This window comes from Ruditapes philippinarum, unplaced genomic scaffold (genome assembly GCF_026571515.1).
Source record: "Ruditapes philippinarum isolate M1 unplaced genomic scaffold, ASM2657151v2 ctg2143_1_1_1_1, whole genome shotgun sequence".
NCBI classification, from domain to species: domain Eukaryota; kingdom Metazoa; phylum Mollusca; class Bivalvia; order Venerida; family Veneridae; genus Ruditapes; species Ruditapes philippinarum.
The window spans coordinates 85,262-157,350 of NW_026857690.1; the positions used below are offsets into that span (position 1 = coordinate 85,262).

Below are 72,089 nucleotides of genomic sequence, written 5' to 3' on the forward strand. Positions count from 1 at the left end.
TAGTCACACTGGCAGCTTTTTGTTGTTTGAAACATGATATATCTTAGAAGTTTTCCTAATTGAAACAAGATACTTGGTCTCTTAATTGAAACAAGATATGACGACGAGACATATAGAAAAATTACCATTCAATTGATACAGGATCAAATTTAATTCATTTTGCAGCCAAGCGAACATAATTATGTAATTGTTAATGTATTTTTTTTCCTAAAGGCAGAAATTGAAACGTATTTTGTATTACATTATCTAATAGTGAAGTTTATGTAAGTCCCTAGGCTACACTTACCATGTTGGTTATTTTATATCAAATCTGAAAGTGAAAAAGAAGAGAGGAAAAAAAGAACAGTGATATACAAGTAATGTTCATTGTTTGTCATGTCAAATACTGAAATTATCGGAAGAAAGAAAAAAGTTATATAAATATAGGGGATCCACAGCGTAACATCCTATCAAATTTGCATCATTTATAGAAATATATCAGTTTTGCTGAATCATGATCAAATTTAACATCCTTCATACTAAAAAACTTACTTCATTGAAAAGTAATGAACCGAAATGGGCGTCGCAAATTTTAAAGTTATTTAAATATAGATAATTTTGTTTTGCAAATTCGTTTCAAGAGTGTATAATCAGTTTAGTTAATCAAAGATTTGATCACTTTGAACATCTTTGGAAAAAAAAACTTGTTAGATTGGATACAACATTCACGATGACAGGGTAAAAAATTAGTAAGATATATTTCATCTGTAATAAAATTTGTGAAGAACGTCATAAATGATTTTTACATATTTCAAGGATGAAAAAGTTGATATTCATTTGTAGAAAATTAAAATAAAATTTTCGAAAATATAATTAAAGAATAAAATTATAAATACTTTGACGACAGTATTGCATATTAGATTTGTAGTTTCCAAACAAGATTACTTTTACATTAAATTTATACTTTTTTGCAAATCAATAGATGCATACTTATGTTACTATATCAAACAGTGTATAAAGTCATCATTTATTGTGAGTTTAAGGTATGGTACAGCGAGTCAGCGACCGTGTTTTTTTTTTTTTTTGGGGGGGGGGGGGGGTGGAGTGGGGAAGGGGCGATTTTATGGGAGTTATTGATGTGTATTACGCCTGTAGCTATTTTGTTTTCATTGTATGTAATACTATTAAGATGTTAAGATTATCATTTTAGATAGAATGAAATGTGAATTAGGAAAGTTTTTTTACTTTATTCTTTTACCATACGATCAGTAGCTTAAAGCTATACTTTTCTCTCTTCATTTTGTTGATTTAATGCGTTTTCGGCAGTATAAATTTTAAACATGAGTAAACATTTTTCAAGTACTTAAAATAATTTGACATTCGATACATTATGGAGAGATAATTAGATGTTTTAGAGGCTTGACAGGTACGTGTAACCGGACACTAACCTGTCCGAGAAGTACCATTCAGACTCCTTAAAACCCCTGGATAAAGTCTGACATTTTACATTGTTTGATACAGTAACATATTTATCAATGGGAAAACCTTAAATTTAATTTCAGATAAAAAATGGACGCTACCAATTTAAAAGATGTAGCATCATAAAAGTAAACAATCTTTAATATTTCTCCTCTTAAAGGAGTAAATACCTTTTTAACAGCACTCGTATCGTCTGCCGATGCCTTCTGCTGACTTCACGGACGCAGCAGTCGACCATTTTATTAATTACCAATCAATAGTCATGTCTCTAATGTACTCTACAGCGCATTGTTCCCTCACCACAAGCATTAACGTCAGCATTTTGTCAATCTTTTCAACCAAAGTCGCCCATATAAACGATGCAATTATCAAACACGGTCCTTGCCTGAAGACCGGCCGTCCATCGTGAACTGACCACTTTTAACAGTTAAAAAGTGCAATTAAGAATCTCGTCGTCGATCTGTAACAATTTCAAAATGTACTGAAAATAGCAATTATCGTCTGTCTTTGTATACATGCTAGGAAGCATTTTTTCACTGTGGTCAATTTTGAATAGTTGGTTATTTCTTTTGATCTGCAGATTGAATATCAAAGATTGTAATGGTCCTGATACAATTTAGGGCTATTACAATCATTAGCGTGAACCCGCGAGATCTTAGCAAAAATAAAAATAAATAGATGATAGTTACAAAGAAAATAAGAAAAAAAGAAATAAAATAAATAAAAGATATTGCGATCTGCTGACTTGGGTACTGATAACTGATCTAGTTTTTCTGAATATATATAAAACAAAACCAACTTAAAAAAACACACGCGCACTCCCGACATCCTGCCCACGCCAAACATTCATACCACACAGACTGTATTATTTCGTCTGTGTGAATTTATCTTTTTGACCAGTAAAAAAAGTCGCCGTCCAATATTGTAATTCAACTTGTACCGGTCCATCTAGTTCGTACTTTTCAGTAAACGGAGGCATTTGGCATGTCCTTATAGCGAGTGTTATTATGTCAAGCGACCTTCAAAGAATCCATTAAGTATTTAAAAGCATTTTGACATGGGAATAATAGGTTTGAAGAATGCAATAAATGTCCTTAATTTCACGGATACTTCACATAACTTCCCCCTTTTCAATCCTCAAAACAAAAAAAAAAATTTTTTTCCACACAAATACAAAAGTCTTTATCTCAGTACCGTATCTAGGGTAACCCCTTTTTGTCAAACCCCAAAAAATTTTTTGGGTTTTGAAAAGTTGCAAAAAGTTAAAAAAATTGTCAAATTTTTTGGTTTTCTTTTTTTGAGTCAGAGTAGAAAAAATTTTATTTTTATGACAAATAATTTTAAAAAAAAAAAACCCCTACCAAAATGAAAATGGTTTTTGATAAAAATTTCAGAAATTTTTTTCTTTGGGTTTTCAATCCCAAAATTACCGATAGAACCCCCTTTAGAGTTTTTTCCCTGGCGGGGTCTGCTAACCTGCCATACATGTACCAAACCCGCTTTATTTTTTATTGGTCATTTTCCCCTCAAAATTTAAATTTTTTATTAAAATAACTTAAACCCCCATAACCGGGCATTACACAGGGAGAAACTGTTATCCCTTTTAAAAAAGGACCTCCCTTTTTAATTGTCACGGTTTACTTTTTTTCGTCCCCTATGTCTGCACTTAAGAGTTATATAAATAAAAATGTAAATCAATTAATTGAAAACCTTAATGAAGTCTGTCTTTCTAGAATTCTCATTTGTTGACAAATCTGACTTCTATAAATACCTCAATCTTCTGTTCCTGGTCGGGAAAATATATTATGTGAAAAAACTTTAGAAATAATATATTATTAAATTTACTCATGCATTTTTGTAGTCAAATTTATATCGTTCTCTTTTTTTGTCTATTGCAGAGTTCACAAGCGCATGTGCACTGATTGTAGGAGATTCCCCGATGTCAAAGACAGCATTAGTGGAACAGTTCAAGCTTGTTTCGGAGAGGGCCTCATGAACAAAGGAAAGAGTCTGCTAGATACAGCTAGCGAGAAACTTATGATCCATTGCGCAACCAAACGAGCAAACTAACTGTGATAACTTCATTAAATTATAGCATTGTTCGTGCTTTGAACTTCAAAGCACATTTCGTGATTATCAGTATCAAACGTGATTTACAGCAACTGTGTTATGAACAAAAACACTCTAGAGTGAAAGCTGTAAAGATTCTGTCTATCTGTCAGATGTGTATCATCAAATCATACTTCATTTATACAGATGCCCTTCGTGTTCGGATGTAAACATATGTGTTCATCTTACTATCAAACTTCATAATATGACTGTGTGTTCAAGTTAACACGGACGGTAACATGGAATTTAAAATCCATATTGCCTGTGTCGTCATTGGTACTAATATTACACAACCTATAGATGAAAATAGCGCTCAAACGACACTATTTAAGCGTTTGTTCAGATTAGAATACCGAACTTTACCTCTATAAAAACATCAACATGTCTGCTGCTGAATGTTTCCTATTTAATACTATCATGCTCTTTGTTCTTACCTTTCCTCTGGTTACTTGTTAACATTCTGGTCAGTTATTCAACCCTCGACAACTTATGTTTTCTTGATTTCTGTCAATCTTTATTGTTCTATACATCAACTGTTGTTCTGTCAAGTCGACTTTAAGAATTATTTTAGACGGTAGAAAATGTGAAAGATATGTTGTATTATAATTATTGTAAATGTACTTGTATATAGAAATTGTATTTTTATTTATTTGTTTTTGTTTTAAAAATTCTCGGGTGAGAATAAAATGATATAAAACCTTGAATCTGTGTTTTTGTCTTATTTAAATGAAAAAACTGTGCTCTTTAACAACTTGTAAAGAGGGAAACTATTATTCTATAGATCTATTCTGAAATATTCATTCGTTACTTCCCTTGATGTTTTCGTCCCTGAATGCTTTTGTTTAGTTTAAAACATATATACAAATGTATGCATTTACAATACAAATCAAACATTTTTATATGCAAGAAAAGGATTAGAACGGAAGACAAAGACTTAGACTAAATGTATTTGTTTGAATGGAACTTACCTCAATGTTTTATAAGAACTTCCGCAAATGGTTTCGTTTGAGTGCTACTTAAAGAAATATTTTTCTTACATACCAAGCACTTTTTTTTATGTCAGTCAACCAACATATATTATGTATCTCTATCATATTCGCAATGTCTCAAACTGGTATTTTCTTAAAATATTATTTTGATAAAAGTAAGTCATATAAAAAACAATTTTAAGGTATATAAAATGAGAAGTTAATGCGTTTTTTGCGCAGTCGAACGTAGAGTGATGGCATATCGCGCATTCTTTTTGTATTTCATTGTGACTTGTACATTTTATTCGGAACCCCTTTTTCGTTATTGCATATGACTTCTTGTGGAATAAGTCGAATTCAACGTTCTGGTCTTGTCAAAACAGCTTCTAGTATTTAATACGACGCAAACGAATGATTGTCAATTGCAATTTAAATTTATGTTTTCAATTTCCCACATTTTCAAATACAAAAACTGTATGTTAAGTCAAAACAACCTGTATGAGTTCACCTGCTAGAATGATAACACACATATGCTAAAAATAAATTTCTGGCAATTTTGTAATAAAGAGTTTTGAACAGTCGTTTCCCAAGGTTGTTTATATAGAAACAACAATAGCCACTGTTTCTTCAAACTCCTCTCGAGTTTTCATAATGATAAATTATTTTAACTAAATATTTTGTCATTAACGTCTGACACAGGATAACATAAAGTATGACCAGTTCAATTCGGTAATATTGGGTCTCCAGGTTTTTAAATGACCTTATAATAAGAGGACTACCTAAACAAAGACGGACACGATGATAAATGAGAGACCTTTTCAGTAATAAAGCTACTCATAAATTCTGAAGACAAGTCAATTTATCATAAACTTTACTTTCTTAAAACTCCATTAAACTATCTCAAGCCGCGATAAAAACCGGTCTTTATCTTCCATAAGTGGGACCACTTCACCTGACACAGATGAAAGGGACTGGGACCTTTGACTGTTTGGACCCCAGGTGCAGTGTATCCCTGGGCTCTTTGGGTGTTATCACATAAAGGGGAACAGTTTTAGACCGTAATAAAAACTAACTTTGTAACTAGTTGCTAGAGGGGTAATGGTTGTGATAATGAAGTTTGTATACATGAATAGCTGCCCTGGCGTGAACAGCGTAAACACTCGAAATGGTTTGACGACACATTCAAATGGCTATAATTGACCCCAGTGTTGACCAAAACAAGTCATTATTTTCAAATCGACAGTTTGGCCTTCTAATTTGACTTATAGAAATGCGCCGTTCAAACAGAGATTTAACTTCTAATGCTATTCCACAATTCACCATTGTATCATACGAGCCCAATTCCGATTGTTGTTAAAAATGTTATTCTGTGCAAAACATATATACTCGTAGCAGATCTAGTCAAATGCTTTATTTCTTAAACGGCCACGTGATTGAATTCTCGTGCTGAACATGATATAATTTCATTATTTCATTTTCAAACATATAAGGTTTTTTTTCGTTTACGTACTCTCTGTGCTTCCATATCATTGAATATTAAACTGCCTTTTATAATATTATGATTGTTGAATTTGGCAAGCAATCATAACAACAGTTGATAACGACGAAATCCGACATAAAACGAACATAGATAACGTCGAAAACAGCCAAACCATGATGACAAATCGTGTCAATCATCAATGTAGAAAAAAAATCAACATTTCAAAAAGGTCATCCTTGGTTTTAACATGCTTGACAGCGTAACAAGTGTAACTTCCATATTCATATAGGTACTCGACTCGTTATTTATTTGTTCGCCGCCATTTTTCTTTTGCAACAGTCTATCAGATATATTTTGGAGTTTGGACATCACATATTGATATATTGTGTCAATGAATCTTTCTGTTTATATGCCATGTCAAAAACCTCGGGCCTTTAAATATCTAGGACTTTTTTTTATAACGAAACGAACCATGTAAGTGCCTTCATGTTCATCGTTTTCAATTTGAAAATAACATTAATATTGCGAATGGTAACAAAAACAAAGCCGCCAAACAAAATAATAACTTAAATAAATTGACATACAAACTATAAATTTTCTTTCTACTTTTCGAATGTTGCATTTTCTCAATTTTTCATTACCCAAAGCGGATATTAGGGGTCATAAGTGAAACATCGTCGGAACCCACGGGTACTGATTTCGCTGACTTGTGCGGATGAAGTGTATACTTGGGTTACCGAGGATCACATGTTCGATACACCTGTCTAAGTTAGACTGTCTGATAATGCATTCATAAACTTACGCGAAAATAACCCTCTTAAAGTTTATTTAAGTTAAGTTAAATTATTCAGTTTTGTATAATCATTGAAAAACTTTAGTATACGAAGATAAGCAACGCAAAAAATGACCTCAAAATAAATTAAACAAATATATTCTGTTTACATGATGGCTACATAACTACTGTTATCATTTTATACAATCTGACAAAATGTTTTTATTTTTTCGACTGTTATTGACATTATCGATGACGGCTGTCGACGAGATCTATCTGATACGCAGATATAGATACTCGACTGATGATATCTTTTTCAAATTTCGAAGGTCCCTTTACGAGTCAATAAAATACAACTAATACGACGTATATAAATGAATGCACTCACTCTCACTGTAAGACATACCCTACTTGTTCTCTTAAGCATCACCACAAAGATTTTGCTTCGTCTGAAAAATATAAACAAGAAGTATCTTCGAAGTAAAACTGGTTATCTTGCATATGTTAGTTCTTAGTTTTCCATGCAAAGTCATATAGAAATGTTAGCATAGCTTGCATAACAATGATAATAATTTCTTGTAGTGTCATTTATCTTGAAAAATGAAACACTTTAAGATGTATGTGTTTCTAAACAAACCTGTTGTGTTTCGGTAAGTGAACTCAATTTCTAACACCAACATCTACGTAGTCGGTAAGGCAATTATTTTTTGTAAATACCTGCAGTTGATTAATATGCAAAACTATATATAATCTGTATTTTCTCATACTCAAACTTTTACTGTTTGCTTGGCCATGTCAGTGGGTACTAGTCAATGTTCAATCAAGAGCATTGCACATGTGGTATAGCTGTACGTCACACCGACACAGTATAGGTCATATTATCAAAATTATAGTTATAGAAAGGTGTAAAGCCTACTATATGTCCATTTGCCAAACAATGTGGAACACGGGAAATCGTCGTTTCGGCGACTGAGGCGCATTCCGGCGGGATTTCGCTGCATCATTCATTTACATCAATAAAAAGAACTTGAATTCCACTGCTTACTTAATTCAAGTCCAATGAATATCAATATTCTATCGATTTTTTCTATTTCACGGTAATTTTTGACTTGTCGTTGCCACTTTGGATTCTGATACCTGTGTGTTATACGCGATCTGATTGGACGTCCAATTTGGCTCGTCCAATCAGATCGCGTATTTCAACCCAGGTATCAGACTGCAAAATGGCTACGACAATTAAAAAAATACCGTGAAACAGAAAAAATCGGAATGATAGTGATATTCGTTGGACTTGAATTACATAAACTGAGGAATTCTAGTTCTTTTTATTAATGTTAATGAATGATGCAGCGAAATCCCGCCGGAATGCGCCTCAGTCGCCGAAACGACGATTTCCCGTGTTCCACATTGTTTGGCAAATGGACATATAGTAGGCTTTACACCTTTCTATAACTATAATTTTGATAGTGGAAATTTTTTTTTTATATATAATTTCATCGGTGGTTTTGTATTTGGTACCTTATAGTAAGCCTTAGAGTGTTGAATTTTTTTTCAGGGTTGTAGTAGGGGTCCAGGGGCAGATAGGGGTGGGGTGTCCAAACACTGATACTGCCGCCTGTGATTCAAACAAGAATTTCCCAGGTGGTGATTATTTTTAAATTTCGCATGTTCTCTAAGGTAACTTTAAATAACAGACAAAACTTCAAAATATATAAATCGCTGTACTATTTTAATGTGTTCCATAGAAAACAAATGTCTCTCTGATTTAACGAAGTAACATAGATGCTCTACTGGTAAAAACAGACTGTTCTGGATGAACATTTTTAAGGGAAGGAAACTGCTAGGAAACCATACCGTACCGCTATAAATCACTTGAGATAGAGATGAATTGGTTACGGATCGATGACAATAGAATCATATTAATGTATCCAAACACACAAAGTTTAACCGAGCCATCTAAAACGGAAAACTTTGAAAAGGATAATAAAGAAATACATATGTATACTCAAGATTCAATATAAAAATCTATAATTAATTTTGTCGATTTGAAAAAAAAATGAATAAGCGCATACGGCTGCTTGACATTGTATTTTAACCAGCAATGCCAGTATTTCAAGGAATATGTTTACATTTTAAGATTATTGATTCTTCGTGTAAATGGCCAACAAACTTCCGTTTTGAAGTTCAATTAACAATATGAATAAGTACAACAACGCATTTAAAACTTCATTGTTTTGATATTCGGTATAACTTATCGGTATAACTTAGACAATTGCCAAAATTACTGGTCTCAAATTATACTAAAAGGAAGAGGTTAAAATGTTTAGGTACTTTTAATGAGGTAACCAGCGTTGCTTAGGTGCAGTATTCACGAAATCGGCGTTACCCAAGTATAATAAAACAAACACGTTCTTGGCTTAATTCATCGGTCACTGCGTGCGCTAATTCATTTCTTTTAGTTTTGCTTTCCGCGATGCTTGTTTCGGCCATAGCGTTGCACAGTTCTGTCATTGCACGTCTGCGTTATGCTGTGTTCTCACCGCCGATCAGATCAACTCGATCAAGCACGATCAAGCGATCGGGTACCGGCCTAGCTCGGTCTGCATGTGTGATCGGGAGTGGTCGGAGCGGTCTACCTTTGTCGACATGGCTCGGGATTCCTACCCGATTTTTTTTTGACATATCAAAAAAAAATCGAGTAGCAATCGAGTACATAAGCGGTCGAGAAGCGATCGTATAGTGATCGAGTAGAAGATCTAGTTGATCGAGAATAAATCGTGTAACGATTTAGTTTGGTCGGCTATACATCTCTTACCCGATCTGTACACGATCGTCGCAAATTATACTCGAGCATTATTCACGGCTCGATTACGATCATTACGATCTGGTAATCTGGTAACGATCGAGCACAGGTTCAGTTAGTCTAGTTGAGATCGTGTATGACTCGCGTAAAGGTTTGGGTGATCGAGAAGAAGTCGGGATGTTGGTCGGGTTGTCGTCGAGAAGAAGTCGTAAAACATCGTGTAGGGTCGACTTGAGGTCGTGTAGGAGTCGTTAATGTGCATTTAATCCAGCTTGGTCGGGCTTCATCGGGGAATAAATGTGATTGGGACGATGAGTTGATCTGATCGGCGTTGAGAACATATCATTACTGGATATACGACAACAACAACATAAACCCAACATCCGATCAGACTATCGCTCTTGACTAAGTGTACTGTTTCTAAAAATAGCTAAAAGCAGACGATAGGCTTTTACACAAAAATCTACCTTTCTCAGAGAGACAAGAAAAGTTAGCCTAATTTCTGATCACCAGTTGTAGGTTTCCTGTTTTAGGACTTTTAAGATGCCAAATGGTCAGATATATCTATTCTTGTAATATTTCCTGTTTTGACCATTATCAACTACTATATGGTATGATTTCTGGTATATAATTTTATACCTCAGGTAATTAGGAAGTGTATTGCTATGCTGCTATCAGCAGAGATAAAACAAAATATCACATTTTCGTGTTTCATTGGCATACAACACTACAATACAGGGGTGACAGGGCCTGTAAGGTCTTATTTTTAATGTATTATCTAATTAAAGCAGATTTTCTAAGACAAACAGTGTGAAAAATTGTTTTCTTATTTCAAAGTTGATACAAATTTTTTACTTGCATAATGATTTTTAACAATAAATATACCTTCCGTACCTTACATATTTTGCATCTTGTATATTTAGATGACCTTTGTCTGAAATCAGTTTAGGAGGGTTTTTTGTGCAAGGAAGATAGTAATTTTGTTTGGTGTTTTCATTGATTTGTGTTATTCAATATAAATGGATAAATTTATTTTGTCGTTTTTACTGGTCACTAAAACATTGAAGCTCTGTTTAACCACACTAATTAGACTTTGGAAAAAGTGTGTCACTAATGTTAGAGAAAAGAGAAATGAGGTCATAGACAATGCTCACATGTCAAAGGAAACTGGAAATATAGCTTACGCCATCCGCAAAGAGATAGCTAACTAGAGTATTATTTTTTATAAGACAAAGAGTAGATGAAACCAATGATTTTGATTCTGACTTTACTTTTTCATGTGAAAAATGTTTTTGTTCCTCATGTAAAGTGAAAGAAAAATCCTCAATGGAAAAAAGGTCAAGACAAAACAGCTAAATAAATTTTGATAAAAATCAGATACACAATCTTTTGTTTAATTGTGTAAAGACACAATGCTTGGTGTAAAAGGAAGTAACTAAGAACCAATGTATTTCTTCATTGAAGAAATAATTACTTCTGAGCACTCTTTTTGTGTTAAATTAAGTAAGGAAACTGTATCCTAATCTACTAGTACAATCCTACACTTGACACTATTTATGTCCTTATTTGATGAAATGAAAACTACTAGATTCTACTAGTATTTATAACTTCAATATAATGTGTCTGTAAAATTGATATACTTACAATAGTGAGAAATACAAGCCAAGCTAGAGTTTTACCTTTATTGATATAAACTTAGTACAATTCATTTGATGCAAAGTGGATTATTCTGACAAACCTTAGAAAAACCATTATATCAAGTAAGTAATACATTGATGTACTTATTGCATGTGTATGGATACCCATGTGATAACATTGCTATGTTTACAAACAATGTGGTCACATGGTTATTTACATAATAAACTCCTCCCCGTAGTTCAAATTTGAATTTCTGTTATCATTTGATATTAAATTATAAGAACCTATTTCTTCATACATTTTCAAATTTCTTATCTAAACTCATATAGATTACTCATTTGGCTTCATTTAGGAATTTTTTCATTGGTCAAAAACGGTATTTTATTGCAAATATATTTGAAAATCTCTCCCAGTTTGGAAATTCAAGGGAAACCACCCGCCAGCCATTACCTCCCTTTTATACCTAACCAGCATGTGAGCTACAAAAAAATATACCTTGTGAGGTCACGTGACAGATTGCTTGCTTAACGTGATAGTGTGTTACTCCTTTGTCTGAGAATGTTCCATTTTAGGATATTGGGTGACTGAAACTAATTTAATAATATACACTTTTTTATTTGAACACTATTAACACCATTTTATATTGTATTTAAAAAAACAGAGTTTATTTGTATTGTATTTGTGCCCGCGCAAAAGGTAGTGTAATCGTCCCCTGTGTAAAGCCAGGGAACTTCGTGTAAAATGTGTTAAGTAAGATAAATTGATTAATAAATGATTATCAACGAATGATTAGTTTAAATATTCAAAAGATGGATATAGAATGTTTTGAAGCATCTGGAAGTAATCACCATTTACACCATCATAAAGGTATCAGTTTAGATAATTTAGCAGAAGACTGAGAAGTGTCGTCACGTGTCTTCACAAAAGTAGGGCATGTTTACAAACATCAATAAGTAAGAATTTGCATAATAATTGTATACACGTTGAAAAGGATTAATTTTGCTTGTATAAACTGATAAACTACATCTATATAGGCATATTGACAGACAAGTGTAAAATGGTAATGAAAAAAAAAAGCTTGACCTATATTCAACATGAGAAAAAAAAGTGTACTTAGTATTGTAACAAAAGTAGAAAAGTCAAGGAAAAAAAGCTTGACCTATGAAAAAATAGAATAGAAAATGACCATATGAGTTAATCTGTATCAATGAAGTGACAGTTTGTATTAATTACAAAAAAAGAAGAAAAAAAGAAAAAGATTATAATATTTGTATAAAACTGATAAACTATACTGACAGCAGTGAATGGAATAAATAAAACATTAATACAGTATTGGTGTATTACCATTTTTACAAAGAGAATATTCATGTGATTCCTTACAGTTTAACCTTTTCTAAAATAATTTTAATAAATACATAGCTTTTTTGACTGCGTATTAAGTAGCTCCTTAAATTTAACAGTGTTACATCTTCTTAAATAATAAGGTTTAATGTATAATTAACACTGTGTTTGTGAAAAGATGCAACAACACAACAAAAATATTTATATATTTTTTTATAGTAAGCTTAAATGAACATGAACATTTTAAATATATTTCAGGATTTAAATACATTGTCGATAAGAAATAAGGCAATGCTTACATTATTTCCAAAGTTAATACGGATTTTTTAAATCTTGAAATATGTTTTGTAGAATCATGCACTTATAATTCATTTATGTTATCACTATAGCAAGTCTATACTTCCCATGATTCTCTGTAACATGTATTCCCGCCTAAATGTATGCAGCTCCAGCGCACTTGGAATTAGTAAATTAAACAGTCAAGACACACTTTGTGTTAGTTGTTTATACAATGACTTAGATGTCATTAGAATATTATGGACTATTGTCTATACAAAGTACCAAATATTACATGGTGTCAGAAGTAATTTGGACATAAACAATACTATGTTTTAATATATATTGGATTTAATACTGTTCAATATTTTGTTATGATGGATAACTAATTATGGACTAATTAATTAATAGTAATAAAAAAAAACATGGAAGGAATTGTACCACCATCTATGAGATGGGACTACACCAACTTACCAGAGGCATTTGAAAAATTTGTACGACATGCAAATTTAGTATTTAGTGGACCTCTAGCAGACAAACCAGAAAAGGAAAAAGTGTCATACCTACTTTTGTGACTTGGTGATAAAGGCCGTGACATACGTCATTCTTGGACAGACAAAACAGAGGAAAACGCAAAGAAGCTAGATACATTATATGACAAATTTAGAAACTATCTGAGACCAACTCTTAATCCAATTTATGCCAGATACCAGTTCTTCAACGAAATCCAAAAAGACGAATCAATAGACTCATTTGTAACAAGATTAAGGCTTAAAGCTAAAGATTGTGATTTTTCAAATTTAGATGAAATGTTACGTGACAGGATTGTATTTGGGACAAATTCGAACAAAATTAGAGAAAAATTAATAAATCAAGGAAAGGACTTAACCTTAGATAAAGCTATTCAAATCTGTCAAAATTATGAATACTCCAGGGAGCAAATGAAGGAAATGAGCCGCGATGATGTACATGCTGTAACAAACAGACGTGAGTATAGACACCGTGCACCAGCCGCACGCGCAGAAGTTGGTAAAAGTAGACAGAAACAGTCTAGAAATAGAAAACCCAAGATGTCGACAGTCAGTGGTAAAAAATGTGAAAAACGTGGTTATGAACATAATGACAGAGAGTGCCCAGCAAAGGAAAAAATGTGACAAATGTGGAAAATTAAACCATTTCAAGAGTGTATGCCGTTCAAAAACAGTGCATGACATTCAGGCAAATACGGATTATGACAGTTCCGAAAATTCTGATGTTGATTTCTATGTTAATACGGTAAATAATTCTTTATAAGCATTTGCCACTTTAAGCATAGGTCCAAATTGTATAAAATTGATACAGGTAGTCTGGTTAATATCTTACCAGCACCTTGGTATTAAGTACCCCTTAGAACCCTCAAGTGCAAAGCTTTCATCATATACTGGCAATCGTCAAAGGTACAATTAGGTTACAAGTAACCTGTAAAAAAGTCACTATGCCTATAGACCCTTCTCAAATTATATGCATACCTGGAATTCCAGAACCAGAACGAGGTTTAAATGGCACGAATGTAAACACACTGACCACTCTTATCTCACTATATAGCCACGATGTTGGTTGTTAATAAAGAAAAGTTCTAATTATCATTTTTGTGTGCCTATGTGCTATTCTAATGGTAAATATGATTTACCATATTCCAAAGGATAAAGATTAAAAAAAAAATAATGGATGACCAACTTTCTAAGATAAGAAGGGATAAAGGGTCATTGTTAAAGGTAAGCACCTAAAAATAATATTTTGTAAACTTTGACCACTATTATGAACAGAATAATATTTTTGTAAAAATACAGATTTTGTAAATTTAGAATAAAATAATAGGAGAACTGCTTGCTTTTAATCTAACAGTCATAACAATTAAAACTTGTAAATTGTAAATTATTATCAGTTCAAATATATGTTACAAATAGAGGATTGAAGCTGACTAATAGTTACCGTATCATTCCTTATTATAAATAAATGTTGTATATTTTAGGGTCACTGCATCTACTGTGATGTGTTCCAAACATTTTAAACTGAGGCTTACAACTGGACTCCCCTTAAAAATGGTTCTATTCCATCTGTGTTTAATTGGGTTGAACAAACAACTCTAATTAAGAAGGCCACTTATAAGAAAAATTCTTTCACCAAAGAAAATGCTCATTGATAGGCAATTTTTTTGATAAAGTCACTGATTTAACTCCCATATTCATCATTTCATTTAAATACATATAATATCATGCTTATTTATGTTTAATAAATGTATTTGCTTACAGAAAAAAAATCATTTAAATTCTCACACAGATACTGAATAAATAATATGTTTGGTAAAATATATATCTTTCTGTTTCAGCATTGTCTATAATGAAGATGAAGAAGATAATGCAACAAGTACCAATTGCCAACCATCTACATCTTATGGGTCTACAGAAACACAGGAAGAAAATGATATTTATAAGGCTTCATGAGGCTTGAACTGGGGGAGACCAAAAAGATGTAAAGACCCTGCAACTCAGCTGAATTTGTAGTGAAATTACAAAGGAACATGCACACGTTTTCATTTGTGTCATTGTTACATGGATGCATGTCAGATGTTGAGATCTAATTGAACTTTTGGAAACTGGTGATGATGTGATGGGTGATAAAGGGTTTACATTAAGGAAGATACTTTCAGACAGGGAAGTGTCATTGAACATTTCAGCATTTGTACAAAAGACAAATTTACACTAGAAAATGAGAGAGAGAATGATCAGCAAGAATCAAAAACCAAAAGAATTAAAGAGTATCATCTGTTTCACACATCTATTTCATTTCTGTCAACCAGGTATGGACATAAGCATGTACACTACCTAATTTTAATGAACCCATAGTGCAATCATGGACAAAATGTAATAGTCAGTATTATATTGTTTTTATATGTATATATAAATTGGTTTTCAATAAAAAAAGGATAATAAAAAGCAATATAATATTAGGAAGTATTAAAGTCTTTATTAAAATTTTGAAATAAATAAGAAAATTCATTCTTTCTCTGTTATCTATGACATTTCCCTTAATTATATTGCGCAACCAGTATCTGCTGGTAGTACTGGAAGTACGAATTAAAATTCATAAAGTACATGTATACATAGAATTTGGCTAGGCATTAGTTTATTTCAGATCCTATGGTAACTGAGTCAATAAATGTTTGATATAATCCACCCAATACACATCTGATAAAGATTTTCCACAGGTCATTAGGGGCTTATCTGTAAGATTCAATTTGCAATTACCTTTATGTTGGTATCAAGAATCCATAAATAACAGAACACCTAAGATTATATAATGCAAGACATCACAGATTTATATCTATAAACCTTATATTATGTTCAGAAATATGTTTATGACAGCAAAATTGAAACCGAAAGTAAAAAAAACCTCTTCTCTTACTCACCTCTTAAACCATAAATGGATACCTCACAAATATAATTGAATTCTTTATAGAAGGATTACCTTTGTTTTGTTTAATATATAACTCTACAAATGAGAAATTAATGTTAGGAACCAAAGATAAGTCAATTTCATTGTATACACAGCTTATACTGGCTTATCAGCTTGCCAGTTATGCCTCGTTCTGGTTCTTGTTCTAAAAATAGCTGTAGAATATTAAGAATGGTCTATTACATTTTATGTTGTAGAAACTACATCCTCACCCCTGTTATCCCTCCAGGCATCCACTGACCTAAATTTATTGAAAATTGTTTACTCATTAGATAGCCAGGAAATATCTCCTGAGACTGGCTACAAGCCCTATATACTCAATGATTGGTTTAAAAAAATACATTTGAGGCCCGACTCTATACCAGTCGTAAACCCACCTCGACGGGTCCCTGTCGCATTAAAAGACATATTACGAGAGGAACTTGATCGGATGGAAAAGCACGAAATAATCGACAAGGTCAAAAATCCAACTTCTAGTGACTTGGGGTATGTCTAGACCCCAAGGCACTCAATGAAGCCCTGTACAGACCTCATTTCGAAGAAGTCACTTCGCAACTTGCAGGTGCAACGTACTTTTCAGTACTTGACGCCACGGGTGTTTATTGGAGCGTGAAATTGGATGAAACCTCATAATATTACACAACCTTTAACACACCATTTGGTAGCGATTATCTTTTGGACTTATATGTTCACAGGACATATTTCAACAGAAACTTTATGAAGCCTTCGAAAGATTACCAGGCGTGACTGGAATTGTTGATGACATTTTGGTATATGGACAGACAAAGGACGAACATTACTCAAATTTGAGACAGGTCTTACAACGTGCGTTTAAAAAAAAAGTCCGACTTGTATACAAGGGGAGATGACTATAGTTTATGCATTTCGACTATCTCCTACGCGCTGATCTCCCTTTACACTATTTACCGCGAGAAGCGTATATTTTAGAAGGCTACCCGGGTTTAAATTTTGTCCCCGATACCCGTCGTCCTGAAAACATAGAAATATAGGGTAGGCCTAACAACATATAAAGTAGATCTACACATTTGCTTTATAGAACTGCTATTCCTCTAGTCCTGAAATTCTTTCCACTCTCCGTTTGTAACACACGAGAATGTAAATGAGATGGGTATCTATTTTTAAACATAGTTTGTTGTGCCATTATTATGTTAAAATTCAAATACTGTTCATTTTATTCACATGGAGCTTATATAATACCTTATTATAAGCTATAAAATCCATATATGTATTAATCTTTTACATAATTATACATGTATAATATTCATTCAATTATAATATAGATCTATACTTATAAATAAAATATTGATGAAATAAAGTACATATTTTCATATTCCGTATTTTAACTGTAAAAAATATGGAATATCCTGTATATATTGATATAATAATAAGCAATAACAAAATTATTTTGGGTTAAGATTGGCTCAGATGGAAGTGATGTGACTAGATATAGCAATGAAAAAAAAAAGAATCGCCCAACGTGGGGCTCGAACCCACGACCCCGAGATTAAGAGTCTCGTGCTCTACCGACTGAGCTAGCCGGGCTGTTGCATTAAAAATTATTATAACCATTTTATAAACATTACTTATGTATTTGGTGGATAGTTTACTACAAATATTTTAAAATTGCACTTTTTTCTTAAACTGACACAATACAAGCTAATAACTCTTATCTGGTAATAATTGCATGCCTTTTGTGACACAAATTAAGTACATGTTAAATGGTAAATTCTGCCTTACTAGTCGTTAAATTTTAAAGGAGAAGCTATCCTTTCACTTCTGTTGTCAATGAAGCTAAAAAGATTTGTTTAAAGAGTTAGAAAAGAAAAAGAGTAATGTTAGACACGAAAAAACGTCAAAAATTAACATTGACTAATTGTTGCTCACAAAATTATTTGATTATACTGTATTGTTGTCAGGTTGGCTACATTACTTCTTTGTTCAAACATACATTGCTATACAGGTTCGCCCCCAAAACGACTCGCTCACATCGAATTGCAGTTAACACGGCCTCAAAACAGTTCGGCCTCAAGTAATAGAAGGCCTCAAGTAATAGAATTTGTTTTTTGTAAATGAAGATGTTGAGTTTTTTTCTGTAAATGAATTCTTTATTTCATAAACAGTGTGTAGAATGAGGGTACAGTATTTCAAAACTATTTGAAATACCCTGATACATGTATGTTGCATTCTGAATGAAATGTAACTACCTCTTAGTCTTGAAGAATGGCAAATGTCGCTATCGTTTACCTGTCAAAATAGGCACTGAATAGTACTTTTAACTCTGAATGTATTCTTTGCATTGATTAAGAAATGAATAATTCATTAGAAAAAACTTGAATTATGAAAACTAAATTCTATTACACATCAAGTAAATTGTTACACAGAATTGATTGGCTTTTAAAGCGTGAACAAACATCTTAATGTTGAGGCCAATAATTCAAATTCAACTTGTCTGTAGAAACTATCTCTCCTGGTAGTTTTAATGTAGAACAATTCTCTTTGGAGGAAAGGTCTGGGTTCAAGTCCCAGCTAGGAGTATATTTATTTTCTACAAACATTCCAAGTTCATTTGTTACTGCCTTTTGACAAAGAAGATAAAATGAATTCAAATAAAAATCAAAGCACGGATTTATATTATCTATACACCAATGGAAAATGGCCTCGCGTGTCATGGTTTCTTTTTGGATCGGCAGTTGGTTCTTTCTACATGTATATACATGTATAAATCCTTACAAATTTCATAAAAAAAACCACCATTTTTTTGGAAGCCAACCGTTACGACAACATTTGTCTGATTCTGTTGCCGAGTAGCCATTGTATAAGTTGGGAGGTAAAGCATTACGAGTATAATGCCTAAAGCTCTAACCAAAGGTAAATGTAATGGCTCGTGATGGTCGCTTTTTGGATTGGCGGTTTGTAGGTTCTGTATATCAAGTTTATACGTAGTTTGGTTAAAACAAGTATTTTCTGGAGTCAACCGTTATGAGTCACCATGTGTGTGCTTCCGTTGCGGAATAGCCATTGCATTAGTTTGGAGGTTCTTTACAGCAATATATAAGGCCCAAAGCTCTAGAACTCGAGAGGCCAACGTGAAATGGTTGCTTTTTAGAAAGGCGGTTTATTCGTTCTGTATATTCGTATTAAAAGTCTACAAATTTTCGTGAAAAGTACCATTTTCTGGAGCCAATCGTAACTTCACCGTTACTTCACCGAATATGGCCACGGGAGACCCGTGTGGTATGGTCGGGGTTTTTGATAAGCGATTTCATGATTTGAGAACTTTCCATTTCCTTGTCTTTTTTGCATTTGATAGATTGGCGATTCTAATTGATTCCGGGGACTATAATTAACCTGATGATCTAATAAATATTATACAGTATTGCAAGACTAGTCTACAACTCAACATTAATTTTTCATGTATTATTTTGTGATGTATTTGCACATGATATATTAACTCAATTTAACATCATTATCTTAGGTAACTACTGTACATACAAAAGAGTTAGACCAAAAATTATACTATTTTTATCTAGGGTGCTTCCCTAAAGGTCTATCTTTTTGGCTCACTTCAAAAATGGTAAGTGTGGATTTTTAGAAATTCTAATATATCTATTAAGTAAGCGATATAAGTATGGTTTTCAAATATTTCTATAAATTGTAGACAAACAAAACTAAGAAAAAAATTAGTAAATCAGATAAGTAAGATTAATTATGAATTATTCATTTGCCATCAGCAACAACGCCCCAACAACTTGATAAAATATCAGAAATAACAGTAATTTTTCAACGAGTTGTCTTAAATACGGAAATATAGCACATACAAAAGCAATTATTATGTAAATTTTCTACTACTTTTGATAAAATTGTGTACTTCTTGAAAATAATCTTATAATGTTCTGCTTCTGTTAGTCCGTTTATACCGTGTAATATTAAATAAAGTGTGTCTCTTTGAAAAGTGTCTAATTTACACCTCACATTTTCGATATCTGCACCGAATTGGTATAAAATACTTGAAACTTTTTAACGAAAAAGATCATTATTTAAGTTGCACCATGTAATGAAAAAATAAAAGTGACCTAATATGGAAATGGTGTTTTACAAGACTTTAAAATTGTTTTTTTTATTTCGCTAACGACTCTAGACTCACGAATAATTGTTGGAAGATAATAACATAATTGTAAAGCTGATGAAATTGCAGATTTTGAATCGAGTAATGTTTAGCTACGAACATTAAAACATTTCCTTCAAACGAATACAATTATATTATTTAAAAACTTGAAAAAAGTTATCTCAAAGTGAACATATTAATTGATGTTCCACTCTTTATGACATAATTATGTAAACCATAAAACATATTGCATAAACCATAAAATATAGTTCATAAACAATTTTTACGGTTGCCATGGTAACCCAATGACGTTGCTACTGTTTATCCACATAAATAAATTCTGCCAGAACAATTGTTAGAAAAATATATCAGGTGAAGGATGGTTGCTAAAATAAGAAAATGAAGCATATACTCGTATTTGCAAGAAGACATTTTTATTTGCTATTTTTCTCAACGTAGATAAGTTATCGACGGAATGTGAACAATCTGATTTTATCAATTATAGAGAACATATGAAGAAAAAAGAAAACAACAACAGAACTCATGAGAGCAAGTTTCTATAGATCATTTGTAAGTTTTAATCTACTGTCCCGGGAAACAATCAGCGTCACACTGTATCATTTCTTCAAAGACACCGCTACAATAATATCCAAAGTTCGCCGTGCCTTCGCACGTGCGACTTCTTGTCCGCGCACCAAGTGACCCTTCTGCTATGTCTCCACAGAAACATTCCGTCCACTCGCCCCAAGAACTAAATGTACCGTCAACTGAAAAAAATGTCAAATATTATTTCCTTTGTTCTATATTAGAAATTACAAGGATCGGACACTCCCAGTTATGCACCTGTCAATATTTTGCCCTACCGGGGGGGGGGGGAGGCGGGCATACACGGGGCTTTAGACAGAAGACCATTCCTGGCAGGCGGGAATTTGACAAACTTATGGAATCCGGGTCCCGGGTAATAGACTTTGGCCGGTTTTTAAATCCCGGGACTCGGGAATTTCGACGCCACAAAATAAAAAAGGGGAGTAACTGCGAAAGGTCTAAAGACGACGGCGTGTTTTTGAAGTTGCAGACATGAAACTTTTCGAATTTTTCTACGGTAGAGAAAATTGTGGGATAAGGCGAGAAGGTTGCCCCAGCATTGGGATTTATTTGCAAAGGTATACAGGGATTGTATTCTTCATTTGTTTTCACCTATACCCAGACACTATGTGGAGCCTAGCGGTATTCATGTTTGTCATCTGTTTTCGCGAGTAGACCCATTTATTTTGCGAGTCTGAAAGGCGTTGGAAATCACATGAAACTGATACATATTTCGTATTAATAATACTAAATCCACAAAAGAACGTTCACTTTGCCTGTAGAATATATCCACATACCCCAATTGTGACAGTTTTACTACTGCAAATAGATATCAAGATTGAAAAATGTCATTATAAATAGGTTAAAATTGTTTATTACCATTTATCTGAAGTTGAGTTTGTCAAAATTTCTTCAAAATACATAACTGGTTATATTTTAACATTGTATGACAATTTTTATGTGGTACAGTTTATATTTTGTTAACTGATTGAAAAGTGGTTGTGAAATTTTGAAGAACAAGAAAATGGGTCAATAATGGTTTGTCCTCGATTCATAATAATAATTCAGATAAAATTTAAAAAAGTTTTTGCATTTATTAGCTGAAATGATAATATTTGCAGAATTTTAAGAGAAATTTTATTTTTATAATTTCACTGTCAGTTATTATAGAAAAACCTGTTAGCTGATCGGAAAGAGGCAGTACGGGGATAAACGATTACAGCAGAAAATGTCGTATCGATTGAGATAATCCCTTTAACTGCAGTATGAATGAACTGATCAAGTGACACAAAACGGATGTTGAATACATACACACAGAATTATGTTATTAATTATTCATTTTTTAATTATTTTAACACCTATGCGACCAGTGTAGATCCAGATCAGCCTGCAAATCCGTGCAAGGGAGTCCAAATCCAAAGGCTGAAGTCACGGGACTCCAAGTGTACTGACTTAGTCAGTAGTTCCCTTGAGCCTTATTAGAATCAGAGACATAGAGATAAGCAGCTCTTATATACTCCATTGAAATATCACTCATGCCTATCAAAAAGTGAAAAAATAGGCATTTTGTAGCAAATAAAACTTTAGTAAGTTAATGGATGTACATTTGATCCTTAAATATTATATAGCCTTTCTTTGAAAGGTAAATCTTTCATCTATGGCTGCATGTTAAAATATTGGTAACTTTCCATGCCTTTCCCTTAGAAAAACATGGCAGAACATACCCACTGAGCCAGTTTTTTTGTCATATGAATAGTTTTGTAACAAAAAATGATGTAACATTTATTTAAATGGGAACTGTAAATATATTTACCTGCAGCCATAGACAAATGCATAAGTTTTCAGAAAATGTATTATTTTACTGATTTTGATATCTGGTTAGTAAGTTTTACTTGCTACAAGTTTTAAGTTTAGCAGGCACGCGTGAAATTTTAACTGGCTAGGAAGAAGCCTATCTCTGTTATCTATGTCTCTGTTAGAATATGATTTTTAATAAAGTAAGAAAATGCATTTAAATACAATGTATGTCAAAACAGATCCAGATAAAATAATATCCTTTTTTCAGATGTATAACCATCATTGTTTTTTATCATTTACTGTTTCAACTGCTTGTCATAACGAGGCTTTGAATCTTGGCTATCGGTTTCATCTTCATTGGCCTTGTATTGCTTTACGGTCGTGACTTGCTCTAATAAAAAGTAAATTTAATCTGCAGAAACTATTTTAAGGCTTTGTTCTAATCTGATAAATGTGAATGTATTAAAATGTTGATTTATATTTAAACAGGTGAACATTTGGTTGGACCATTTGACGAGTGTTTCTGCCAACAGAAAACGGGGCAAGGCAAAGGCGTCCGAGACACGGTCTTTGAAAAAGGTATTCAGGCACAATGACAATATGAGTTGAATTTCATAAATGATTGCCTCAACATTAAATGAGTCTGAGGCCAAAAAACGCTTTTTTCTGAAAGCCATACAAAACATAAGGGGTATTGCACTTCTGTGGTCTAAATATGTGTATTTTGTATTTGTAAACTTTATTTGAAATAAAAGAGTATTCAGTTTCACACCAATGACATGAAGTAGAATTCTGATGTAAAAATTTGCATTTGATTTCTTAAAGACATGAAAGAAAATCTTCGAAATACGCTATAAATATATTGCGCTCATGTAGCGCAAATGTAATAATTGGAGGTATGTTTGGATGAAAAAATAATTTCTGAAGAATAGTAATGCGGAAATGAGCCATTTTCTTCAATAAGAGGATAAGTATGATATGTTTATTCAGTAATTGAAATTTTACTCACAAAAGCATTATGTTCCTTTAAACTTAAAATTGGTGGATTCTCCTGAAAAAGCACAATATTGTTTATAATGTCACTGGGGGCTACTGCAAGTCCTGTCAGTTACGCATACTCCAAAATATTTTCTGTTAAACAAAGATATTGACAAAAATTCTCACATGGACACCAGAATCTTAAAGATTATCAATTGCTGCAATACCATGTCATGTAGTCTCCATATCACGTGATTCCCCACCATAATTGCAAGATTAGTTTGATAGACTTAGTACCAGCAGAATTGTTAGAAAATAATGTGTTTTCAAAAAAACGAAAAACAAAATTCAGTACCATTTTTGTTCCAATAGAATTAAAAACAACCTATTGTTTTATCTATCAAAAATATATATTGGAAATCTTTGTTAAGTTGTGCTACTAAATTATTAACTTTTAAACAATCCAGGTTCAAGCTTCTATCCAGGTCCCAGCTCCTATCAAGGTTCAAGCTCCTATATATCCCGACTCAAGCTCCCATCCAGGCTCCTGCTCCTATCCAGGCTCTTGAGGAAAGTGCACCAGATTGTGAGTACACCGTGCAACTTAGCTTAAGAAAATTATGTCAGTTTTTTTTGTAGCTTTGTGTTCATTGTGAGCTATAATTGTCGTTTCTCCATGAAACTTGGTCAAAATGTTTGGCTGAAATCTCGGCAAAGTTCAAGGTTGGGTCATGTGGGGTCAAAAACTATGTCACTAGGTCAAATCTTAGAAAAAGAATGGCCACATTTTTGGCCCATTTGTCATTAAACTTAGTGTAAATGTTCAACTCTATGAAATCTAGAACATGTTCAAAATTAGGTCATGAGGGGTCAAAAATTAAGTCATTAGGTCAAATCTTAGAACATTTTTGGTCCAATTTAAATGAAACTTAATACATTTGAAACCTTAAAGATTATAAAAATGCCCTCTATTTCAGAAAAACAATGTGGAAGTGTCCAGGTTTGGCCGCAGGAGGAGGAAGAATGTCCTTTTTAATGACTTTTTGTGTTAAATGTTAAAATAAAATAAGAAGTTAAAGTGTTGTAAGTTTTTAGCTCATCTGAGCTGTGAGCACGAAGCTATTGTAATCGGTGAATGTCTGTCTTCGCAAATCTGGTGTCCTCAACTTTTAGTGTTTTAACACTCTAAGAGGCCACAGATATGGTTCAATTATAATTAAGCTTAGTCAGCATGCTTACCATCCCTACAGAAACTGGGTCATGTGGTGTCAGAAACTATGTTAGTAGGTTTATTTTGTAGCTAAACTATAAATGTAAAATATTTAAGAGCTTATACGATCGATTGTGTGTCCGTGTCCGCAATGGTTTTTTTAAGTCATACATTCTATTCTATGAAAGATATTCAATCGAAACTAAGTACGGTATTTAGTGGGACTACCACTACCATACTAAGAAGGCCTTTAACCTGGATGCATTATTTTCAGAATTATGCCCCTTTATTACTTGAAAATACCCATTTTATCTTCAAAGTCTAATTATTTGAATACTATCAAAGTTATTAAACTACAATTGATACATATATACTCATTGGGAGTGACTATACCTACCTTACTTCAGAGGCCCATTAATCTGGACTCATTATTTTCCTAATCATAAGCCTTTGTACTTATATTTTTCATTGTTTTTCTGATAACAGTTTTATTTATTGATTGATCTCTTAGATATTTACCCTCTCCCCTACCCCCGGGGCATTTGATGCACCAAGCAGGCTCAAGGGTGGGGATTTAGACAAAATTGGTTGTCTCTAGGGTGGGGATTTAGACTTCAAACATTTTAAGATGTCAAATTCACCTGGGTCAGCCCGCCGCCCCCCGGGCGGGCAAAATATTGATAGGTGCATTAACCCTATATAAATGCTTAAATATCTTGTCGTGCACCCGATAAAGGTACATTGATCGATAATTTACCGGCGCTAAGCGTAAATGCCCGTCCGCAACGGATACCTACTTTACAAAATATCATACAGCTTTTCCATTTATTATCCGATTTTGAAAATTTAAAGTTTATTTTGAAGAAAAATACTTGTTTAATTCAAATATCTAATTTATTTTTTAAAGGTACAGTTTATCTGTCCGCAACGACGATTAAAAAATTAACTTGACGAAATCCGCGGTAAATTTACGTTTTTTATATAAAAAGCAGGTATTTGAAGTTCATAATAATTTCACTTTCAAAATAAAAAAGAAGCCGATGTTAGTTATTCACAGATGATCAAAGATGCGATATTTAAGATTTATTGGGTTATGTAGTCAAATTTATTAACGCACAATTGTTTTACGGGTAATGTATTGCGGCCTTTACAATTCGCTCAACACGTGAAGAAAAATTATTCATTTTTTTTAGTACAAAATATTACCGAGATTGTCAATATTGCCGTATTCATAGAATATTTAAATTTCATTCATCATTTATATCATTATTATTTTGTTTGTAAATCTGTTTTCAAATGTCGGTGCAGTGTAATATAAATCCGTGATTAGAAAAAAATGTAGTAATTGAATAAAAAGAAAGTGAAATAACCATACATGCAATTAACGTTTAAATAACTGAGTATGTAGTATGAATATTGTTTAAAATGTGAAACAGTCATTTGACTTTACTGTATATATATATTTTCAATTAAAGAAATGTACAAGCGTTTTTCGTTTCAGCATTTTGGTTATTGTTATGATATATATTTATGTTTCTTATGTTTTAAAACGTGTTATAGCAGCTTTTAAGTCTTCGGATGGAATAAATATTTACCGGAGCTTTCAGAAGCTTCACCACAAGTTTTTCTACACATTGCATGTCTTAACGAATCTCCCTTGCAGAATTGTCCACCATTTGCAGCATTTATACATTCCTGGGTTTTTGTCCTAACTCCTGTTGATCCTTTAGCGATCCCGTCACAAAAACAATCCGTGTAGTCGGACCATCCGGACAATTCACCATCAACTGAATGGTCAAATGAAATCAGGTGTAGTTTACTATATTTATAAGTGAATGAAATTCCAACTTTTTGAAGACGAAAATATAATTATTATATAAATGATATGACACAATTTTTGTATCCAGCATATTATCTTGTATTAAGAAATATAGTAGAGCAAGATAATTTTTGATCGAAGGCCGATTGAGTTTAAGTTCTCTTATTTATTTTCAGGGTTACTCCGCAAATAGTGTAATTTGATCATTGACCATCTGGTATAGGTTAGAAAAGCGCAAAACCGACTTAGAAATGACGCAAAATATTAAAGCTAGATTTACCACGCCCTTATAAGGTACTTATTGTTAGGTTTCAATCAGTTGCAACATAATATATGTTTCTTTTACATATTTACTTTGGTTAAAGAGCCAACATTTTTTTTTTCGAAAGTTAAATCTATTTTATTTTTTCGAAAGTATAATATATTATCATTTTTTATTGAAATCTTTTATCAATTTTTTATAAATTCCATTATGATAACCTGTTTCATTAAAAATAAAAACTTTTGGCCGTATACATACCTGGACAACTGTTCGGACACGGAGCACTCTGAAGACTTTCGCCAGTGCAGTCGGCACCGGAACCACGAGGTGCAGGATCATCACAGAGTCTATATCGAGTTGTCAGCACTATATCCCTGCCAGCCTCTATATATAAACAAAATTCAGTAGGTGATTATTAACATTTTTCTATTGTCATTTAAAACAATTAGACAAAAGTCAGGGAGCCATGTATTATTTAACTAAGCTCTACTGTTGCCAATAAAGCACATTTTACGATATTCAGTAAAGTCTTGATAAAGATATCATCATGTGAAGGGCTTGCCTATACATGTATATATATCTAAAGTAGTAAAGTAGAAAGATACATTTCATGTAATAATACAAAGAATAACTTGAGCATTTTCAAGTTGGAAAGAATGCATATATGTACTAGTATATACAAAATCAGTGTCTCCATTTTTGGAGAATCTCTTCAATGTTTGCACAGGGAACACCACATATGGATTATTAAATCATGAATACCGTTGCAACATTCTGACCATCCACTCCATTGCCCCCAACTTCCGTTCTCTGAAGCCAAAGTATCCCTTGCTCCCCAATCCTGAAATAATTCAATAGTTGCTTACTTTTAAACTAAAGTTCTGACAGAAAACACGCTGGTGTCCATATCAATGTTTGCCATTAAAACTTGGAATAAAAATAAGCCGCTTTATATGTTTTTAAAGCCACATTTTCTGAAAAATTATTTGATATATGTTCAATTGGTCAGTTTCATTTAGAGTGAAATAATGTTTGTTTCCCAAAATTTGACTAACGAAACTAAGATATTTGCATATGAACATTGACCTACAATAAAAAAGAGTGACGATCAGTTTATAAATATCAGAAAACGGTTGTTAGTAATTTTAAGCTAAAAATATCGTACTCGTAATATGAATCAAAACTCTAAGAGCAGATTTTTGCCAAACATTAGCGTGCATATCGATCTATCTTACGTTGAGAAAAACAAAGAACCAAACCAGGACGGTTTTGGTATAAAGTTATCATTTCTTAAAATATTAAAATATATCTTGACCAATTAGTTTGCAAAGTCATGCTTATTTTGGCATTAATTACAAGTATATCTGCATGGATATATGAATTCACACACATGCGCGAGATTAAATAGCTTGTAAAGAAATAAGAAAAACAGACTTTTAATAGTTAAAGTAACAATTTTTTGAAATGCAAATTAAATTCATGAAATTTAAATTAAATACAACCATGATCAGTCAAAACAAAATGAAATTGCGTAACAACACGGCAATCTGTCTTCTCTCATAACCTGCTGGAACTTGAAGTGTTATTACATGTAGTATAAATCCTAACCACCCCGTACATCCATCTAGTCTGAACAGACTATATACTCTTTGTAACTCACTTTTTATTGTTTTCTTTTTTTAACTATTTTGGTATTGAAATTGCTTTAAGTTAAAATTGAATGTTACAAATTGAAATCTGGGCAAATCCATCAAAAAAAAACAACAACAACAAAAAAAAACCCAGCAGGTTAAGGGTTAAAATTTCCATTTTATTCATATAAAATTTGATAGATATATTACCGGATCTGGTTGAGAAGCAGGAAGTGTGCAGCTGTGATCTCCGACAGTAATTTTCTTATTTAACTGAAAAAGATTGTCAACATATTGATAACTGATAACACAAATATGCGGCTTCCGGAGTTTATACACAGTTTTTATTTCAAGACATTTGTTAAGCTTTACTGGCGGTGCTTCTCTGTGCGTTATTTCAGACACTAGCGGGCAACTGCGATGAACCATTAACGTTTCGTAATCTGCCTAACGTAAAATAATTCAAAGTCCTTGGTGGGAATCGAATCCACAGATCCACAGAGGTGGGGGGGGGGGGCGAAGGGCAACGACCTTAGACACCCATGTCAAACAATACATACATTAGTATATACAATATACATGTCGCCGTTTATGAAAATGCGCTTGAATAGTATAAGCAAATAGTATAATTCTTTGGTAATAAAAATTGAACATAAGATTATTTTATAAGGTATTTCTTTCTTCAGCTGTTCACAAGACTTCTCAAGACTGACACATTGACAACATAACAACTGAATCTTAATATATCCTGGTTAAACACGTATCATACTCAAAAGCCAATTGTACTTTATTCACTAGAACAGAACTGACAATTCCAGCACACGATGAAATTCATATATTTCTTAGTACTTGAATTTCATTTTAAAATACTATATGGTGATTTGTATGACATAAAACAGGTGATATTTAAATAAAAAAAACCCCAATTATCGATATTTTTACCTGATCTTCTGTAACGTCGAAACATGGAGAATATTCTAGCTGCTCACTCATATACAGTACAAACTTTGGACAGAATGCGCCTGCGCAGTTCTTGTTATCTTCTCTGTCCCAATTCATATCACGAGCCTTTTTCGAGCTCATGCGGAAGTACAACATTCTTAAAATAGAAAATATTGTATTAAATTATTAGTATGTAAATTCACAATGAGCTCTACGTAAGTTATACTTTTTCATTTTAAAACATGCTTATAAATACATAAACATCCGTGTACCGGTGTGGGTGAATTTTGTCTGTCCCGTGAGGAACGTAAGACTTTACGTTCTGCGCATGCGCAGATAGTTGTCGGACGGGGCCGTGAGAAGTGTAAGACTTTTTGGTATAATTTTGCGTAAACCTCGTTTAGAAGCTCATTAATTAATCCAAGTGTAGTTCTTCCTTTTATTCATGAGCATAGAGCCATTTTCTACGACATCTACTTTTATTTATCTGTGACAACGTATCGTGTGGATGAAATATTGTCCAAGTCAGTGGGCAGTCTTTCGACATCGTCCGTTCCCGATGTCGAGTTGATGGAAAATCCTGGAAAATCAAAGAGCTTTGATCGAGGTAAGCTTGTTTTGATATTTTATATTAGAATCTGGTAGTCATAAGCATCGTTGAAAGTATGTTAGTTTTTATTAATGCTTACAGGAACTCACCATGTCAGTCTGTTTTAAGAAATGGGCGGTATATGGTATATAGCGATGTAGCTAAAGCAGAGACATAGACCCATGTCTGGCTCAACCTATCGTTTCTTTGCTTAAGCCGACCAGTCAGCCGACAGGGTATGGCCCACTTTAGTTCACTGGTATATTGTCTAATTATATCTATATATGTATTTAAATTGAATTAGTGTCAGCTCGGCCCTAACATACTCGGCCCCCGAGTCAGCTCGGCCCGATTCCAACTCGGCACGGATCAACTCGGCTCACTTAAAAATTTATTAATATATTGGTTTGATTTATCACTTTCTGTTGTTTGAACCACATTATTGATATATGGACTTATTCACAAACGCGGAAAGGCGTTTTCTTAAATTATTACTACATTTTTGGTAATAGAGTTTTCAATGATTTGGGATAGATCTATATAAACTCATTATTGTGAAAGTGTATACAGCTTTGATTCGTCCTCATGATGAATTTGCAAATGTTGTGTGGAATCCATATTTAATAAAAGTCATTTTCAATGGTACGAGTACAATCTAAATAGTCCTTACCGTTGCAACAAAAGCTGCTTTAGCTCGTTTCTCACTTAGATACTTTGAAGTTTACGGGTTCTATGTTTAAATAATATGATAATATCATGTCTGCTTAACGTTTGGACACATATCCTGTATTTTTCCCCGGGCAGCATTTTTTTAAAAACACCAGGTAGGAAAAATTTATTCTTTGAAATCTTCTTCGCGTTTTAGCAAGAGTCCTCAGTAAAATTAAGTGTAAAAAATATACATTAGCTTAACACTTCGGATCCCATTTTAAAATTTCTTGCTTTGAAGATTCACATTTTCGTTTTCTATCTTATCCTTTACAGGATATATGGTTTTGGCAAGCTTTGGGTGTCACAAGCTTCAACTCACCTGCTGGAGCTCAGAGATGCACAGACTATTATTTCCAGTTATTCGAACCCATTTAGTCACCTCTAACGATCACACAGCGATACTTCGATCATGGCATACATTACAATGTTACTGTTAAATCATAATTATGATATTGAACTGAGATACATCTAGTTCGCCGACCAGTGTTATTACCTTCCTTTCAGATACACTTTGCGCATCCGAAGATCGGATTTAACTTCTTCCATGGAATCTACAAATTTCATGCCATCTCCACCAAAGGTGATATCGTCTGGTGTGTAAATATACGCACTTATGTTTTCTTCATTAGCGCCCTCTGGTAAACAAACGCCAACGACCACAGATTTGCCTCTATAAATAGAAATATAGATTGTCGTAGAGCCATGCTTAAAGTCCTGCGATATATTATCATTTCAACATAAAAATATCAATGTGCTTTTAAAACAAATAAAAAAAACTATTTTTCACATCTATATGCCATTATTTCAGTGGCGTGCAATCTTGTAAAGCACTGTGCTTTTAAATTATTAGCCCAAAAACACTTTTATTAACTAAAACGGACATGTCTACCTTTTGGAGCTCTTGGGCGCCTTGCCGATGTGGCTATGTCGGGGTACATTGTCTCGTTCATCTTGGTTCTCATTTTATTTAGCAAGCTTGACAAACTCATCAGTTTTAGGTAGGAGTTCAAAATAAATACTGACTGATACAGAACAGTGTAGACCCTGATCAGACAGCATGGGTGTTACGGCTAATCTTTGTTTTTTACAGATGCCACTAGTAGGCAAAGTGTTAGTAAATAATAATAAAAAGACTGGGAATCGAAACATTACTCACTTTTCAATACCTTTCCCTGTGACTCTCATCTTCTTCGGGAAATCTTCTATATACTGAAACTCGTAGTAATATTCATCTTTGCCGATAATCGTAGTAAATTCTTTCCGCTCCAAGTTTCCATCATCTTCTGCATATATTTCATCATCATCGTCAAAGCGACGTCTCCGGACCTGTCTAGTGTAGGTATTGAAATCTTTCTCTGTTGTTCCAGGGAAATAGTCGAGCGCACCGAACATCAACTTTAATATCAATAAGTAATAAAAAAATAATTCTCACCAAAATGTCAGTATATACATAGACCGCTTAGATAAAAAAAACGTCATTAAATCAAGTCTGGGTATTTATCATAATTAATTTTTCGAACGCGCTTTATTTACCAACATGCTTCACGACAAAGGGCCACACAAGTCAACTAGTTTCACCATTTGGCCTCAACATTCAGAAAAAATTTTTTATGTTAATTGCAAATGTACCAAAAATGCCAACATGGCTCTCTCCTTTTTTTTTTTTTTTTTTTTAGAAAATACAGGTTGTGTTGTAAAAAAAAACAATAAACAAAAAATATAAAAAAAAAAAAAAAAAAAAAAAAAAAAAACGGAGAGTTCATAACTTACCCTCCTCGGAAATATTTAAATATTAAAAACTCTTTTCTAATTAAACTGTATGATAAAGCGTTAATTAAAGGTATATATATAATTGTTCCGGTTTTTTTTAAATGGAAGTGCGGATAACTCGGAAAACAATAAAGAATAATAAAGATATCAATATCTTTGGGAAAATTCATGCTCAAATTTTGTTAATTAAACCAACTTACAAAACGGGCGAGAAAATACCAAAAAATTAACCCGTACCAGACTGGCTTTCAAATGGGCAAGCCAACACAGTTTGACATTTGTTAAATTGCAAAAGTACTAAGTGAGGAGAAAAAACTTTTTGGTATATTTGTAGATTTTGAGAAATGTTTTGATAAAATAAATAGGGTACTACTTTTAAACAAACTCATACAGCAAGACTCTAGCTCTTGATTTATTAGAACTATCAGGTCTATGTATGAACCAGTAAAAATTTGTGTACCGACATTTTCGAATCAGGGATAGGATTCAAACCGTGGGAACTCGAGTTTAACTTGGCAATTTTAATTTTTTTTGTGAATGATTTAAAAGAAATTATTGATACAAATTTAGACGGAGTAATAAAAGAAATTCTGTTTTGCCGATAATTTTTCGATACAAACCCGAAATCTCTACAACATAATATTATGTTCAAACATATTCGTTGAAAATCAATGCAATTAAAACGAACTGAAAGCAATAATTTTCTAAACTGGGAACAGGAGCTCTACGTGCGACTATTACTTAAAGTGACATTGTCATTTTTCCATTGTCAAGTGGAGCTGAACTGACTATATATTCCAAAATAATGGCTGTCATAATAAAGTGATCGATCAACAGTTAACATTGGAAAATGTTAATGATAAAATATAAACCTACCTAAAATATAAAAAGACTGCCAAATTTAACGTTACAAGTAAAATCCGATGTATATTACGGGCTATGTGAGTTATTTATCGTTCATGCGAAGTAAATTATAAAATTGAAAGAAAAAACGGCAAAATTTATAATTATTTTGCCTTTCATTTACTATATGGGTATAATACTCATAAATGGGTCAAATTGCCACTTAAGATAATATTGAGCTTGAAATCGTTATATTATGTTAGTATCTATAGGGTATATATCTTGAAAACAATAACTGGAATCGAGCTCAGAAACGGCTCGCGAATCACGCGTATTTTTCATTACATCGTTCTTGTTTATCACAGCAACGATACAAAGATATCCGAATGTATTGTCTACTGTATACATGGAACAAGTTATATATTGGTCTCTTCCATGATTAGATGCGCAATATGAGATATTTAAAAGCATTAGTAATATCTTCAAATGTGCCTTATAGAAGTGAATTGGTCTATAATGGAATATCTGTATTACAATAAATGATAGCGTTGATAACTTGATAGCATTTAGTATTAACCAAGTGTGAGGTACATATATCCATATAGAACAAAATATTATTTTTCATCACATTTAAATGTTCATACTATATCATACAGAACTTTATCAACATTTTTTTTTTCAAGCAACAATTTATTTGCCCACTACTTTACGAGCGTTGCTTAAGTCAGTGAAATTAATGTAACAAATAAAAAGTTAAACGCAATGTTTTATTGACCTATTGAGTATAATAAGTTGCCAAGCTGCTAGGCTGCCAACTTCAGGCTGCTAGGCTGCCAGGTTGTTAGGCTGCCAACTTCAGGTTGCTAGGCTGCCAGGCTGTTAGGCTGCCAACTTCACGAACATGAAATATAAACAAAGTATTAAAAAACTGTTGAGTTAATGTTTTACCTTGCCATATAGGTCATTACAAACTGCCATGTTCCAGTTATCCCTATACACACATTTCTCCGTAATTGTGGTTGGCTCGGACTTTATAACTTGAACAGGTCCTGTCCAGTCGGAGTCTGAGGGACAGCGTGTGACGGAACCGTCAACGTCACGGAACGTGGAAGCCTCTTGGATGCTAAATTCTATAATCCCCTGAATACTGTCATCAACCAGACCGTCAAATACACGAGTACCATCTTCCTGTCAATGATATTGTCCGTAGATTTAGAAATAGAAAAGATTTAAGCAGTGATAGATCGTTCATAAAGATAAGCCTGGTGGGCCTCCATATACAAGTGGTTAAGGCGACCAATCGTTTGGTTAAAGCATACTGTAGAGGCATCGAATTCCGCCATGTTATGAGGAGTCCAAAGAAGTTTTAGGAAGTCAGATGATTTAATCAGCTACCTGTTTGTACCAAACTTAACGCAAGTGCCAAATTGACATATAACTTACCCCATCAACAAAACCAAATCTCATGTCAGTAACCGTGCTAACAACTGATGTGTCGGTTTTCAATTTAGGTGCAAAACCAATCGCTCCAGAAATGAATGTTTCGTTACCCTGGAAACCGTCAAACCAGCACTTACTGAAGTAAGTGGGACCGTCGTGAAACACTGTGCCGAGGATCTGTCCAAGTCTGAAATAATTAAGATTATTAAATTAAAGTTTCGAGCCAAACGCCTTATAATTAACCCTTTATTCGCGTTACAGGACATACAATGACACTTATTTCAAACCGACCTGCAGCTAAAGCGGATAATATCACTTATCAGATAGTCTAATTTTGATGTGATAATTAAAATGAAGTTGATTTCTGAAGCAGCAGTGAGAATCAAATGACCATTCGACTATATTCCCGATAGTCAAGGAGAACTTTCGCCCAACAAGCGATCTCTGGATTACAAATACGAGGCTCTCCTTATTGAGCTAAGCGGACTGACACGTATTACACTGCAGGTGGAAGCAATCTAAGTCGTGTGGCAAGATAAAGTAGAAGTTAGTATGTAAGTAAATATTATTTACTCGGATGGTAAAACCGCATCTGGATAGCTCGAATCTTCGTAGTTCCCAACAGATCTACCGAGGAAAATACTTTTTGTGATATATATAGACTGGTCACTGCCCCTATGATAAAATAGAAAAAAATAAAAGTAAACAGGATTTCAATATGTTAGGTAGTATTTATACATAAAAGTAATACTAATTATACTAATTCCAATATAATTGTGGTCCCCAGGAACAGTTTTGTGCTCGGGGTTCACTGTAGGGAAACCAACCTTATCATCTGACTTTGTTATTTAGATTTTCTGCTTTGGAAAAACAATTCTTCGTAAATAAACAAAAATCAGTAAATTATTACATCGTGAAACTGAAATTGGACGCCTTCGCGGTGTTAAAATATAAGATATTAATTACACATTTTTATGAAATTTATTTATTTTTTGACAGTTACAATCAAGATAAATTATCATGAAGTACAACTAGTTGTTGAATAAAAATATTTTCTAAAATGTCGGTAAATTATGTAAAAAACCCACAAAAACATTAACGACTCGCCCCCTCCTCCCCCAAAAGAAAAAACAACAACAGCAACAACGAAATCAACAAAACACGCTAGATCGTTTAATGATGACTTCATCAGTTCCTGCAATGATAGTGTCTTATTATTGTTGCTACAGTTATATTAAGTAAGAATAAAGTAAATATTTATTATCATGACATGTGCATATATATATTATTTAGGGATTTTTTATTGAGTTTATAAAAAAAAAACTAGTCTTACCTTGCTATTTGAAGTCCCTTTTGGCTTTCAGCAGACCTAGTATAGCATGTAAAACATTTCTCTTAATATTATTATTAGTCAGTAATATATTTTTGTAATAATAGTTCACAGTTTTTTTTAAATATCTATCTAAATACATTGTATTGTGATTTATCTACTCCACTAAATTTTTGTTAATTTTCAGGCATTTTTAGAAAACCAAATTCATATTATGTACTATAGAACTGTTGTTCAATCTTCATGGTAAAAAAGGCAATCTTGTATGGGGAAAATGTAAGGAACTTAAGGAAAGTATAAAGTTGGCTATTTTATACAAACGTGGTTAACTTACGATAGCTGGTAAATTTCAAACCATCCCCCTCTCAACCAAACGTTAATTCCTTGGTTCTTGTATGCTGAATAACAAAAATACGAAATACCACATAAATTCAAATAATAATTTTTTCCTCTATCCACTAGATGACAGCCTCCGCGGTCAAGGGGTTAGAGTTGATGACTTTTAATCCAGTTACCTCTCTGGCGTGGGTTCGATCCCCGGGAGATGCTTTGGTAGTTTAGCACAGAGGAAGGTAGTCTAGTACTGGTGTAACTCTCCAGGAACGATGGTTAGGAAACTACCCGCCTATATGACTAAAATACTGTTGGGAAAAGGCGTAAAATGAAACAAACAAACAAACTAGATTACCCCCTCCCCCTATTCCGTATGAAATGTTGTCGTATAAACGTGTTTTAAGTGCCACTGATATAGATACAATGAAGTTACTATACAATGCTGAGTACAATACTGAATTCTATTGGACGAGTGAACACCTGACAAACCTATATTTGGCGAGGCGCATAACACCCTCACTTCACACCACATTTCTTTCACATTTTGACAAAAAAATGTTACTCCGAATACAATAAGGATTTGATATGAACATTTTGGACTCTGGTAAAGAAATTCAAGCAAGACAAAGTACAAAAATGCTTTGACATTGATTGTTGAACACGGAAAGTGAAGACGAGACTCGACGGAGGGCAAAAGTGATTTGATATGTTTAAGAAATATTTGGACAAAACGCGGATATATTGATAAGAATGAATCCAGGTTTTTACTCGGGATATGTCTTTAATGAGGTTACTGTTGTATTCTTAATATTTAATCTAACATATATGAGGGTTTTAGTGACAAAAAAGTGGTTACTAATCAGATGAATACCTGTAAGTCGATTCAGTTGAACTTTCACCCCGGGTGATTGAGGATCGAACGGGTCCTCCCTCGTCTCGTAATTCATACAACCGCCGATGTTTCCCTTTTCACTCAGCATTATGAAGTCAAAGTTAAACCCACCCTTCAAAATAATAATGATCTTTTGTGAAACATACAACAGGATTTAACAAACAAAATATTATTTCCGGGTATATATTTTCATTTTTTTCTCAGTCAATTCTTTTGTATTTTAAATTTGATTCGTTTTAGATGTTGCTCTCAAACAATGTATATCATGATTCTTCGTTACAGCCATAGTAACTTTAGGTTATTATTTATTTATTTATCAACAATTTGAGCACAAATGGTCCTAGGACATCTGTAACTCTTGACCTGCTTACACAGTCTGGTACCAGCAAGCCAAGTCTCCCAACATCTGGTACCCAGCATATTGGCTGGTACCATGCCGATACACAGGTACCTTTCACTTACATTTTTCTTTGGATAAAACTATACTATTCACAACATACAGAAGGTTAAAGGCCATACCCGTTCATTAGAGTGGACAACATTATTATCAAACGTCCACATCGCTGTATGTTTCGCTTCCTCGTATTGATATGCCAGGCCTGTTGAAGGTCCTACTGGTTCCCTTGGAAACGTGTACCAGATACCAAAACCCTGGAGATGAGATATAATATAACATATTGAACCTTAGAACCGGAAGCTCAACCCTTTACTTTTGTAGCTTCATTTCAATCTTAAATATCACATGTAAGTGTTCTGTACATATCGATCTAAATATCTGAAGTAAAGCGTTTATTTAACCACCTTTCAATATAATGCAATAACAGTTCAACATTTTACAACATATATGTGTTCAGGAATAATATAATAATAACTGCTCAAACTTATGCTTTCTTTCGTTATACAAGGGCTGTCCCAATAAGTCATGGACAACGTTTAAATACGAAATACGCAACAGGTCTCTAAATTTTTCACCGGTATGTTAGTACCCTATTTTTGTGAACATGCAAACAAACAGCATATCATTTAATTTGATTATTCAGAAAAAAAGACTACATGGTAACGCAACCGAACGTCATAATTACATTACGTGACATTATGTCAATGTTTCTCCTTTACAAAGTATCACCTCTGTGAGGGATATATTTTGATGTCAAGCCATCTTCTTATATGAGACATACTCGTACACAAATTTTCTTTTGAAATTCTCAGCACACTCATTTTTTTACAGCCTAATATGTATGAGATACTGCAAAATGTCGGCCATTTTATTTAACACAATCTTGTGTAACCAAGGCACCTTTGGATAAGATTTTGCAAAGAAGGTAACTAAGTTAATAGATATTTGTATGTGTAAGAGATCAAAATATTTGTAATGAAAATGCATTTTCAGCTCTATTAATTCTGTATCCAATCTTTTTAAGCTTGTATGAGTGTCACTGCTTGTATGGTATGAGTACCACTGCGTGTATGAGTGTCACTGCAGTATGATAACTTCTTATTATAATAATGCATTAGGGACTGATAGTCACAGGGCAAAACCATTTGAGAGCCTTGAATTGAATATTCAACAGGTAATCGCCAATTCGACCAAAACGTGATTTTTAGAGTGCCACATAATGTCCAAATATAGAATATATTTTATATGAATACAATTCTCTATTATTTATCTATTTATACAAAAATCGTCTAGCTATATTGCACACATCTATTATGAATGTAGGACAAAACCCCACCAGTTAAAAACCCACCACTCAAAATTTTATAGAGTGGACAAAACCCCACCACTAAATTTTATAGAGTGGACAAAACTGTAAAATTTAGTGGTGGGGTTTTGTCCACTCTATAAAATTTTGAGTGGTGGGGTTTTGTCCACTCTATAAAATTTTGAGTGGTGGGTTTTTAACTGGTGGGGTTTTGTCCGTCTGTTAAAATACTATATGTCAGTAGTTGAATGTTGTTCTTTGTGTCTGTTTTTGTTCCTTTTTTAAAAAAAATGTTATTTCTTTTACATTTCAAATCTATTAAAATCAAAGAAAACTGATTTATTACTGAGATAAATAATATCAAGAATAACCACCGATGAACCCGCTGCAACATTGTCCACCATCACAACCTTAGGGTTCGTTATCCAAAACGTAGTAGCTCTCCTACAAGCAGAAAAAGAAGCTTCGGTACATTGCCCTGTCATTGCGTTTTCGTCAAGTCAGTTTTGCGCATCGTCTCGTTGATTCAGAATACCGGTATCGCATTGTTGCTTCGGCGCATCACCCCGACGTTTCATTGTGTGATCGTCTCGTGGCTTAGGTGCATCGTCTCGTCGCTTCGGGACGATGGGACAAGACAACACGCCGAAGCGACAAAACAATGCACGGAAGCCACAAGACAATGCACGGAAGAGACAAGACAACACGCCGAAGCGACGAGACAATGCGCCGAAGCAAGACGACAATGCGCCGAAGCGATGAGACAATGCGCCTAAACAATAAGACAATGCGCCGAAGCGACAAGACAATGTGCCGAAGCGGCAATACAACACGCCGAAGTGACAATTCAATGCGCCGAAGCGATAAGACAACGACAAAGCGCCGAAGCGACGAGACAATAACACGACGAAACGATACACGGTTCACATTTGCGTTGTGGATTTTAAAGAAGAAAAATGAAAATGAACCCAGTCCGTTATGTCATATTTTGCAATTGCGTTGTGTAGTTTGGTGAGATGTGAATACAGGTCTGGTACTTTACAGTTCTAGAAAAAAATTCATAGTTGAGCTAAGTTCATAAAAACTTTGGTATTTAGTCCCGTTTATGTTCCTTGTCAAAGTTGTCTTCTTTATTTTCTCTACTTTAAATTTTACTTTTCTTTGAACAGAATCCAAAGACTCAAGATTTTTTTTATCACTTTCGATTAACTTTAAGCTCGTTATGCTAACATAGCAATAACGTCTGCGTTTTGAAGGCCCAACAGATTTGTCCGCTAAATTGATATATTCTACCAAAGGAGCTTTGTCCAGGTTCACTAGTCTGCTCAACAGTTTAAATCTATTATCGGCTGGAATAGTTACTTGTGATATTGATTCTTGATTTTGTTCGTAAAATAGAGTTCGTCTCACGTAAAACCTGGCTTACCTCTATTGACTGGTCTGTAGCCATCATTGTGACACACAAGTAAAAAGGTCAATATTCTGACAGTATATGAGCCGCGCCATTACAAAACCAACATAGTGCGTTTGAGACCAACATGGATCCAGACCAGCCTGCGCATCCGTGCAGTCTGATCAGGATCCATGCTGTTTGCCGACAAACCCTATTACAAGTAGAGAAACTGATAGCGAACAGTATGGATACTGACCAGACTGCGCGGATGCGCAAGCTGGTCTGTATCCATGCTGGTCTCAAACGCACTATGTTGGTTTTGTCATGGCCCAGCTTATATATGTATGAACTATACCCACTGTGGTTGGTCCGAACTTATTAAAGATTGTTTGACAGTAAATTATGGACAATTGCTTCTCAAAGTGAGAGACTTTACCAAACACCTTTCAATTTGAAAATCAGGGATATTTAGGAACGATCTGAAGCAGATACTTACTCCCGATCTGTGCTAAAGTCGTTGATAATGTTTCTTGTGACGGCGCCAAGATTTCCACGTAATATAGTGGCCGATTCAGCCCCATCTTCAAGAAAGTATGTGTGGCCGTACACTTCATAGGCTACGTTCTCAAGTATCTAGAAACAATTAATTTTCTCTAAACTTTACTGATACAACAAAACAAAAACTGTTCCCTATAAGTATGTATTGTGACTAAGATATTGGATATTTAAACGACAGAAAAAAAACCACACCAACATTCGATGCTGTACTGAAAAGTAAATAAACTTAGTCATTTCATTCCCATACATTTGTTGAAATATGTTTTGTCAGAACTTGGTGTTTTTGCAACATATGCATGTATTTTACTATGTTGTAGGTTAAGCAATATTGATGCTGGACTGCCTATCAAAGAAAGTCCTTCGTATGAAAATCAATTTTAAGATCAAAATAAGACAATTTTGCGTTTCAAAGAAAATATCCTAACTTATGGCCTAGATATTATGACACTTAATTTCTGAATAGCAATGCTGATGCGCATTTACACATTCTGTCATTGTAGTTCTAAACTTTTCTCGGGAAAATTCGTGTTTTTAAAGTCTAAAGATAAAAATGTTTATTCAAACTGTTTTAAGGTAGTCCTAAAGTTGGTTTTATGTCCTAAGATTTAGAATACACTAAGGACTTTCTATAAAACGCAGTCCTCTAAAATGATGATGATGTCGATGATGATAAAAATTTAAAATAATAATAATAATAATAATAATAATAATAATAATAATAATAATAAAATTAGAAGTTGTTATATAATAAAACATGTATAATAAAACATGTTATAATAATAATAAAACAATTATAGTAATATTTATGATTAATAACAATAATCATATTACTAATAAAGAAAATGAAAATTATGACACTTCATAATTTTGATGAAGATATTCTGTAGAGGATGAAAAATTAATTATTTTACCTGGACACCGGGTATGTCAACAGATGTACCAAAAGTTCCATGTATGGTTATAGCTCGTCTGTATGTATGGTGTATAGAGTTGCCCTTGACAATGGCCGTTTTTCCAGATATGTCCTTGCACATGTGAAAATGTATGGGATAGAATCCTTGAAATATTAAATATGAATTAAAATACATGTATTTCTTTTATGATATCATATGCATACATTGTAATTTGTAAGTACCTACAAATACGTAAAAATACTGCACGTGAAGTGTGTTGCATTAAAATCGTTATAAAATTACTTGAAAGGTTATACGGCCAAGTATAAGCGATCAAATTGTCATGTACAAACGGTTATATGGTCATGATAAACGGTTATGTGGTTCTGTATCCATGTATAAGCGGTCATATTGTCATTTATAAACGGTTATATGGTCCAATGTAAACGGGTATGTGGTCATATATAAACGGTTTTACAGCCATGTATAAGCATTATATGACCATGTATAAACCGTCGTGTACGTTAAACAGCTATATGACTATGTATTAATAGTTATATGGTCTTGACTAAACAATAATGAAGCAAATAACTGTTAAGGCCATATATCATTTCAAAAGACTTCATAAAGAACTTAGAATTTTTAATAACTGTTTCCGTGATTAAAGTAAAAAATATTTCTTATATTTGCAGCAGCCGTGTATAAAAAAATAAACGTTACGATCGTTGTTGTGAACCGATTTTGCACGTTTGATACAGTCTGATGTAACGAATTCATTTAAATTTATTTTTTTACCTTCATCCCTGGCCTGACCCATAAAAAACAATTCTGCCCCTTGAATCACAACAGTACTGAAGTCCATTATCTAAAATAATGAATTATTTCAAATGAAAAATTTCCACAAATATGTTTATCAATTTCATGCACTGTTTATCCTTCGGAGAAGGCTTGGATTATTTGATGATCATGATGAAAAAAATAATCTAAAACTGTTTGATACTTAAGTGCAATAATATAACTGTCTCTTTAAGATTGCAACATCACTCACGTCCAATAGCAGTAGAGTATTACTTCTTCAGGATTAATATTAAAATGAAAATAAACATATCAATATATTCAAATATAAAATCATCACCTTGATATGACCGCCGTACACGTCCACTTCTTTCGGATTCAGATTGCAATCACCGTTTTCTGCTGGACAGCCCCTTTGCTGAACACCCGATATCTTAATGTTCCGTGTTAACAAAGCAACTTCCCCGCGCATGTCCACTCCCTTTTCTATTTCACCAAAATGACGGTAGAAAAATTCGTCTGCAACAAAATATAGGTACTTATTAACAGATGTTGATTTAGTTGTCCCTTGCTTCTACAAGTTGTATGACGTAAATAACATTTTAGAAAATACTATACTAGAACCATGTTCAATTTGCTTGATACATCTACATCTAAATACGTGCAAACTTAATAAAATATCTTAGATAATTATTGAATCTATAAAATAATACATAAATAAGTGTCTTGCTTTGAAATCTTCTTTTACAAATAGTATATTAAACATGTTAAAATAGATAACAAATTTGAAACAAAACATACATGTATAGTAAACTACATATAACCCTTTAACAATCAGAAACTTCAGAAATCGTTTATAATTTCCTTTTTATTGAAATTACAGTTAAAGATTGAAAAATAACATGAAATGTATTCCTGAATTGCTTACAGGCACATGATTACTTAGAAATAAATAAATGTTTTCTACTTAAGAAAAAGCAAACATGAGTTTTATAACATTTAAATAATTTGTTTTATAACAAGTTAGATGCTTATTACTTGAAGAAAGTAGCACTGAAAGTGAAATTATTTGTCATTAAAGTCGCAAAATGTAAACAAAATAGTATTTTAACTTCCATACAAATTACGAAATCGCTATATTTGTACTTTTTGTCAGAAAACAACAGAGGCAAAAAATGGTTCAGGTAATTTGCCAATAAGTATCTTTTTGGAAACTATACCAGGACACCAAAAACAAATAGCTTTTAAGAAATTAAAATAAAACGATTTATGAGGTTATTGGGCATTTAAAGTGTTAGAAATATATAGTTTATTAAGTTAAATACAATATTCTAGAAAGAATCATACGTGACACTTTGAAGGTATGTGGTCCAGTTATTTCTTTAATGGTTCGGACTTCTGCATGGTGCGGTTTGTAATCAGTCGAAGTAAATAGAACCTGGTCACCTGTAGAAAATCAAAGCAGTATAATTAGACATTAAATGATTAATTACTATTCTTTTTTTACTATTCCAATTGTGATTTCTCAAAATTGCCTGCAAATGTTTTAATGTCAAATGATTTAGCAGAATATTTCATCTAAAATAAGCATTTCATCTTTTACAATAATAACAAGCTTTATCCAAATGGTTTGTAAAACTCAAAGATAAAAGAATGTGAAAGTATTAAGTAAACAGTTTTTTTGATAATAGTCAATTTTGTGAAAGAAAACTTGTAAGTGGGCGTCAATATAAGCGTCGTTTAAACGTGCAAGTACCTGTTTTCCAAGAGCTGATGTCATGTGTGACCGTTATATCCGGGTATCCAACACCAGGAGTTATAACTCTCAGGTCAACAAAGGATTCATAATTCCTGTTCGGTAAAATATAACACACGGCTGTTATCTTTTTATTCTTGTAAAATATAGAGGACATCGCTTCAGAATCAATTTTTCCAACTTGTCTATCCAGGGACTGTCCATAATTGTAACCTCCTGATAGAAATAAAAACAATGATATAAAATACAAATCATATACCAATTTTTGACTGTTATATTTTATAAAATAAAGACGATTTATTGTGAATTATCACTTATTCTAAATATGATCTTTAATATAGTATTGTATAAAATATCATGTAAAATCTCATTTCTTTATATGTTTTATAAAGAAAGACACATTGAACATACCGACAACAAATACTAAAGAAAAAGCGTCATATCCCACTTGATCACGGAGTAGTAATTCCCCTTCTTCCATTCCCGCCAATGTTTCTATGATCTCGAAAAAAGTGTCAAAGTCAGCGTCCACAGATTTGATAAACTGCACCTGAACTGATATAGCTATAACAGACCCGTCCTCGGCAGCTGTGAACATAAATGTATTTGAGAATACACCAATAATTACGAGTTGAGATATATTTTCCTAGATGCAACTCTGTAGTTTTGACAGCAATAGATGGTATCACAAAAATAAGAAGACAACATTTTTCCTCCATTTATTCATACAACAAAGCATATTTATATAAATATGTGTGAATTACTTGGAAACTATTATAGCGGCGTCTTTTCTCCTTTTCTCCAATATCGTCAGGTGAAAGAAAACTTAACTGGAGGAAATTTGAAATAAAATACTGTCTGAAAGAGGAGCCTTCATCTGCAAAATGTTACAAACGAAAGTCGATTAAAAGAGTAGTAATAAGGCAACTCGTGTCATTAAATAGGGAAACGACCAACATCATGTTTTCAATTGTTGACACTTTTCATTGTGAAATTATGTTGGTGCTGTAACAGCTTAAGAAGACTTGTTTTGTAAAATACTAGCACCACTGCGTTGCTGTCTGTATTGGGTCATTTTGTCCTCGAGAGGATTCTATATAAGATATAAATGAGGATTTTATCTCTACTAAAATTACCTGCAAGTTTTTTTGCCAGCTTAGTCAATGCTTTGTTTGTTCTCCTGGCTGAAGACTGCATGATGAATATGTCATAAAAGACAAAGTTCAAATCTGGATCCAGAATATGGACGGCGAAACCGGATTGCGCCGGTTTTATCCAAGCATTGTCTGTATCCTGTATTGAATAAAGAGAAGCATAGATAATTTGTTTATAAAGAACAGTTAATTTGAAGTTTGGCCAAATGGGGTTTATTGCGATCATGGGCTCTTTTAGAGTATAAAGCTAGATTAGGCCGTTGGTAACCGGCTGAGTAATTGTTTAATCGAAATAAAACTTGAATTTGTAAGAATGGTGTATGTTTACAGATATGGTTCATGCATGGAATCCCATTTAAAATAGAAATAAAAAGACTTATGATAAACTATTACAGTATCTCTCATCATGAACATACTCAATCAAACTGAGTCTGTAATTTTCATATAATAGTGTTGCTTTTATTGGTTCCGCGCTCGGGATCACCCCTTTTCCAGATTTTAAAGTTCACTTTATTGAAAAATACGGATGCAAAGAAATATGATGTTTTGACTTTTACGAAAACATGTCTAAGATTTCTTTTTAAGATCATGCATAAGAATACTTAGTAAAAGCTTCATCGATATATGTAGTGTTAGATGGCTTCTAACTTGGATGTGATCGGTTTTCGGTAGACCTGTGACATATTTTTTTTTTAATAAAGCAGATGCGGTTTCTGCTCTTTGCCAATTTAGGAGAGAACACCGATGCTCGTAAAACAAACCCACAAAAAACTTACACCGAAAAAGTGATTAGGGTTGAAATAAGGTTGAAATATCAATACATGACACACATTTTGTAAATTGGCAACAAATTAACGACATTAGCTTTGCAATCTACCATTTAATTATGCATGACAGACAGTCAACTCAGTTTGACTTTTTTCAGAAAATGTTTCTAACTGTCATTTGTTAATTATACTTTCAACATAAAGATGCATCCAAAGATGTGCTTTGAAAAGTTCTTATTTCGCCGACTGAATTTGAAACGGTAAAAGAAAAAAATCAAGGGGAAGATGAGCGATACGAATAATTTTATCATTTAAACAAATCAAGGTTGATAACCTACCAAATGTCTGAAATGCACATTGTCTTTGTTGGCATTAAATCGGTCCACCGTACCAGACAACTTTGTCCATGCCAGCCTGTCCTCGCCATGGATCTGTAGGGTGCCATAGTCACTTATTGCTATGTACTTCTCGCCGTGATCTCCAAGTAATGTGCGGTCCACCGTTCGTTGTCCTGTTCAGTTATTTAGTTTAAAATATGTGTGTTATATTTCATCTCTAATAGTTGCAAAGAGACGCGTAACTTTATGTTGCATGCCTAATATAAGTGAAACATTGGCCAATCAATTTTTAACAGCAAGATCATATTGAATATACACCAATGTTCAATGACTATTCGAAAGAACATAAAGCATGTTACAGCACTGGGGTCCTCCTAGAATTACAATGACCGATCAGTCGGTTTGCACCAATCCTGGAAGTTTAGGTCCATTGACTGGTAGATCACTTATGATGCTATGAGGTCCGAAGTATTATATATATAAAATCACATTATATAAAAAGTTCATCACCTTGTATGTAACAAATTCTGTTTCAAAGATAATACAAGTAATGCAAAATCTTATTTCCAGTGACCATTAACATGATAAATACTTTATAGTAGTTTATAGTCGATCTCATCCTTTAAATGAGACTTACATTATGTTATGTATGGCTAATAGAAATTCGAGAATTTTTTTACTTGATGAAATATGATATTTACCTTCTAGTTGAATATTAACATTGTCTTTATGTCTGCAAGTTTCACTTCCAATTATGAGGTGACCAAAGTCTTTCACGAAAATCCCTCGTGTTTTGATGGAGATATCGTGACCTTGGTTGAAAACGAGGCGACCTTCACCTATGATGTCGATGGAATGAACGTCAAGCTCTGGGATGTCAAGAAGGACCAAACCGTCGATCACAATTTCTAAGTCTTTCTGTTAGGTTATGGAACGAAAATTATAAATACAATGTAAAGTGTAAAATATGCAATTGTTTCTGTTGCATTAATTTTCATTTCTGCATTTTATTTTTGCTAAATAATACACTGGCTTCGTTTCTTATCCAATATCAATTCACTAGATGTAAAGATCTAGGAGAAAGAACACGAATTACGACAATTTTAGTTAAACAATGTAAGAAACAAATCTCTATTTTCTTTTAAAAAGGTGTCTAAATATTATTTTATCAAACATCAAGTTTATCTTATTCCAATTGAGACACATCATGGATCTTAAATGTACTAATCTCGCGTAGACTTTGGTTCATAACACCGAGGTGTTATAGGAAGAATAAAATCAAACCATATACATCAATGCCCATCGGGGGGGGGGGGGGGGGGGTCATACCTTAAGAAGGTCCAGGAATGCATTAAGGTTTAAACTCTGTAGTAGAGTTTAGTTTTGATGGAATATTCAAAGCAATGTACGCTACTATTATAATTATATATGATATAAGGTTAAACATAGTAATACTGTTACAGAATTTTTCGACATTTCGCTGGACACGAAACAGGGCCTTAATAAGTCAATTTTATTTAATCTGTTTTCAGAAAATATAGATTTAGAAAAAAAAAAAAAAACATTAATAGTGGTATTTATCATTCGATTTGTGTTTGTCATTTTTCTTTTATCAAACGTTATGGTTATTCTGGCTAAAACTCCAAGGAATTTACAAACTAACTTGTGCATATTATATAAATATTAAAGAAAGTATTGAATACTGGTGAATACTAATAAAACCAAAATAATGTTGTTGTTTTTTAAGAAAAGAGGGCCTTTAAAAGTTAATGGAAATTGCTATCAAACTTCAATCCGTCCGTCCGCCCGAAATCAACGTAAGCAATTAAAACCTTACTTATGATAACCGCATAATATTTTTCTGGAATGTTTTATTTTGTTAAAAGTTTTAACATTTTTGTGTGTTTAACAACAGAGACATTCTGTTTAACAACAGTTACTCCTTTGAGAATCAAGCGTAAGATACTATTTATAGATTTTCTTTAAAAAAAGCTATTTCGTTAATATAGCCTTTATAATTTATATACCCTTTAAGATGAACATTTAAATAGATAAAAAATAAAAAATGAAATTGCTATGTAAAGAAAATAAAAATATTACATTAACAATAAAAGTGAACAAATTATGACAGACGTATATATATATATTCCGTTATTTACGCCTTCGTAGAATTTTCGATTCTTTTCTCAGTAAAATAAAATCTATTCAATAAAATAAATCGCACGTCAATATCAATATTACGATTTGAAAAAAAATGAATAAATAAATAATAAAAAAATAATAATGAAAGAAAATAAAAATGAAATAAAAGATGAAGAAAAAAGCCTTAAAAATGCCTTCCTTATTTAATAACAAAAATTTGCAAAGTGATTGAGTCAATGTAAACTATAGAAACTTACCGGAAAATATTCGTAGAGTGTTGAAATTGGTTTCAGATTTATGTCCTCGTGTGGGCAAACGGATTCAACTTCTACAAATATAGCGGCAGACGCCAGGACACACACCACAAGCCACATGATGACACAGTTACTTTGGTACACAACTGTTATTAGACGTTTAATCATACCAGTCTCGAGTGGACTGAGTGGAACGTAACAGGTTCTTTCTTAAAAACGAGTATACCCGGAGTTCTAAAAGTGGAAGGCCAAACCACCTGTTCATTAAAAAGTACAAAGCCCGAAGCGATGTCCGATGCAGACTTTTGGCCGCCGTATTGACCCTAGATTTTATTAAGCATATACATTTGATAAATTAGCAGGAATTCAACAGGTACTTCAGTCGAAAAGTAATTTACTTATTTAATAAATGTTCTATAGAAATCTGACGAATTAATCTTATCATTGCGGGATAAATCAGTAATTTCTATTGGATGTTATTATTCACGAACGATAACAGTCAAAATAATTATAGAAATAATCTCTACAATAACAAACAATATTGATACAAAAACGTAATATTATCCATGATATAAACCTATTAAGCTGGTAGCATGACATTTAAAACAAACATAATTATGATACACGTATTAAGCAGTTGTTTAGTACATTTGAGCCACGTCACGACAAAACCAACATATTGCGCTTGCGACCAGCATGGATCCAGACCAGCGCAGTCTGATCAGGATCAATGCTGTTCGCTATCAGTTTCTCTTCTTGTAAAAGGGTTGGTAAGCGAACAGCATGGATCTTGATCAGACTGCGCGGATGCGCAGGCTGGTCTGGATCCATGCTGGTCTCAAACGCAATATATTGGTTTTGTCGTGACGTGGCTCATTTGTACTTTCTCAAATAGCTCAATTTTGATGTGACAAAAATACAACTTAACTTTTGCTATGAGCCAAATGTTTAAAAATCGGCTGTCGAGCAGTTGATTTTTAATGTCAATTTTATGTTTAATCAATTTGACTGAAGAACAAATTGAAAATTTTGAGTGTAGGACAAAAAGCCGTTCCGGACAACAACCCTCATTTTCATTGGAGGGCTTTTGTCCGCCCTGTCAATTTCACGTGAGGGCTTTGTCCGCCTAGTCATTTTTGGATGGAATGGATTTTGTCCAGGAGAGCTTTTGTCCGTTTCCCGAAAATTTTTACTGACTTTGCATTATAATTATGTGTTAGAGAAGAGAACAACCCTTCATCCAAAATGTTTGGAAACGCACCTTGTTTTCAAGAACTTCACAGCCCCATTTATGTTAGATTTATAAATTTATATCATGGATAACATTACGTTTTGACTCGGTAACGTGTAAGTGACCCATTGCTAAAAGACAACTGCTTGGCAACGCATTCTCATGCTTCGTATGAAGTTTCTGACAGTCCTAGCGGAAATAGTTGCCCATTCTTGCACAAACATTCTTGCCTCAAGTTCCTGGGTGTTTCAAGGATGTACCTTTACTCCTTGTGACTTAATATCCGCACCTGCAGCTCATTCCATGTTTGCTTACTTGACTTAAGGCGGCAACCGAGCTACCATCCAGGTGCCTATCTGATTCAAACCCTTGACCTTATGAAGAACCTTGATCTTAAATGTTGAGGATTTAATACATGTTATTGACATGCAATGTGCATTTACACATTCCATAATTTAAACATGATTATTCTACTACACCCTTATACAGCCTATACTGGTGAAAACAGTCATTAATATATAGCAGAACTTGTTTTCACTTTTACATAGAAAACTAACAGTCCGGTGCCAAAGGCATGTAAATCGGTATATAACAGTTATTTGTTCCCTGCTTTCAATATCTTCGGCTCGGAAACATTAACCAAAGTTTCGAAGAATTGAATTTATTTGCTAATACAAGCAAAATCTAAAAGGACATCGTGAAGAACATATTTCCACTTATCTGAACCAACATGTCCTTCTCCCAAATCGTATCGAGGTAACCTCGGTTCTGATTTGGAAATCGTAACTTTCTATCAGGGTCTTCTACATTGGGAGATTGACGCACGTGGGACATCTGGTGAAAACACAACGATATGACCAAAAAGATTAATCCAAGATATCATTAAAAGATGATTGCGTTTTCTTACACCGTTTCCCAGTCCCACCACGCCCGGACAATGATAGTATAAAGCGTTTTCCATTAATATTTCAATGTTCGCTTTTTATCCAGCTTAAATGTACCAGACTCACTATTAAGGAATCAAACGCATTTCACCTTGTACTCATCGGCTCAGTCGTACCTCGTGTTTCAAACATCTTGCCATTTGGCGTTTTCACCTCTAAAAATCGCTGGATCAAACTAATTGAAAATATTTTGAAGAACTTTTATCTTAAATTCAAATTGCATTTTTTATTTCCTTTTTTCTTTTCTGTTTTTTTGTAATATTTCCCGCTGAATACATTCCATGATAAACCACTAGTGAAATTTAGTCTAAAATATAATTTTCACTGTAGCCGAACTATATCTGAATGCGGATGAATAGAAAATCATAACGAAATAGAATAACAGGCAGAAATAAATGTTGTCATACGTAAATTTTGCTTCTTTAGGAAAAGAAAGTCGATGTCATCATACATCATGTTAAAAATGTAACAAAATTAGACAAAATTTAACAGAACTATATTTCAAAATTAATGATGTGACGTCATGATGTGGTGACGTCACAAAGGAGAATGCGCGACGTTACGCAGCAAAATCATTAAAATCACTTAAAAAGCAGGAAATAAAAAGAAAATTTATTTGTTTTACATATAAGATTGAAATATATTTCATTCGTGAACACCAGCTATTATATTTTCACTCGTGGCTACGCCACTCGTGAAAATATTGCAGCTGGTGTTCACTCAGTGAAATTATATTTCTATCTTACATGCAAAACAAACAAATATCCTCTATATATTCAGTACACTTCAATGAGCATTTGAAAACAGTATTGATATATAGCAGAACAGTTTTTTCATTAATTGATATAGGAAAATCTCACATGTACGGTGGCACAAAGGTGACATGTGTGTGCAAATGATATATAACAGTTGATTTTTTGCACCTGCTATATATCGACAGAGGCTCGAATAATATAAACAAAGATAATCAATGAAATAGAATTTATTCTCATATATACAACTGCTAAAATCAAAAGGTACATCCGCTGAAAGAATTATTTCCACTTATCTTGAATCAACATTACTTTCTCCACAAGGTATCATATATAGTTAACAATCTATGTACAGTGTTCTGTTTGGACAATCGTAACTTTATATTTAGTCTGTACCCGCGATGCACGATGGCACGATGGTGATAACGCGATGGCACGAAGGTGAAAACGCGATGGTACGATGGTGAAATCGCGATGGCGCGATAGTACGATGGTGAAAACACGATGTTACCATCGCGATTTCACCTTCTTACCATCGCGTTTTCACCATCGTACCATCGCACCATCTCGCCATCGTGTTTTCATCATCATGCCATCACGTTTCAACACCGTGCCATCGCGTTTTCACCATCGTACCTTATAGCGCTTTCGATCACCATCGAACTATCGCGTTTTCATCATCGTGCAATCGCGTTTTCACTAGATCGTACCATCGCACCTCACTATCGTACCATCGCGTGTTAAAATACATCATCATGCCATCACGATTTCACCATCGTACCATCGCGCTCTCACCATCGTACCATCGTGTTTTTACCACCATCGTGCCATTGCGTTTTCACCATCTTACAATCTTGCATCGCGGTAACAGACTAAATTAAAAATCACGACTGTCCAAACGGAACACCGTAACAATCCGTCTCTTTAAATTTTCAACGGTTGCGTATCTTGTTTTATTCTCTTTTTTCTTTCTTCCTTCTTTTAGGCGGCAGCGAAAACACCTTCAAACAACTGCCTTTTTATCAATAGCTGTAAGGTTCAGTATATCTTGGGTTTCTATTTTATTATTATTATTATTATTATTATTATTACTTCTCAATGGATTGAGATAGTCAAAAGATTTTCACCATTGGTTACACGTTACTTTAAGGTCGACCTGGTGCCATTTTTAGCGCCCCCCCCCCCACATTCCAAAATATTCTTGGCGATGAGGCAGGCTGCTATTAATTAACCCCCTTCAAACCGAAAACCCCCCCCCCCCCTTCCCCTCCTCTGGCCCCCCATGCTTATATGGGACGGCGCCAAAAGTAATCACTTTTCTAACAACATTTCTCAAAAAGTGTTTTGGCCAAAATAGGGCATTTTATTCACTATAACACGTCTACATAACTGATAAGGTTAATGTTGTCCAACTCCTTTCATGGTACAAATAGTGTTGTAAGACCAACAAATAAATATTTTCTACATTCATAAGTTCTCATGTTTCACCGTGTATTTTGCCGGTCTCTCAGGATTTTAAATTTTGAAAGGTTTTACATATATTTTACGCATTAATATCGGGAATGCATATTTAAATTAGATTGTTTTTATTGTATTGAATGATATAGGCTATGAACATTTTTGTCAATATGTTTTTATCTGTGCAACTTTAGTAATATCATTAGTTTTCGCGACGTGCATAAATTTAAAATTTCACCAATCTTGCATCAGTAATATCGAGTGTCGCTGCTGGTGGTATTTTACAATATATATACTAATTTTGATAGCATTATGTAATATTTAAAAATCAACGAGCAAGATATACGCTCAAAAATAATTATGAAAATAAATCAAAACGTGCTAAGATTTGAATATTTTTCACTTGTATAGAGCTAACATTAGTCCTTGTTAAACTGCCTATACATAACCTATTTTACCGTTTAGCCATTATTATATGTGATATTTTACATTGTTAGTACACCAAAATTACATACAACAGCACTTAAGAAGATTTTGAGGAAGTTTGGAAATATGTCGGGGGATATCAAATGTTTGAAGATTGGAACACACAATGGTCATTTTCACTGTGACGAGGTACTTGCATGTTTCATGCTGAAATTACTTCCACAGTACAAAAATGCAGAAATTGTCAGGTTAGTTATTTTTTCATTTCTCATTTCACAAACCAAAAATGATCTTTATTAATCTCAGTGTCTATTCTAGGATTCGAAAAACGGATGATTTTTATTGAACAGTAAGAATTTATTACATTTGTTGATCTTTTTCCTTCTTTCTCTTTGTAAAATTTCTGCCTTCCTCTGAAAAAATAGGGGGACGTCTCAAAAATATGAGTGGATCCATCAATCCCCCCCTCCTAGAATAGACACTGTAATCTGCTATTTATACTTAAGATTTAATCCCTAATACACCGATTGAAAGTTTCAGAACTAGCTGAGGACAGGCTATTCTTATCAGCAGAATTGCTAGTATTAAAGATAACGAGTTGCATATCTCAATGTATAATCATATGTAAAATGGTCTGACTTGTGGTAGGTTTAACTGTAAATTTAAAAACCTATATTATATACTGAGACGAAGCTAAGATCACAAGCTTTTCATTGGTGTAAAAAAAATTAAAATCGGACATTAAATCACCTCAAACTTGCTGTTTAAAAATGGCTAAATTTGTATTGTTTTAACATTAGAGATATTGATTTTACTCGAAGATAAGAGAGGGAACTCGTATATTTTCACTCGATAATTTATCATATACGTATTTTACGTAGTTCATATAGAGGCTGTCATTGGGTGAATTACTGTGTTTACTTAATATGAAATTAGGCAAAGCCTATAGACGGGGAAGTTGTTAAAAAAAAAATCCGTTTTAAAGGTGTCATTCGGTATCACATGCATCGCTTCCGTTTTCACTTGGAACACTCGATGATTATCATTTATCCGAAAAGTTGAGGTTTGTTCCGTTATCGGAATACCCCGCCTATTATCATTGAGTTACATTGCAAATGGCGGCGCCCGACTAGAACTGACACTGAAAATTTCATTGATAGGTATAGAATTCTATATATTTTTTAAATGTTTTTTATTTGATTTTCTTTTGAATATACACATGTAGTCTATAGCCGGGCAAGCCAAAGCCCGGACCCGCTTCGCGGGCCCGGTCTTTGACCTCCCCGTATTAAAGTCTGTGTGCCCCTTAATTAGTAAGTAAATTCTGACAGATTCTTATGTGTAGCCTTTGGTATCTATTATTGATTTCCTCAATAAGTTTAGTTAAACGTTAATAGAATGCAGACAAATAGATGATGCACTAGTCATTTGTGTGACAAAAATTGTGTCAATTGTACTCTTTAAATGAAAAGAGACTCTTTTCTTCAAGGTTAATGTAACAGGATTGACGGGAAATTATTCATGCTTTGACTGTTTGGTCAGTTAGAACATTTTGTTTGATGCCAAGAAAGCAGGGTATATGTCCAACTGGTAGTGCCATCCATTTAGGGAGGTTTTCCACTTCACGGTTCATTCTGGGTTTGTTGATCCACAACTCAAAGATTATTCCTAGAAATTTAGGGGCCAAGTTTCTATTGAATGGTGCATTTCAGAATAATGAACTGACTCAACCATGACATTATGATTAACAGAACCATAAAATTGACATTATCATTCAATTGGCTTATGAACCAATAATTTGTCATCCATATAGACATACTGAAAATGTTCTCAAGATAAAGTCAGATGAAAGTTAAAACTAATTGATATTTAAACAGAAAGAATGTATTCATGGAAATTCTTTTGTACTTATGACTGTTTATTCTTAAGATAATTATATACCAATTAAAATTATCTACATGTATTCATCTGTTCATATAGTTACCTAGCTATTTAGATGAGCATCTTCATTATCCATTTAATATTGAAACATTAAATGTTTGTAATTGAGTTGCCACAAAATTTCAGAACACGGGACCAGAAAGTGTTGGATACATGTGATATAGTTGTAGATGTTGGTGGGGTGTTTGATCCAGAAAAGCATAGATATGACCATCATCAGAGGTATTTAGAACTATGTTTAAAGTGTAATACTGATATTCAACCAATATATATCAGAGCTAGACGTTATGCCAGACCTTTTAAATAACATTTCTTTATATATCCTTCATAATATTGCAAATCATGGAATAATATTTTAAAGCATCATGCTCTGACTGGATTGACCTTTTCAATTTCATACTTGTAGCATTATCTTTCAGTTTTTAAGCCTTTTGTTTTGGCCTTTTTTGACAGTCTGCCATAGCATGTAATGCAAATGTTTCTTTTAACAATTTTTTTTCAGGAGTTTTACTGAAACCATGTCAAGCCTCTGTGCAGGTAAGAAATGGGTGACTAAGTTAAGCAGTGCAGGACTTGTATATCTACATTTTGGACGGAAAGTGATATCACAGATTCTAGAAGTGAAAGTAGATGACCCTATCACGGAAGTGGTATTTGATCAGGTGTATGAGAACTTTATCGAGGAGGTGGATGGTATTGATAATGGTGTGAACCAGTATGATGGAACTCCAAAGTACTTTATGGCAATTTTCCTAATTTACTATATGTATAAATTATTTGGACTATGTGAACAATTCGGTTCATGTTAAGATTTTTAAAAGCTTTTCAGGAGGTTGGGGTTCTTATCAAAGGGTGGCAAACCCACAAAAATGATCCAGTCAATGAAATGTTTTAACAACAAACTTGTATTAATTGACTTAATTTGTTGAGCAAAGAAAATGTTTATTTAATGTTTATGTAGGGGTTAATTATTCAAACATTCTAAAAGTTAATCGACTTGAAACTTGGAATACTTGCTTAACATGACAAGATGCAGTTGTTTGACATGAGGTATAATTCTGAAAGCTATAGTTTTGGAGTTATGCCTCTTTTTAATTTAAAATTTTGTCGAATTCACACTTAAGGTATTAGGACCCTAATGGGCACTATCAGGAACTAAAAAATTGACATCATAGGTCAGATGTATACCTTAAAGTACACCTGTATGCAAAATTTAAACAAAGTTTACCGTACGGAAATCAAGTTATGGCCACTTTTCTGAACTCAAGCTAGGATGTTATGAGGGCCCTTTTTTAGAAATGAGGAACCTTTAAATAATCTGCAATAACATTCTAATGAAAAATGTTTTCCCATTAATTTTTGGTAAGAAACAAATAGTACCATTCAGCTAACAATCCACATAAGCAAAATTATAGTTTCTACTTAAAATTTATGAAATCTGTATAAAAATGTTACCCTACCCCACCATATTTTTACCACGTGTCTGACCATTTTTCTACTTAGGGAGCCTAATTAAAAAAATTCTTAAAATTTACTCAAATGAGTGCCTGTTTTCAAAGTTTCCCTAAATTTTTTAAAAAGTATATGGGTTGATCTTGTAAAATATGAAATACTTTTACCGTCTAGTTTTGATTATATTACACTTTGAAAATATCAGGTACCATATTTATTACTAGATTTAGCATAATTTAGCCAATAAATACCTACATAAATTAAAAAATCAAAATTAAACACTTTTTTCTTTCCAAATGGGACATGAGAGATACATAAATAATGTTAAAAGAAAAAAAGAAAGAAAAAAAAAGTTGACCCTTCTGGGGATTGAACCCATGGCCCTCATTTTCAATGCAGTTAACAGTAGTTCTAGCCTATTTGAATACTCTTCAAAGCGGAGGTAATGCATTAGGGTGCTAATACCTTAACAGATAAGTTTTTAACACTATGAGTGCAACAGTTCAGATTTCACTTGATTTGATTCTCTATTACTGTTTTGTGATTCCATTTATTTCTATTCAATTACTCAGGCAGTATTTACATTAATTTTTCTATAGGGAATACTTTAAAAACTATTTAGTTACAACAAAAGACACCTGACTTTAATGACCCAAGAGTGTCAACAATTTGTGGTTTGTCTCCATTTTAAGCAACATGTATAAATGTTTACATTTGATTGGGTAAGGGAGAAGATGTATCCAATGAAAGAAATGCTTGCTTAAAGAAACATTTGTTTAATAACAGAAGGGAGATTTTTTCATGAAAATGAATCAAATCAAAATACGACCATGATGAATCGAGAATTGAATAGTCAGCTCTAAATTGCAGTTCAGCATTATTGGGAGTCATTGTTGCACTCCTAGTTAACACTGCATGGTGTGTTCTTGTTAAATGTACCTTACAATTTTAAGCATGTAATGATGTATTGCCTTTATGATATTTTTGTGTGTGTTTCTTTCAGGTACAAAGTAACAACAAATCTCAGTGGCCAGGTGTCAAACTTGAACCCTTCTTGGAACGAAACAGATAAAGATGAGGAAGTAAAAAGTTAAATACTACTGTTAAAAATTGAAAACAAAAACAAAAAAGAAGCAACAAATGCCCTTCACATTTCTAAATATGTGAAATATATTTGTTCTGCTTTTAGAGTAAAGAACAATCAGTTGTTTATCTAATCGACAGCAATATCAAAATTACTTACTATGCTCATAGGTGACAATGTATTTTAGACTCTCTGCATAACAAGAGAAGGAAACAATGTAACCTAATATTAATCAACTTTTCATTTCTAAAATTAACTACTTTTGTAGTAGTCTGAAATGTGAATAAATGAAGTCTGCATTTTAAAGAACTGTAAATATAAATAATGTAATGTTTATTTATCTAGCCAATAATTATTATATTATTCTCTTTATAAATATTTGGAATAATATGGTATCTCTTGGCAAATGAGAGGTTGGACCATTACTTTTTGTAGTAGTAATACAGTGTTGCATCTAGGCCGCGCGAGTGCATGATTTGCGCATTTTTTATGCAGATTGCGCATTTTAATGAAGGCAGTGCGCGCCAAGTTGCGCATCTGACGATCTTTTCAACTTAATTCAATATATCTTCATCATATCTTGAACGCTTCAGCCATGTTTGTTTTCACTCGTGGTTATGACTAAAATACTCACTAAATCGCGTGTAGCAGCCAACTGTGTCATCTCACGTGTGTTTTGTAGTATTCGTCAATATTTTATTTTTTTACTTCCGTTTTTGAGCGGACGATAGCTGTCAAAAATGCCTGAACATAAAATAAATGACTTCTTTTCGGTATGTCATATTGTAAGGTAAATGTATGTCCCCCACATCTTTTTCAAATCCCCCACATTTTTCAATTGAGTGGGGGACAATCCCCCATAATTTTGAAATTCTAGATGCAACACTGGTAATAGTACGATGCTGTCCGGTAATCTTGCGCACCTAAGCACTTATCAGCTAATTTACCACAATTCAAATAAATACAAAAAACTCATAATTATTTTCCTATTTGCAAAAATCTTTAAGACATATAATGACAGAAAATTTTTTTGGAAATAACTCAATGAACTGCAGGAGTGCAACAATGTAAACACTTACCACCATGTTTAATCCCAACATTTATTTGTCCGGTGATCTTGCACATATGTAATGAATGACGTCACGGTCCCTTTTTTTAAAAGTATGGTGTCCCAGTAATACTATCAAGATAAATTTTGTGAGTCCAATTAATGAAAACTAATTTAAACTGTTCAAACTGTTCAAACAAAACTATAACACAAACTTATTTACATCAAGGGTTTGTTATTTTACTGTTCACTACTACACCTGGGACACCTGAAATCATCACTACCAGTCAATGTCTCAATTTCTGTACAGAATTTCAGATGCACCCATTGACTACACACAGTACAACACCAGTTAACAAATTCAATGCTCTTGTCTAGACCCTTTTACGCTTCCGTAGAAAAAAAATTGAAAAGCGCGGGAGGGGCCCATTTTGACAAGATGGCGGGAATCGGCAGGAGATAACAACTGAACACACCTTAATTTGCAAAGGGAAAAAAGAAAATTTACAACGTTTTATCGGTGCAATACTGCTTTAAAATGTGTGATATTGATTTTTTTTCTTGCTGGACGTAAGATTTTGGAACTGGATGAATAGACAGGAATATAATGGGAAAATAGGTCAGTGGGCGTGTTTATGAATAAATAATTAGGATGACGAAATAATGTAAACAAACATGTTTGACAGATATTTTTTTAACTTTCTTACCTTGTTGTAGTTCAAAGTAAGACCAAGTCACAAATTTTGGCTGAAAATTTCTAGTGACAGCATTAACAAACAGCCAAACGAAAGGAAATGCCGAGTGCCCAAGATCACCGGCCGCGCAAGATCACCGGACATGACTGTACACATATTGTAAATAATATGATTAAGAAATTGCATACACAATTGTATTTTTGAATGTAATAGATGCTGTCCCTCATAGAAGCATATTTATTCTCATCAATTACTTTTTGACTTCCAAGATTCTTAACAATTGATAAAAACAAATTAGATTTTGTGAAAACACATTTACTTTTAGTTTAAAACATATAGATGCATGAACCACATAATGTTGATTTGTTTTAGGAACAATTCAAGAAAGCTATGGAAATTGTTGGTAAAGTTTTCCTGGACCGAGTTTTGTACTGCAAGAATTCTTGGCTCCCAGCTCGAGAATTGGTAGAAGAGGCTTTAAATGGTAGAAATAAGGTAACCAGTTAAATTAAAGAAAGCTTACCAGCAAGTGGTAGAAATAAGGTTACCAATAAAATGGTAGAATTAAGGTTACCAATAAAATGGTAGAAATAAGGTTACCAATAAAATGGGATAAATTACGTTAGCAGTGAAGTTTTAGAAATAAGGTTACTAATGAAATACATGTCTGACTCTGCTATTTCTTTGTTGTATAATGACATATGATTCTACTTTTGAAGTATGTCCTGAAACTTTTCATTTAAACAGAAGTTAGAATTATTGTTATTTGTACCCTAAAGGTTGTCTGTCTGTCTGTCTGAATTAATTTATTCAACTTATGGTGGACCATTAATATTTATCCCCCGCCGAAAAATTTCGGCGGAGGATATAGAAATAGTCTCCGTCCGTCCGTCCTTCCGTCCGACATTTTTGTCCGGAGCATATCTCTAAAAGTATTTGAGTTATCAACTTGAAACGTCATAGGTGGATAGACCTCATTGAGGAGGAGTGCAGTGCACAAGAATGATAACTCTACCTGGCACGATTTTTGAGTTATTGCCCTTTGTTATTTTTCAAAATTGATTTTTGTCCAGAGCATAACTCCAAAAGCCTATGAGATATTTACATGAAACTTCATAGGTGCATAGATCTCACTCAGGAGGTGTGCAGTGCACAAGAATGATAACTCTACCTTTCATAATTTTTGAGTTATTGCCCTTTGTTATTTTTCATACCTAATTTTTCACCTGAGTGGAGCATAACTCAAAAAGTGTTTGAGATATCAACATGAAATGTCATAGGTGGATAGATCTTATTGAGCAGGAATGTTATGCGCAAGAATGATAACTCTTCCCTATACAATTTTTGAGTTATTGCCCTTTTTTATGCTATTTTGTCCAGAGCTTATCTCAAAAAGTATTTGAGGTATCAATTTGAAACTTCAAAGGTGGATGGATCTCATTGAGGAGGAGTGCAGTGCTTTAGAATGATAACTCTACCCTGCATTATTTTTGAGTTATTGCCCTTTGTTATTTTTCAAAATTAATTTTTGTCCAGAGCATAACTCAAAAAGCCTTTGAGATATCAAAATGAAACTTCATAGGTGCATAGATCTCACGCAGGAGGTGTGCACTGCACAAGAATGATAACTACCTTTTATAATTTTTGAGTTATTGCCCTTTGTTCTTTTTCATACTTAATTTTTCAATTCAATTTTTTTCTCAAAAAGTATTTGAGGTATCAACTTCAAACTTCATAGGTGGATAGATTTTACTGAGGAGGGATGCAGCACACAAGAATGATAACCTACCCTGCATTATTTTTCAGTAATTGCCCTTTGTTATTTTCAGCCATCAGTATTCACATAGGTTTCAAATCTGTAATCACTATAGCCATCAGTTTTCATTACCAAAAGACCTCTTAAAATGGAATTATTCCGCTCTACTACATATACATTCTTCCAATGAGCAAACACATTCGGCGGGGGATGGCCATGTTGACATGGCTCTTGTATTTATTTGTATCAGGTGGATGCCAGTGGAGAGATCATGTGTTTATCTCAGGGAGGTTGTCCGTGGAAAGATCATCTATTTACACTGGAGAAAGAGCTGGAAATCTCACCACTTATAAAATATGTCCTCTATACAGACACTGCTGGCAAATGGAGGGTTCAGTGTGTACCCAAATTATTGGGGAGCTTTGAAAATAGGTATAGATATTCTTATATTGCATTGTTTTTATATGCCCGAAAGAATTTTGGTCATATTATGTTATACCCCCTGGCGTCCGTCTGTCTGTCTGTCCGAGCAAACATTTTGGGTTTAGGGGCTACATAACAGTAAAGAGAACAAAAGAGAAAAATAGGTTCATTCAGTGATCAAAGGGTTTATGGGCTAGTAGCCCTTAAGAAAACAAAGAAAATAACAAAGAAAATAGCCCCTAAACCCAAAATGTTGGAACGTCCATCTGTCTGTCCGTCCTTTACCAATTTGGTTTCCGGAGCATAACTTAAGTTCCATTTGGCCCACAGTGTTAAACTTCATAGGATGATTGTCCATATTGGATAGAAGACCCCTATTAATTTTTGGGTCACAAGGTCAAAGGTCAAGGTCACTATTACCTTAAAACTGAAAACAGTTTCCAGAGCATAACTTGAGTTCCATTTGGCCCACAATATTCAAACTTCATTTGATGATTGTCCATATTTGGTAGAACACTCCTATTGATTTTGGGGACACAAGGTCAAAGGTCAAGGTCACTATTACTATAAAATTGAAAACAGTTTCCGGAGCATAACTTCAGTTCAATTTGGCCCACAATATTCAAACTTTTTAGGAGGATTGCTATTTGAAGGAGGTAATACTTTATTTAATTCCCATGTCTTACAAATGCTTCATCCTTACTAAATGAAAAGAAAAAACACTTTCGGGCATATAATGCTCCCCCTAGCCGTGCTCTTTGTTTTATTTTAATTTAAGTCTGTATTAAAATTTTGTCATTTAAATTGTTTAGAAGATGTTGCTGGAATCTAGGATTATAAGTTGTTCATGTTGGAAAAAAATTAGGATTCTAATTACTGACCAGTTCATGGTTGAGATTGTGAAATCAGGTATGAAATTTCCTGACAAACATATACACCAACTAACTAGTAGAATATTTAATTGGCTCTGAAAAGAATATATGAAGGGCATTTATAAAGTATTTATCAGTGTGGCACTTTAGTCTTAGACATAATATTTCTACGGAAATTGTTAAATCAACCCTTGCCGAGTTTTAAAATGGCGACCTCTCATGTAGTTCTTGATGTAAGGATTCAACAAAAAGTCACATGGAGCAAGACATGGCTGTATGCAGGGTGTGGTAAAGTCTTAATGCTATTGTCGCTAAGATACAACCTTACCACCACTGACTTGTTGGCAGGTGTGTTGTCATGCAGGAGTTTGATTCCCCGTACGGGGACAGGCTGTAGTATAGTGACTAACAACAGCAAAAAGAACTGAATCTCGATAAAATATTTCGGTAAGACTACTGGTATAGGAATTCGAGCCACTATTCCCTTGCAATCAAAAAATAATGCAACCATAATGCGTTTTGAGGTGCGGGCAATTTGGGGCTGTTCGTCATTTTCACCGACCCAGACCTTATTGTTTTCTTTACCATCAGGCCATAAAAATAGACCCATGTTTCATCACGAGGCTCAATTTTATTCATACGGTTTTGGTCAGCATTTTTGTACCTATTGAGCCGCTGTGACGCAAATCACACGTGCTCCCGTTTTTGGTCCTCAGTGAGAAGGTGGGGTATCTATCGGGCCAACCTTGCGTAACTTTAACACGCGAGTCAATACTTGAAAAACCGATGATGAATTAATGCCACATAAATCTCCTCCACTGTACAGCGGGCATCATCTTCCACAACTTTTTTAACAGCAGTAATATTTTCGTCAGTCATTGTTGTGACTGGAAGACCAGGACGGGCCTCATCTTTTGTAGTCTCTCTACCGGAGGTAAAAAGTCAAACCCATCTTCTTACTGTGGAATACGATAGGGCACTATCCCCATAAACAGTGTCTAAGAGTCTGATTTAATATCAGGTGCAGCAACACCTAGCAATGCGCAAATTTTACAATACACTCATTGCTCATCTGAAAAACTCTCTTTTTCTGCCATTTTCAACTGCAGTGTACCTGACCGTAGTCGATTCAAATGAACATTTCGCTCACTGCGTAGGTATATCACGGTGTGCACCTTGTGCATATAATTGTAGAGGACAGTCTTACCATACATGTGTAATATGTACCAATTGCGCTCAAATTAACGGTAAAAATTTACACTGATTAATGCTTTATAAATGCCCCTCGTATTTTAGACATGATGTATTGCAGATTAAAATTTGCAAAGGTTTCAACAAACTGTCTTTATACATGTATAAGGAAATCTGTGCACTCTTTACTAAAAAGGACAATTTCCACTTAAAACATGTCAAACTTATTTTAATTTTTATATGGGCATGTGAAGATAAGCTTTCAATAAGTACAGATATCTGTCAAATATTTCTGTGGGTGAGTGGAAATATTCCAACTTCCGCACTCATATTTAATCCCTTATAGTGTTGCTAAGGACAACATTAACCGTTGTGATTACAGTTTTAGCTAGAACCTTAAAAGAGAAAAATGTATATAATGAACAGAAAATTCAAGTATTTTCTATAAGTACAGGATTTATTTTTTCATGTGATTATTATCATATTTCATACCACTCGGTGAAAATAAATCCTGTGTTTATAGAAAAAATTATATAAACTCTATGCATAACCTTAACCCCTTAATTTTGAAAAAATGATTACCAAGATTATTTTATCTTGGTTATCAATACTTTAAAATTAGGGAAATTTTCCATAATTTTTAATAGCAGTTTGGTGGGAAAGCAATGTTTTTTATGTACATATGTAATTGAACTATTTTTTATTTGCAGACTTTCATTACCTAAAGAATGGCAGGGTTTGAGGGATCAGGAACTCTCTGACAAGTCTGGAATTCCAGGATGTATTTTTGTACATGCCAATGGTTTTATTGGAGGCAATACTACTTACGAAGGAGCTTTAGCCATGGCTAAATACAGTCTTAAACAGCAGACATGAAAGCTATGTTTATTGTGGGGTATCGGCTTATAAAAAGTTTTTGAACGATGTCATTATTATAAGGAATGGGTTAATAGAAGGCGGCTTGAAATGAAGTATTAACATGTTCATTTTCAACTTCGAGTGACTCACTTTAAAATCATACTGGTAGAAAATTTTAAGGACTTATATGATGTTTTTTTCTCTCTGTATTTCCATACAAGTATGCTGGAAAGGCATACAAAATGAAGCAGTTGTCAAGTATATGCATAAAAAAACATACATGTATATTTCATTTAAATATTACAATGCAGCTTATTTATAATGTAGATATATTTTTGTCTTTTAATGAAATTGTAATATTTTGAATTTAACTTAAATTCCAGCATGTATATGTTTTTAAAAGAAAAGGAAATTTAATTTCTTAATATCCCAACAAAGTAAGGGTTGCTTGTAAGCAGTAAACAAATTATAATTTAAGAAAGTTGAATTACATTTATACATAAAAAGTCACTTGTTAATTTAATACTTAACAAATGAAATTGAAATGTTAAGTGACCTACTGGAATAATAAACTCTAAAAAAGATTAATTTTATTTCTCTTTTTTTATGTTTTAAATCATTTTCTGAAAGCAACATTATGCCCGATATTTCATTGTCAAGTTGAGCTGACTCATAATGTTGACTGTTATAATGGTGATTGACCAACAGTTGATGTTGTAAAATGTTTAGGATAAAATATAAATCTGCATTAAATATAAAAAGTCTGCCTATTTTTAGCTCGACTTTTCGAAGAATAAAGAGAGCTATCCTAGTCCTGAGTGTCAGTGTCTGTGTAACCACTTATGTTACAGCCATTTTCATATAGACACATAGGCAAAATTAAAACTGTTCAATATTTGGCATGTTGTCAGAATATGAAGCAAAAAAATTTTTGGGGTCACCTCATTTTTGAGTTATGAATAACGCTTCTTTCTTCAACTTAAAATTTATGTTAAAAGTTTGCGTACCACCTCAAATATTTTCTAATTCCATTGACATCTGGATTTGAAACTTTGTACACTTGTTCACCATCATGCCTCCAATCTGTACACAGGAGGAGGTAACTGTATCGAGCATTTTCACAGAATTATGCCGCCTTTCGACATAAAATTACAGTTAAAGTTTGTGTACCATCTCAAATATTTTCAAATTCCATTGACATCTGGCTTTGAAACTTTGCACACTTGTTCACCATCATAACCCCAATCTGTACACAGGACAAGGTCACTGTATCAAGCATTTTGACAGAATCATGCCTCTTCAACTTGGAATTTATGTTAAGTTTGTGTATCACCTCCGATAATCTATCAACATATGGCTTTGAAACTTTCCTTAGATGTATTTGTATGTCAAATTTGAGTTGAATTTGTACAACCATTGGGGAGATATAAAAATTTCTGATTTTTTTCAAAGTTCAAGAGGGATAACTCTGTCAGCTATCATCAAACAATGACCAAATTCAAACTTGACCAGTGTATTCTTATGTCATATCCATATAATAAATTTGAGTTGAAAATGTACAACTGTTGGGGAGATCATGAATGGAAACTGAAAATTTCCTTTTTTTCAAAGTGAAAGGGGCATAACTCTGCCAAAAATCATCAAACAATGACAAAATTCAAACTTGACCTGCGCATTCCTTTGATGTATCCATATGTCAAATTTGAGTTGAATGTGCAATACTGTTGGAGAGATAATGAACGGAAACTGAAAATTTCATCAAGGGGCATAACTGTCAAAAATCATCTGACCATGACCAAATTCAAACTTTACCTGTATTTTCTTATGATATCCATATGTCAAATTTGAGTTGAATGTGTGCAACTGCTACTAAAATAATGAAAGGAAACTGATGATGATGTAATGACGGAACAGGGTAACACTATATGCCCCAGCCATTATATGGCGGGGGCATACAAATGTAGACTTATTTTGACTTTCTTCTGTTCACTTGCTATATACAATGTAGGTTGGACATAATGAAACGAAGTATCGTATCAACGCTATTAATAAACAAATGCAATATGCTATGCTGATAAAGGTGGTATAGAAATTGTATTGACCCATTTAATTAGTTTTGATTGGCCTCTTAAAGGGTCACGTACGAGGTCTTTATTTGTTTTAAGCTACTGTCTATTCTAGGACATGTGGAGATATCCTACTCCATGTGTAGGTATATAACTTGTTGAAGGTTTTGCATGCAGCTTTATGCCTCATTAGACCATATAACTATGTATTCACTGTCTTTGAGATAACTGTAGCTTGAAATATTTCTGGTTTTGCATACAAGATAGTGTTCACAGTGGGTAATGAAATGAAGTCTATCCATGCAAGAGTTTCAGGTTTCTGAAAGCGTCTCACAATAATTATGTTTTTCAGGTATATTAGGAGTTCTACAACTTGTGAACTTATAAAATTCCTGATTTTAAATTTTATGTGCAGGATCCATCACCATAAAGTCACCTTTCACTGGTCTCCAAAATTATAACTTTAGGTTAATGATACATATTTCTATGATGGATTTGACTGAATAGTACTGAATTCTGAATCCCGACATTGAATATGAATAAATAATTTGCTTAAATATGTAAAAGTGCATGCATACATGCACGTAAATGTGTTGTGATAACGGTGTTGGGAAATTTTCGGCAATTTAGTATATGCTGTATAATTAAATCTGAATGACATGCCTAATGAACTCTGTATCAATGTTCTCTTCAAAATTTTAAGTGGAGCTGAGGACTGATAACAAGACATTGTTGACAATATTTGCCTTATATTTTGTGTACTAAACATCTTTTTATTCGTTCTAAAATAGGAGTAATTTTGACACACAATACAAAGCACCCCTAACTAAATGTATTCTATATCAGTAACATATTAGGATTTCCAAAACTGAGTGTGACAGGCAGATTTTGGTGTATATCAATCCTATATTGTTATATATAGCGTGCTTATCAAAAAAATATTTTATAATAACTGACTTTTGTACAGTAACTATTCGCATACCAGTTGTGTTATATGAACACACTTTTTAAGCACATCTTTGCTATTGAGAGAAAAAACAACAACATAACACCATTTTAATCTAATAAAATATTTTTTAATGTATTTTAAACACTTAAAGAACATTTTGTTTGTACAGAACCATTGTACATTTGTGTAAAACATGAAATAATTAACAAGATTTTAATTGTATCATGATACATAGAGAACAGTTTCAATAATGGTATGAAATGATAAAAAGTCTATTCACAGATGAATTTTTCAATGGTTTTTACACAAGGACAAGGTTTAAATTGCAAACAGAGTACAAAAAAATTGTATCTATAAAAACCATTTAAATTTACAACTGGTACAAAACAATTCAATGCAGCATAGTTATATTCCTTATTTCTACCTTCAGGTACAAAAATGATAGTGGTTTGATATAATTACAACCTAACACAAGCCAAATCAACATGAGTGTTTTTTTTTTTACTTACGTTGTATTGCACAAACAGAAAATGATATCTATCTAAATGAACAAATAAATCCCAGACAAAACAGCCACTTAATAATACAAACTACCTGATCATTGCCTTGTTGATAAACTTCTACCAACAGAAAATTTTGATTATCCCCTTTGAGATAAATAGAAACGGTATGTCTAAAAATATAACTTAAAAAGCAAGATTTCCTTTCTTGACTTAAAAAGGAACTAAAATTGTGTCCAGGAGATCATAAGGAAGTTGCCCCTACACTCAAAGTTACTTGGTACATGAGCAGCAGTTTTATCATTTTCTCTTGTGTCTTGGCACATTTTCTAAAAAGACATTTAAAATAAAAACTAACAGCATTTCCTCAAATTTTGTTATTCCCATACTTTTATCATGAATCAAATAAGCCAATAAAATTTTGAAATACTTGGCCAATGATAAAATAAAAACCCAATATGGTGCAACAATAGGCCATAAGTAAAAATTGTTTGAAAAAAAAACAAAAAACAAAAAAAAAACATCTGTGCAAACAGTAGATACATGTAAATGAACCAAAATATATTTTGAAAGTTATCATTTTTCTAAAACAAAAAGAACCTGCAATAATGATTTGTCAATGATGAAAACTGACCAATTTTTGATGTTTAATAATAACATGTGTTATGTAGTTTTGTTGTGATTACCCATGGTGTTTCTACATTGTTAAATGAAAGGTTTCACAGACCTATTTTTTCTTGGTGTTATACTGAAGGTTAGCAAATATTTCACAAACCCTATTACTGTTCTCTAACAATGATATTTAAGAAAAAAAATCTTGAAAAAAAAAAATACAAAATGAAGATTTTATAAATATTATAAGCTGTCATTTTATAAGCAAACTAAGACTTTAAGTAGTTTTGATTTCTAAGAATTTGCACATACAAATCTTACTTAAATAATACCGCTATAGCAGGGCTCTATTACTCTGCTATACTTTGAATACTTTATATTATGTGGAGAATTTTACAGGGGAACATAAACATCTACAAGAGGTCTAAAAATGCATGGAAAAATGCTAACATTTCTTATACCCCCCCCCCCCCTCAACATATTTTAACAAAACAGACTTTGTGTACTTATTTATTAAAAAAAATATACTATTTGACAAAATATTTATAAATTTGAGTGTGTGTGACGGAATTTCCTTTACTCAACCGTCTTGATTTATTATGTAAATTTAAACTTCTTTTAATTATGGAGCAGTCTATTTCAAGTTGAAGAATTTAAAAGCTACCAACATTCCCTCTTCTGACTGCAGCATGACCTAGCTCTATAATGGTGAGAAAAGCTAGCCCGTGTCATGTCCAACAGGGTACATATTAAAATGAAGGATAGGTATGAGCTATATGCATTTTTGCATTTAATGGCCATTAAAAGCATTTTTCCATACATTTTTCAACACCCCTCATAAATACTTATATTTATATAAAATGTACATTCTTTATTTACAAAATATACAGACATATTTACAAGGATCAGGAACAATAAATAAAACCTGTTTTAATACAGGTGTATCCCTTTAATTTCATATCTACCTTATATATGCTATGAAGAATAATCAAAACTGTTATAAATTACTTTTGAAGAAAAGTTTTTCTTAAAAATAAAAGTTTGGTTGAATTCAAATTATTTGAAAGAAAAATAATCCATTAAATTCATTCATTTCTGCTCGTAATTTGCAACTAACATGCGTAAAACAATAATTTCTTTTCATAAATAGCACATAGGTATATATAATTATATACATAAAAATATATATATAGATTAATCAAATTGCTTTTCAAATTTGTCATATATTTCACAAAACTTCTAATGCCATAATTTCAATAAATTAAACATGCATGCAATACAATTTAATTCTATCTCCTTCAAAGTCTTACATAAAACATATATCAAGTTAAACTTTCTCTGAAAGTTGTTAGAACAATACCTGATAAATAAATAAAATTAATTAAGCCCTTAAAGACAGGTAAAAGAACCTTTCCTTTTATACATTTCATTGTGTATGATATCATTTTAGCCAAATAATGTCATAAAAATATTACTATGTGAGTACTTACTTTTAACATAAGAACCACTCCTCACAATATGTTAAACATAGCATGTAACCTTACATATATAACATGTACTGGTGTAAGTGGGTATAATACTCCATAGTTTGCCATTTTTCTATATGAATTATTGATCAGAATAACATAGGCTTGTAAAGGTCATTCACTAGTATTAAGCACATGCATTGTAATACAACAAACATTTCATCTACTTTAGCATTATTGCTGAAATCAATTAAGCCCAGTTTAATTTATTATTTTATTCTTTTAGAAGGAAATGCCATCTATATTTAGTAAAATGAACATAAAAGTATAGCATGTTGCAAAGTTTACCAGAAAGCAAAAATTATTCAAAAATGTTTCATTTCCAGAAAATAATACATTAGATCACTTGTTTTAATTAATCTCTACAAAGTAAAACATATAGTGTATTAAAAAATAACAACATGTATATAAGGGACTGATCAGGCACCTGTGTAACAGGTTTAGCACATTGATATACATTTGTCAATAAGATAAGCCAATTTATGAATGCTTATAAAAAAGGAAAAATTAATGAGGAGGCAATCATTTCATAGCTATGCAATTTATGAAGTTAAAAATCAGATGACATTGCAGTCATTTGCCTTAATATGTTGCTTATAATCATTATTATAGTCAATCGAGCAAAAGACAATTTATAAATTCAGAACATAATCAAAGAGTGTAACACAATGTAACAATTTGCTACATTATTTCAAAAACTGTAACATCAAGGTACTTTCATGTCATTTCCCCAAAAATTTATCAGTGAGTGTTTCTATAAAAAGAATTTAAACCCTCCGTAACAAGAACACTCAATTAGACTTTCATAAAGCAGTATATCAAGATGATTTAGATAGAGTATGTCCCGCCAAATGTCACAAAAATTTACAAACAATATTTGTTCAATTTACTTACAGTAGTATGATAAACAATACAAAACTAAAATTAAGCTAATTATGGACACCTCAATATAGC

At 33.1% G+C, this 72,089-nt stretch overlaps 4 protein-coding genes, 1 long non-coding RNA gene and 1 other non-coding gene across 6 annotated transcripts in view; 3 read left to right on the top strand and 3 right to left on the bottom strand.

Moving 5' to 3' along the window:
* The window catches only part of LOC132750590 (uncharacterized), a 7,601-nt gene extending 3,330 nt beyond the window's left edge, over nt 1-4,271 (top strand). The window contains exon 3 of the mRNA XM_060740602.1: nt 3,357-4,271. Coding sequence (XP_060596585.1) covers nt 3,357-3,454 — 98 coding nt within the window. The 3' untranslated portion in view covers nt 3,455-4,271. The remainder of the gene's footprint in view (nt 1-3,356) is intronic.
* Nucleotides 4,272-17,830: 13,559 nt separating this feature from the next.
* Nucleotides 17,831-17,903, bottom strand: Trnak-cuu (transfer RNA lysine (anticodon CUU)). The gene has a single exon. It is a non-coding gene; the product is annotated as a tRNA-Lys (tRNA).
* A 2,978-nt stretch (nt 17,904-20,881) lies between these two features.
* Nucleotides 20,882-49,565, bottom strand: LOC132750591 (cell surface hyaluronidase-like). The gene is made up of 27 exons (XM_060740603.1): nt 49,355-49,565; nt 47,657-47,873; nt 46,956-47,128; nt 45,833-45,989; nt 45,108-45,284; nt 44,697-44,912; nt 44,288-44,386; nt 43,281-43,459; nt 42,941-43,010; nt 42,164-42,309; nt 41,191-41,327; nt 39,676-39,745; nt 38,118-38,249; nt 37,578-37,710; nt 36,708-36,771; nt 36,377-36,412; nt 35,617-35,718; nt 35,047-35,230; nt 34,552-34,791; nt 32,147-32,385; nt 31,484-31,660; nt 29,691-29,847; nt 28,959-29,021; nt 27,880-27,958; nt 27,376-27,501; nt 26,632-26,823; nt 20,882-21,233 (listed from the first exon to the last, which is right to left on the bottom strand). The coding sequence occupies exons 1-27, from the start codon at nt 49,517-49,519 to the stop codon at nt 21,049-21,051; spliced, it is 3,915 nt and encodes a 1,304-aa protein (XP_060596586.1). The 5' UTR covers nt 49,520-49,565; the 3' UTR covers nt 20,882-21,048.
* On the top strand, nt 22,707-25,722 carry LOC132750598 (uncharacterized). Its single transcript, XR_009628576.1, has 3 exons — nt 22,707-23,427; nt 24,294-24,412; nt 24,804-25,722. It is a non-coding gene; the product is annotated as an uncharacterized LOC132750598 (long non-coding RNA).
* Nucleotides 49,566-53,758: 4,193 nt separating the features above from the next.
* LOC132750592 (MYG1 exonuclease-like) lies at nt 53,759-65,981 on the top strand. The gene is made up of 8 exons (XM_060740604.1): nt 53,759-53,807; nt 54,234-54,410; nt 56,230-56,325; nt 56,606-56,836; nt 58,559-58,637; nt 60,755-60,877; nt 62,389-62,570; nt 65,335-65,981. The coding sequence occupies exons 2-8, from the start codon at nt 54,289-54,291 to the stop codon at nt 65,498-65,500; spliced, it is 999 nt and encodes a 332-aa protein (XP_060596587.1). The 5' UTR covers nt 53,759-53,807; nt 54,234-54,288; the 3' UTR covers nt 65,501-65,981.
* Nucleotides 65,982-71,191: 5,210 nt separating this feature from the next.
* LOC132750593 (PHD finger protein 23B-like) overlaps nt 71,192-72,089 on the bottom strand; it is a 5,062-nt gene continuing 4,164 nt past the window's right edge. Inside the window, exon 5 of the mRNA XM_060740605.1 lies at nt 71,192-72,089. This exon is cut by the window's right edge and continues 1,653 nt beyond it. The gene's annotated coding sequence lies outside the window, so the exon portion shown is untranslated.

Coding starts and splice junctions, on each gene's coding strand:
- LOC132750592 (XM_060740604.1), top strand. CDS start 54,289: ATGTCGGGGGATATCAAATGTTTGAAGATTGGAACACACAATGGTCAT. Junction 56,837..58,558: donor CAGTATGATGGAACTCCAAA/GTACTTTATGGC, acceptor TGTTTCTTTCAG/GTACAAAGTAACAACAAATC. Junction 62,571..65,334: donor TTGGGGAGCTTTGAAAATAG/GTATAGATATTC, acceptor TTTTATTTGCAG/ACTTTCATTACCTAAAGAAT.
- LOC132750591 (XM_060740603.1), bottom strand. CDS start 49,519: ATGATTAAACGTCTAATAACAGTTGTGTACCAAAGTAACTGTGTCATC. Junction 32,386..34,551: donor GTAATGACCTATATGGCAAG/GTAAAACATTAA, acceptor TTGATATTAAAG/TTGATGTTCGGTGCGCTCGA. Junction 29,022..29,690: donor TCGACGTTACAGAAGATCAG/GTAAAAATATCG, acceptor AATCTTTTTCAG/TTAAATAAGAAAATTACTGT.